General features: G+C 33.4%; 3 protein-coding genes across 4 annotated transcripts; 1 reads left to right on the forward strand and 2 right to left on the reverse strand.

The window, feature by feature from the left end:
• Positions 1–4,771: 4,771 nt before the first annotated feature.
• Positions 4,772–6,507, reverse strand: LOC137813637 (CASP-like protein 1F2). Its single transcript, XM_068615994.1, has 3 exons — positions 6,040–6,507; positions 5,830–5,950; positions 4,772–5,200 (listed from the first exon to the last, which is right to left on the reverse strand). The coding sequence occupies exons 1-3, from the start codon at positions 6,285–6,287 to the stop codon at positions 4,973–4,975; spliced, it is 597 nt and encodes a 198-aa protein (XP_068472095.1). The 5' UTR covers positions 6,288–6,507; the 3' UTR covers positions 4,772–4,972.
• A 19,870-nt stretch (positions 6,508–26,377) lies between these two features.
• LOC137813638 (phytyl ester synthase 2, chloroplastic-like) lies at positions 26,378–39,417 on the forward strand. 2 transcript variants are annotated; one of them, XR_011081467.1, is made up of 15 exons: positions 26,378–26,546; positions 26,645–27,076; positions 32,529–32,580; positions 32,742–32,797; positions 33,004–33,162; positions 33,350–33,454; positions 35,446–35,552; positions 35,871–35,992; positions 36,460–36,568; positions 36,720–36,850; positions 37,106–37,475; positions 38,226–38,292; positions 38,717–38,802; positions 38,945–39,054; positions 39,140–39,417. XR_011081467.1 is itself a non-coding variant. In XM_068615995.1 (15 exons), exons 1-15 carry the CDS (start codon positions 26,411–26,413, stop codon positions 39,328–39,330), a joined length of 2,280 nt encoding a protein of 759 aa, XP_068472096.1. In that variant the 5' UTR covers positions 26,378–26,410; the 3' UTR covers positions 39,331–39,417. The 2 variants fall into 2 exon arrangements, 1 of the variants encoding a protein (XP_068472096.1); XM_068615995.1 differs by having other exon boundaries at positions 38,179–38,292.
• A 13,625-nt stretch (positions 39,418–53,042) lies between these two features.
• LOC137815547 (uncharacterized) lies at positions 53,043–54,164 on the reverse strand. Its single transcript, XM_068618663.1, has one exon. The coding sequence runs from the start codon at positions 54,162–54,164 to the stop codon at positions 53,043–53,045; it is 1,122 nt and encodes a 373-aa protein (XP_068474764.1).
• Positions 54,165–72,089: the final 17,925 nt, after the last annotated feature.

Below are 72,089 nucleotides of genomic sequence, written 5' to 3' on the forward strand. Positions count from 1 at the left end.
AGTGTGATCCACTCCTTTGTTGAATCTAAAACTGATGTGATTAAATACCTTTTTGAAATCAAGTGTTTTTCCAACTAAGTGAAAAACAACTTGTTGTTTTGTTGAATCAACCGGTTGTTTTACTCTTAGGAGCTTTGAAAAGGTTGAAAACTGTTTTGGTTTGATTGACTTAACTGGCAAGCCAAACAATCAGGTGTTTCATGGTTTCAACCGATTGTTTCTTTGAAAATCCTAACAGAATTCAGTTTTGGATGGTGAATCTGCTTAAATGTTTTCCAACTGAATATGCTCCTTCATTAATTGCTTTGACTAATCTTTGGAAAATATAAATGGTTTGTTTATGTTTTCAAATATGTAAGAAACAGTTTTGAGAGGATTGATTCTAAGATTTCAAGATTCACATCAAGCTTTGGATTTTCAAGAAAGAGTGGAATAGGATTGCATTTGTATTCAATTCAGATTGTACTGTGATCAGGTGTAATCCCTTTTAAACCTACTGTATTTCTGGTGTTGTGTTGCCAATGAGTATTGTGTGTTCTTGAGGTGTTCAAGATCAATACTCTTGGTGTGATTTGCCAAAGGCAGTGTGTTTCTTGAAGGGTTTAAGGTCACTACTTTGGTGGTTTGTTTTTTGTAATCTGGTTTGATTACTCAATGGATTACCTAGTGGTATTCTGGGGACTGGATGTAGCTCTTGGCTTAAGAGTGAACCAGTATAAACTGTTGGTGTATTTCTCTCTTACCCTAAACTCATTTAAATTATGTTTTAAGCTTTGCTGATATAAACAATCGATTGTTTCGAGGAAACAACCGATTGTTTTTCTGTTGCTTTGCTGTATAATTACTTAAATTCTTGGCTAACTTGATTCCTGTTCTAGATTTACACAAAGAATTTTGTTAAACCTGAAAAAAGTTTTCAAAAACCCCTATTAAACAATTCACCCCATCTCGTTTAAGGCTATATATTCTAACAAAAGTTTGGTGTGATGTTGTGCCAATGGAAGTAACACGTGTTCTTTTGGGAAGGCCTTGGCAATATGATAGAAAAAATTTACATGATGGCCTTACAAATAAAAATTCTTTCAACTTCTATGGGTACAAGATTATATTAAAACCTCTCTCTCCAAAAGAAGTTAATGAGGATCAAATAAAAATGAAAACAAAGAGAGAAAATGAAAAAGGTGAGGAAAGTAATAAAGTCAAAAGGTAATGTTGACTCGTCCAAAATTAAATATTGTTATCCTACAAGGTATTCTCCTTCCTTATCTTAAATCTATTTCTAGTTCTACATACTTGAATTATTTTTTAGAGAAGTTTGGGGATGCTTTTCAAAATCCTTCTAAGAGACATTCCACTTCAAATTCACTCTATCCCTAAAAATTCTCTACAAAACCACCTTTATGTAAAACTAATCCAAAGGAGCTTCAAAAGATCAATGCACATAAGTTTAATTCACCTCACACATCTCTAAACACTATTGTCTTTAATGTGAACAATCTAACTATGTTATCTACAGGAGTTATAAATTTGTGGACAAATTCTTTCCAACTTGGGGAGCATGATGTAACCATGAAAGGAGCATCGCCATCTAAACTAGCCCAAATTTACAAAAAGATGACCAAGAGCAAAAAATATTATTCAAGACTAGGTCAAGCATCTCGGGCTAGGACACAAGGCCCCACCATCCCTCAGAAGATCATCAAGAGCAAAACACCAGAGCATAGGCCAGGATACCAACTATTCTTTATTTTAATCTTTTTAAGAGGTGTTAAAAAGGATAAAATTGGGCTTCTTTATGGCCCATAGAGAAACCTAACATCTAGAAAGTCTGCCATGTGCAACCCCTAGTCACACTTTGTACATTAAGCACATGCTTAAATGTGAGAAGAATGACCCCTTCTAGATCAACAATTAGTGGCACAATTTTAGGAGTTAAGCTAGCTTATTTTGAATTTCAATCTTCCTCCATGCCTTAATCACATGACACCTATCACTATAAATAGGTGGTCACCCTCTTTTCTAAATGACAATATATTTTGAATAAAGAAACTTTGTGAGTGATTTTCTGAGTGTTTAAAATTCTCTGAGTTTTATCTTGGCAGGATGCTTCAAGTGGCGAATCTCTTATTTAGTTTCTAAAAAATCTTGTTTAGTTTTTCTTTTGTTTTGCTCAAGAGTGAAAAGGGTCTAAGTATGTGGGTGTGATAGCTCTAAATTTGGTTGTGTTTTCTTTAGTAACAATGATTCCATATTTGAGTCTCTTGCGAATTGGTGATTATTAACCATGGCATTTGTTCCCTCTTTTTCGTTCCAATTCTAAATTTTGTTTTTCTTGTTTTCAATTCATTTTAATTCTTGTTCTTTTTAGTTTATGCACTTTATAATTCTAGTTTTCAAGTTTTTCTCAATTCAAATAGAGTTTAATTCATTGTCATTTATATTTCACGATGCCCTATTTTACATTTCAACACTTTACATTTTTTTTACTTGTACTTTAATTTTCTACAATTTACATTTCTCGCAATTTAAGTTTCTAGTCATTCCCTTTCTTCATTATTTAAGATTCTTCCATTTACATTCTTCGTCATTTGTGTTTTCCTTCATTTTACCTTTTCTATTATTACTATATATACCCATTAGACAATCTAGTAAGCAATTGTAATGGATGTCCATCAAGCCACCATAAGTTGGATTGAGAAGACCATAGAAGATGGCACATCTTTAATAAAAACTTTAAATCTCTTAGTCTACCCTCTTCTAAGTCTTGTAAATATTTGTACAAAATAGTGTAGGATATCTTTTTAGGTTTTGTATTCTGGGCTAAGTAGAGTAGGATATCTTTTTGGGCTTTGTATTCTGGGCCAATTAGCATAGAAATACATTTACAAATTTTGTAGGAAAAGTAGAATAAAACATTATCCCTAAGTGGAGCCTTGCGTGCCAAACTAGGGTAAAATAGAAGTTTGGAATGCAAGGGAGGGTTTAGAAGAGGCTTGGGCGGTAAACAAACTTCTAATTCTAGCTTCCCGTGCAAGTTAGGGTTTGAGAAGCTTTCCATGCAAAGTTTCCTTAGTCTATAAATAGGGTTATCTTTGTATAATGGAGACTTTGATATATTTGAGTAATGAAACTCTATTGGAATTGATATTCATCTATTCTCCTTGGAGTCTTTCTAGGTTAGCTTCCAAGAGCAAGCTACTCAGACCTAAGTAGGAGTTGGACTAACCTCTCTTTTCCCCTCCTTTCCTCACAGTTTATGTTCATGTTCATTCTCATTCATTAAACACTTCCATAAGACTTTCGTTGGCATCATTCCTTCTACATCAACTTATACAACCACAAAATAGGCAATGAGCCTAACAACACACCATTAGATTGCTTACTAGAAGGTTTAAAACTTGTGTGAAGAATCTTTCATTACAATTTATTTCAATTTCTGCAAAGCAACCATCAGACGACCTAGTAAGCGATTGCAGACTAAAAGGTCTGATAGTTGCATTTTACTAAAAAATTCATTTCTTTTGTTTTTCATTTATATTTCATTTTATTTCTATGTTTTTACTTTTCTACTATTTATATTCACATTTTTATATTTTCACCTATTATTAGATAGTCCATTTGGACGATTGTCTATAAACAATCTATTATGCACTTTGTTTTACTATTTAGTTTGTTTTGTGCTGCATTTAATTTCAATTTTTATCCCTTTGTTAATTTATAACCAAAAAATTATATACAATAAATTTTGTATATACGATGTTGTTCTTAAATTCAACCTAGACAGAGAATCTTAGTTTTATTTTGAGTCATACTATAAACAATGTAATGATTCATATTATGGATCATATTATAAGTAACTTTGTATTCATATTTTGGACAACCTGTTCAATCAGTTTTTTACGAATATAAAATACCATAAACTGAAGAATCAACTTTAGAATTAATGAGAAAAATAAGGGAGATAAACATGAAAATACATTAAAATAACTTCAAATTCCAACAAGAAATGGAGGCTAGTCCAATCATACTTCAAACTCCTACTGATCAATTATTTTTGAACTAGCATATCTGTGATAATATTAAAAAAATGTGTGCACGTGTCTCTAGGTATAAACATAAAAAAAAATGTTAAATAATATGAAAACGAGTATGGTTAGAGACCACGATTGGTGTTTTAGTTTTTTCCCTTTCAGACCCAATAATTCAAACACTTGTTCAGATTTATCAATGCAATTTTTATCTGAAAAAATACTTTGACCCCGTGAAACTGGAAAAATATCCATTTGATATTTATTATAATAAGATAATAATATATAATTAAAAATAAATAAATTAAAAATATTAAAATATTAATTTATTGAATTGTTAAATCATTGTTTTTTGGGATCAAATTATCAGCGACTTCTTTATAGATTAAAATCACTTTTGAGTGAAGTTGTACTGAAAAGTTTCCATAAGAGATCACTCAGTTAAACTAAAGACTAGCGTTTCGTTTCTTAAATTATATGGTTATTTAAAATATTAATTTTATGTTAAATTGACATAATAATAATAACAATAATTTAACTTTGTATTTAGTAAATAAAATTCCAATATCTTAAACAACCGGAATCGTTCAACCGCACATCACGAGGAAAAAGACAAAAATAATTAGTGGGTAATGTCCAAAATACTATACAAGATTTAAGACAAACGATTATTATTGAAGTAAAACAGAGGTGAGAAACTAGGAATATGTCTCCCGGATCACGCGCATTTTATAGATTAAGAATAATAATTAATATAGAAATAGCATTTTCTTAACTGGTAGTTGGTATTGTAGGTAGCATTTATAAGGCATAGACGAAATTAAAAAATTGTTGAAGAAGAGAGCACACAGAAGGTTTATGTTAACATGAGGTACATATAAAATAAGGCCTGGTCGTGATTATAGGTAGGTAGCGAAGTTGGGAAGGTGGTGTGGTTGATTTGATCAAGTTTTGGGCGAAGAGAATAGAGAGTTGTAGGCTGATAAAATAGTGAGTGCAAAATAGGCAATGAAGGCAAAATAAGAAAGCAAAAGGGAAACCAAGTTTGTTGTGCAGAACTTTCGCACATGATCACATATTGGCTGCCAACCCACATGTTCCTCCCCAAACTGCCCCACGTATCCTATGGAAGTTGCTGCTGCACATCCACCTATTAACACCACCGTCATCACCTGCAAAACTCAACTTCAATTTCTCCTTTCACTCCAACTCAACTAATGGAATCAACAATTCTCATTTCCTACCTTTTAAACACAGATTAATGTCTTATGCAAAACTTACCACTACGGATTAAACGATCTAAATCATTATGTTTCATACAAAAAATAATTTTAATTTTTTTATAATAGCCTATTTTAATTGCTAGCAAAATATAGAAAATTTTCCAGTTCATATTTAAAAAAAAATCATGACGCATCTAATTCATATCCGTCAAAAGATACCATGACTGATAAATAAATAAAAGCAATTTAAATAAAAAAACTAATTCCTATTAACATTAACAAAATTTTAAACAATATTAACGGAGAAATAATCATTATAACAATATTTGTACCTTATTCATGTCAACGACTTTGGAACTAAAATGGAATCGAAAGAAGAACATGTGACATAAACTATGAAAAGAGAAATATGAAAAGTTCTGTGTATAAATAAATTACATCTTAAAATTTTGGCTGCAAAAACAGTGCAAATTGCAAATGGTATAAATGAATGATTCATGTATTGAATAGTAAATTAAAATAAAGATGTCCGTGACACGCATGTGCATTATTAGGGAAGGGGTGAGAATTAAGCTTACTATGTCGTGCAAAAGCATAAAGAAGTAGTATTTAGGTGATGGTTGACGTTTCATCAGAAAGTTGAGTATGAGTGTGAGCAAGGACATGGCAGCAACTACAGAATTGGCCGCAACAAAAAACCTGTTGTAGGGAGGAAAAAAGACAGTGTAATTGAAAGGAAGAAAAGGATGAAATGTTTGAATGATGGGGTAGATTGAATGTGCACTTACTTTAAGGAGGGTGAGTAGTAGAAGTGGGCTTCGAAACGGAGAGAGAAGATGAAAACGGTTTGGTGGTTGGTGACGGTGACTGCGACGGATGCAGCGGAGAGGAGAGTGGGTAGGATTCGGAGGATTTCCTGAGCCATTGAGATTTTTGTAGTGCCATGTTGTGGTTGTGGTTGTTGTGAGGTTATGGATGAGTTTGGGGAAGATTTGGATTTTGAGTTGAGAACAGAGGAATCTATGGCGTTAGCCATATGGGAAAGCGTTTTGGAGATGGTTTTGGGAGTTGGGAAAGGGTAATTGGGAAGAAAAAGACACAGAATGGAAGGCTGTGTGGAGAAAGAGCTTTATAACTTTTACAGTAAAGAGGAGTCTCACAAGGAACCAATGAAATTGACCTTGTGGAAATACTGCTTCCTATGACTTCACTCAAGCCTGGCTAACGGTTTACTATGTCTGTGCCTTTGAAAACATAAATTGCTAAAATAGGAAAATCTTTTAAAACATTCTTTATCAAGCATTCTTTAAGAAGATTAACTAAAATCTTTCTTTAGTTAAAACATTAGTTAAAGTATTATTATTATTCAATTTCCATTTAATTATCTCTTGTTCTCTCTCCGGTAATTTAATTTGCTAATCAAAGTTGAAGATTTGTATCTTCCTAATCAAAATCAAAGAAGAAGATGAAGAAGAAGATGAAGATGAAGATGAAGAAGAAGAAGAAGAAGAAGAAGAAGAAGAAGAGGAGAAGAAGAAAACCCCATATGTAAACCTTGACGATTGTGTTGGTAGTTGTGAATGGAATTTAAGCTCTCAAGTGATAATGATGAAGATATTATAGATGTCTTAGAGTGTTTTGTCTTTTATTATAATTATTGTTAGAGTTTTTCACATATAAAGATAATCATAACATCAATATGTTGTTCTACACTCTTTCTCAAAAATACTTCTTTTTTCGAGGATTATATGAGCTTACCTGGACACAACATGATATATTTGGTTTTTGTTTCGAGTTGAATAATTATTTTTATTTTATAATTGGTCGGTCAATCGACTCACCTAACCAGATAGCACACAACCATTCAAAAATGAGTTCAAATATATTTTGAAAGAAAAAATTGTTTTTAAGAGAAAAAAAATGTTTTAAAAAACTTTAAGAACATAATAATTGATTATTGGTTATTTAATCGATTAAAATAAAAAATTGAGAAATTTGATCTCAACAATCTAATCAACTATAACTTGTCTTAATGGATTAAACCAAAAAATGTTTTCAACTTTTGAAAGAATAATCGATTAAACACTTATATAATTGATTAAAAACATCTGTTTCAGTTTTTAATATATGATTTCGAAATTCTATAAATAGAGTACATGATTTACCATTTTCAGATACTAACTTTACGATAAAAAAAAACAATAACTGAGTCTTTCAAAGCTTTTCTCTCACACATTTGTGCTCTCAAGATTTTTATATCGGGTTTTGCAATTATTGATTCTTGTGTGTGCTTCTGGAGTAGAATTGTGATAATATATTTTTGTATTTTATTTGTTCTTGTGACTGGATTATTTCAGTAGTTTGTTCTTGGTAATCAAGAGTTGAGTCATACATCCTCTTGGGTTGTAAAAGTTGATAGGGCTAATATTCTCTTGGTGTTAAATGTTTGTTGTTGATATCCTTTTGAAATTGTTCAAGAGTTGATTCTTTGTAATAAATTTGTGAGAGTTAATAGAACCAACAATTCTAAGGTTGAACATAGGATCTTGTTGATCTAAATTAGTATAAATTCTATTACAACACGGACTAGTAGGTCCACGTGAGAGCACAACAAACCTACATGGATGAAGGACTTTATCATGTGATCGACTAGAGGTATATTATGTAATGGACTTTTAGTTTGCATGTATTTTCGTTTAATAGCACAAGGCCCACTTTGGGCCCAAAACACAATTCCTATATTGAGTACTGATGCATGAATAAAGGAAGAAAAGTGTTATCTTAGTATACTCTAGCATTCTCTTTGCCTTACGCTCAAGTTCTCTTAGTATAGTTGTAGCAAAGATCTAGTCTTGGTACTTTCTTTATTCACTCCATACCTCACAAACCCCAATTCAAAGACCTGGAACAAATCCTTCAGGCCATTCACGACTGTCTCTCAACCATCCAAACCCAAATGGAGGTCGACAAGACTCGCAAGACCACTATAGAAGCCAAAAATGGTTCCTCCAATAATCTCTTACCACCTTAATTGACCAAGTTTCATCTTTTCCTCCTTACATGGCTTCAACTTCTATCTACACATGATCATCCACTCAATTAACCACCCCCATTATCCATCATTAGACCACCTAAACTATAACTTTTTTTTTTTAATGACCAAACCCCCTGGACTGGTTGTTTCAGGCTGAAATATATTTTGCTTTTTACCAAATCCCTCCCGAGAAAAGGCTATTTATGGTTCCCTTCCACATAAAATGGGATGCTCTTAGTTGGTTTAAATGGATGCACCAAAACAACTTCATCACTGATTGACCCTTGTTTACCTACTCCCTAGGACTCCATTTTGGTCTCTAATCCTATACCAACCACCAAGTTGAACTTTTCAAACTTCATCAACACACCATTAGTTTTAAATATCAAGCTAGATTTGAAAACCCCCCATAACTTTGTTAGGGGATTTGTCCCCTATGACCATTCTAAATTGTTTTATATTAGGTTTTCACCTTGATATTCGTTGGGAATTTGCCATACTTAACCCATACTCCATTTCATAGGTTATTGGACTTTCCTTATTGAGGATAAAAATTGAGACTCCAAACATAAAATTCATCGCCCTTTTCCACAAACAACCACACTTAACCACTCAACCACTAAACCATCACTAACCTACGTCCTCTCCTCGCTCAAACGACAAACCCTAACCTTCCCATTAAACTCCTTATCCCAACCCAACTTCAAGAATGTAAAGCTCAAGGATTATGTTATAATTGTGATGAGAAATTTACCCAGGTCACAAATGTTCTACCTTTAGGTTTTTATTGCTCTTAGAGAAAACAAAACCCCTACTCGATCCTCAAGAAGAAACCACTTCTCCTACCTATACCCAAGACATCATTCACTTTAACTTAACACCACACGCGCTGACGGAAAACCTCACCCCTAACCTTAAAATTCACAAGTGTGATCCACAACCTTTCCGTCACAGACAGCTACTATAATATCTTACAACCCCGAATTCCACACCACCTACACTTACCCTTTAAACACAACCATCCATTCATAATAATGGTTGGAAATGGAGCATTCATCACATGCCAAGGAATTTGTCATTTAGTGGATACATCCATTCAAGCCTTTATTTTTACCATTTTGTTCTACCTTCTACCAATTGAGGGAACAAATTTCATCCTGGGGATTGAATGGTTGTGAATATTAGGCCCCATTAAAGTTGATCTTTCCATTCCCAACATCGCTTTCACTCACCTAAACCAAGAAATCACTCTCCAAGCCACTATCACAACCACCTCGACCCAGGCCAACTATCACCAGTTTTGTTAAATCCTATCCATTAAAGCCATGGTTTCTCTATATTTATTATTAGTTGAGACACCTTCATCATCATCCCTACCCTTAGATCTTAGCCTACAAACATCATCCTCCACACTATATCACTTTCCTTTTTCCATGTAGTGCATCCTTTGACAACATCAATCCATATTCCAAATACCCCATGGCTTACCACCACCACTACCACATGATCACCATATAACCCCTCCTCCCAAACACTACCCTTGTCAATAACCCTATTGTTATCCCCATTCTTAGAAAAGCATCGTCTCCTAGCTAATTAAAGAAATGCTTCAAGAAGGTTTCATTAAATCACCAACCCATTTTCCTCTCCAATAATTAAAAAGGAAAGATGGAACATGGAGATTTTATGTGGACTATACAACAACCTTTCATTGTGAAGACTGACTCTTCTGCCGTCACCGTGGGTGCAGTGCTCAGGCAAGAAAGTCATCTTGATAAAAATCATCCAACCTTGAAACTTTCAACTAAGAAGAGAGACGAAGATTGAGCCTTACTGAAGAGACTGTAAAGTCTTTTTCTTCTTCTTAACCTTGTAAAAATTGTATAGACTAGTTAGAAAGTATTGAGCCTTGTATTTTGGGCTAAAGTAGAGTAGGATGTAAATAAAAAAGAAAGTATAGTGTAAAATAGTAAAAGAAGAGGGCAAATAGAAATATAGGCAATAAAGACATGAAGGTTCACATGTTCTCTCCTAAATGAAGATGATTTTACTCGAATGAAGGCATGTCACTTGTCACACTCCCAATGGATATGACTTGCACCAATAAGGTGGTCACACTCTCATTTAAGAGGTTTTGAGAGACTTTCCCATATAAATAAGAGTCTCTTGTACATGTGTTTTCAACTTTGATTTGAGTAATAAAATGTTATCCAATTTGTGAGACACTTTTACTTCATATCAAAACAATGAAGAAGAAGATCTTCAAATGAAGATGCAAGCTAAAATTGCATCATTTCGGTAATCAGATCTTTGATTTAAGAGATAAATAACTTCTTCTTCGATTTTTTTCGTGATTTCGTGTTGTTAGTAATTTTTCTTGATTGTCTTGAATGTTTACCAATTGATTTTGTATTTTTTGTCTTTTTGTTTTGTATTTTTGTTTGTTTCAAATTCTTTGTTCTTGAATATTCATGTATGTACTTTTAGGTGCTTTTGTATTCATGTTTATTTGTTTTCTTAAAAAAAATTGAGTTTTCTTCATATTTGTTTGCTAAAATTTTCTTATAATTTATTCATTTAGAATAAAAAATATTTTATCTAGAGTCATATTTAGTCAAAAAAATTGTCATAATCTCCATTACTTGATTGTTTTAAAATTTTGCTCAAATTTCTTCATAGATAAGAACTCCTCAGTACTTTTGTTTTTCATTTTTAAGTTCTTAAATTGCTATTAAATCATTAGCAACTTTTTTAAAAATTTAGGTTTCCATTATCATATTCTCCAAATTTCATTTTCGAAAATTTTCGAAAATTTCCCGAAATTTTTTTCATGTGGTTCAAAAAGAAATCATCTGATGTGCATATTAATCTAACCGGTTTGGAAATATCATTGGATCTGCGGTGCGAACAGTAAATCCAGCGGTGCCAATAGCAGATTTGGTTTAGGTTTTCAGATTTTCCTGAATTTTTTCTCTGCGTTTTGCGTTCCTGTTCTTCTTCATCTTCTGAAATTTGAATCGGAACAACTCCGGTTTGAGTGAAATCGGTGCGCGAGGCGGAGAATAGGTGATCGGTGGTTCGCCTTCAAACGGTGCAAACAACGGTGGCAAATGTCAGTTCGCTGCGAAATCCAATTAAAACGGTGTGGTGTTGAAAGAATCACGAACGGAGGTTTTTGCATTTCCGGCAACCTAAATCGGTGAACGGAAGTGGCGTTTCTGGCGAACGAAAGTGGTTGAAATGTTGCTTCATTTTGTTCATCTTAAAATGGAATCGGTGAAGAACTGTTTCCTTTGTTCGGAGCTGTTTGGTGCGAAACGGTAAAATTTCTTTTTGGTAAAGTCCGTGATTTGTTTGAAGCTGAAATTGGCGAATGAAATTGATTGGTAAAAAGGAAAAATAGTTGCGCGGTTCTGTTTGAATTCCGCTTCTGGAAATTTTTGGCGAGTTGCATTTTCGTTGAGTTTGTGTGTTGGTGAATTGTGGTAGTGGATTGTTCAAGCATATTACATTTTGGTTGAAACTGCAGATCAACTGTTTGATAAAAGTATTGAAGAAGCAGTTTTCAATTTAAATCTTTGGAGCTTGGTGGAAATTACTGATTGGTTTTAGTGCAGTTCATTGGGAATCAATTTACACTGTTTTTACTGGTTTGGTGGCTGTTTTTGTTTTTACTGTATACTGTGATTTCAATTTTGGTGTTTTTAGTACAATTCAAACCACTGTATCGATTGTCATTGCATCACTGGAACGTGAATATCACAGTGGCGTTAGTGGTATAATTCTGTTGCTGCAGATTTTGCTCAATTGGCACTGGTTTTCATTGGTGCAAAGTTCTGTTCCAGATTTTAATTGAAAACACTTGTGCTGTTTCAATACATTTGCTGGTTCTATACAATTGCTTTAGCTGAAGCGAGTGCTGAATTGGTGCAGCTGTAACTTGAATTTTCTTTTCCAAATTTGCGTTAGTGATATCCTGCTTTGGTTTGAATCTGAAAATCACACTGCGGGACCCAGTTGGTGAATTTTTTTATTTAAACAAATGCGCGGGGCCGACGAGAAATTGATTGAAATTGTTGAATTTGAAGCAATTAACATTTGGCTGTCACGTTGTGTTCAAAATTTGGTGAACTTGTGAATTCAATCAACAAATGCGTATTGGCTTGAACGTGAGAATAATGGTGTGGCCCAACCGTAATTTGATTAAGGCAATTTCTTCCTGTACCATATCATTTTTAACCTCTACCATATCATCTTTTTAAATTTCCAAAATTCCCCTTATTTTGGATTTGAAAATCCGAAACTGTAAATAAAATTCAAAAATAGAAAAATACATTCTGCATATAAAAATCTGGAACACAAAATTAAAAATGCATAGATAAAAAATTACAGAACTCAAAAATGTGTGTTATGGAAATTGAAATCCGGAATATTTCTTGGATAAAAGGTTCGTTTCCATATACACCCTCCTTACATATTTTCGTCATTTATAAGGGATAATTTTGTCATTCCAAATAGCAGATTGGATGCATCTTGAAATTGATATGGTTTAGGAAGAAATTGCCTTTGATTAATTGGCTTTCAACCAAACACTGCAGGGAGGAAGATTTTCCAAAATTGAGAAGCCAATTGCTTCCTACACCATATCATTGCACCCAATTCCAGTGAAAAAGACGAAAATGTCTTTAATGTATTATTTTTTATATTGTAGATTTTCTTATTCGGAATGGGCTTTTGATTTTTGTTTCTGGATTTTTATGTCCGGAACACAAAAAGCTCTTCCGGATCTATTTTTCCATAATGTATTATTTTCAATTCCAGATTTTCATATCCAGAATAAAAGGTATTCTCGGAATTTTAAAAATGTGTTGGGTGTAGGTTCAAAAATATTGGGTGTAGGAAGAATTGAGAGAAGTGGCATTGAAGTATTTTGGCCCAAACCGTGAATCTGCTATTAATTAGGCTTACTACAAATTTAAAAAATTTGGCCTATTTCTTCAATTCTTTATTTTTGTTTTTTTTTCTAGATAGCTTTTAATTTTTTGTTTGTCTTGAATTTTTGGACAATCTTTGAGTTTGTCTCATCTTTAATATCTTGAGTTTAACTTTCTTAGTTTTGAATTTTTAAAAAATGTCTAATAACATTGTTAGGTAACATATTGGAGAAGAAAAAGATCAAACTAAGGATGACCACTCTTTAGAGAATCAACAAGTAGAAGTTCAAAAGGAAGAGTTAAACACTAGAGTGAAGATAAGAGTGCAAACACTGAGAGAATTTTTAATTTTTTTTGTAAGAATTATCGTGTAATTCATTGATACTAATAAACAATGAAATTAATCATGCATGTAGATGAGTGTGTGCCAATGAGCCTCACTTAGGGTTCATCTAATCTTAGTTTCATCTCAGACACCTAGACAATGAGTGTCTTAAGAAGGTCACAAATTCTTTTGAGTCTCACTTAGGATTAATATCTTTATAGTCTTAGTGTCTTCTTAATTTCTGATTTTCTTTTTAATAAAAAATAATTGGAGTTCCATTAAGGAAGACTAGTGAAAGCTAACTGAGGGAACTCTGGTTAGGAAATACTTGGTACTTAAGGAGTCCTAGTAACTCAACACTTCTCACACTCTCATTTGAGAGGTTTTGAGAGACTTTCTCCTACAAATACGCGTCTCTTGTACATGTTTTCAACTTTGCTTTGAGTAATGAAATGTTGTCCAATTTGTGAGATACTTTTACTTGATCAAAGTTCTCTATAGAGTTATCTTCTTGCTAGAAAAAATTATAAACTCCTCCTAGTAGTGTTGGCTCAATCTCAACTCAAGAAACTAAGTGTTGCCTAACCCCTCTTAGATTCACTGTCATAATTTTCATCTCTTCCAAAATTTCTACAACTCTTCATGCTTCTTCAATATCATTCATCTTCCATAGAAGATATTCAAATCAAAACAATGAAGAAGAAGATCTATAAATGAAGATGCAAGCTAGGATTGCATCACACCCACTCTCCTTCTTCAATAAAAAAATGTGCCCCCTCCTCCAAACATCATTAATGTATGTTTGTGAAATGTATGCAATCACATAAGCAATAAAGAAATGGCGTCAGTAACTATAACCATTTTCAAATTTTCACATATAAAAAAAGTCTCAGCACTCTCCTCTTCCAAATGATTCAGACACCAGAATATAAAAAATATATAGCAAAATTAGAAGGTTGTGATTTTCAAATACTGTACAAACTTGGAAACACACAAAGTTGTAGTTGAAGGTACAATTGACTCTAGAATGGGGACTTGAAGAGAGTCCGAACAAAATTCGAGTACTTAAAAAATTATTAAAGCAAATACAATATCTAAAAGATAAAGATAAGGAGAGGAGAAGAACACTCAGAATTTATAATGGTTCTCCCAAGACTTGGGTTACATCTAGTCCTCTCAAGCAACCCACTTAAGAGCCTTTACTAACACAGGTATTTGACACCTCTCCAGGTACAAATATTCTATACCTCTCCTGGTACAAGTATTCTACACCTCTCCAAGTCTACACATTCTACACCCCTCTAGGTACCAGTATTCTACGTCTCTCAAGGTACAAGTATTATACACCTCTCCATGGAACGAGTCTTAATCTCCCCTTGTGATGTGAGTTGATTTTAGGATTGCACACTTTATTGGTTGCTCTATGTTTATGATTTTTTTATTTTTAGCAATGTAAGGTGAGAACCCAAAGAAGATCCCCACTGGACACGAACTTAACCAAGTGGTTAAGTAAGTGTGAAGGTTCAATAAAGGGCAATGAGAAAAACACAATTATATGGTGACAATGATGCAATGGTGCGGATATTGAAGAGAATAAGGAAAAGATAACCAACAATTTAAGAGACAAACATGAAAGTATAAAGAGGAATGGAATGAAGGGCGCAAAGAAAGATAAAAAGAGGAAGAGATGAAGAGAGCTTATGAAAAAAGAAAGATGTCACGCCACTTGGAGAAGAGAGGACTCCAAGATGAGTGGTGCAAAGAGCCACCACTTGAGATGTTACCCACCCAAGATAAGACCCAAAAATGAGAGTTCACAAGTCTCACAAAATCACTCCTGCAGAGTTTCTTTACTACTCAATTTCAATGTGTCAATACATGGAGGAAGACACCCTTTATATAGGAAGGAGTGACTTGGAGGGCAAGATGAGTGAGGGGTAGAAAAGGAAGGGGAGAGGGGCTACCTTGGGTGTTGACCATGGTCAAAACTGCACCTTAGGCATAACTTCTAGAAGTTAGGTTAAAAACCTTAATTCTAGGTGCATGTGTCATGAAATGTTGGGCTTGAAACGAGCCCGTTTTGCTAAGTACACTCCTATTTATGCTATATAAACCTACTTTAGCTTATTCTTCTATTTGGACCCCGTGAGCCCAATTTATTTACAAACATTTTGTCTTGTAAGAAGACCAGAAGAAAGAACATTTGATGTTCTGGTTTATGCCAAATTCTTTTGTTGAGGTCCTTCCGACATTTGGTAGGGCCTTGTCTTGGATGTTGAGATGACTTGTGTCCTTGGTCATCTTCTTGGTTATTTGGGTTGTATCACCTTGAGACCAGTATCTCTCAGCAAGTGAGAAACACTCTCAAACAGAGAGCAATAGTGAAAGCTCACAACAAGGTCGAGCTGACCGAGCGTACTAGAAAAATGAGACTAGCTGCGAGCATGAACAAGGATTCTTTATTGAAAAAGAGGAAAGCTTCAACTAGTGTTGCTCAGGTGCATTTCGACCAGGACGAGCAAACCACCTCAGGCCCTGTCTTCAAGCGGAAAAGGCTAGAGATAGCTCCTCCTACTGAACAGTCCCACTTGGATGGTCGAGCCCTCTATTAGGAGATCATCACCATCCAAGGTGCGAGGTCGAAAGGTCGAAGAGGAAAGCTTATGGGACCCCGATTTCGACATCCCAACTCATGGTGAGTCATTCTTTTTTCCTGGCGAGGACAAGGCCAGATTGATGGCTCATGACAAATACCACCTCCTTCACGATGCCGAGAAGCTCCTCGATCAAGCATTTGCCTTGGCTTGCCTAGTCAACGTCAAGGTAAAAGATTGAAAAAGGGTTGAGGAGCAGAGGGCTAAAGAGAACAAGGAACTTCATCAAGAAGTTGAACGCCTCCGAGCTGAAGCTAACAACTTGGGTACTGCTTTGGCCGACAAGACTCAGGAGGGACTAATCTTTACCAAAGAGAAGGGTAAAATTTCAAATGAGATTGAAGACTTAAAGAAAGAGCTGACACACAAGGGGGAAGAACTTTCTAAAGCAACTGGCTCCTTCAAAGAAAACCCCACCTAATCTTACCTCGTTGGATTCGAAGCTCCTTTGGAGCCGACAGCCGTTGTCCATCCTACTACCGGCTTCTCGAAGCTAGACCCGGGTAAGACCGTGCTTGAGGGAAAGCTAGTGGGGGATACTTAATTTGAAAATTTTGTGGACTGTATTAACTATTTACTTTAAACTTTTGAACTCATTTATGCTTGGACTCTTTATTAACATTTATTCGACACTTCAAAACTTTAGATAATTCTAAGACAATTATTATTTTGGAATCAAAAGGCTTTACTTAAAGCATTATGAATGTATGCACAAATGCTTTGCCAATTGAGCTAACTTACCTTTTATACCCTAAACATAACATGATCAACGTAATCTTTACTAAACTAATGGGACAAAAGGCATAAACGATATCAGTTCTTAACTAAAAGGCTAACCTTTTAAAGACAGATACCTTTTGGATTGGCCGAGTTGTTTCCCCTTCAATTCAATATGTGCATCGTTTTCTTGGATATTTTAAATACAGTTTGCTTCCTAAGTTATCATAGGTCTAATCCGAGCTCAGTCTTGCCAAAATAATGAGCTTTGACAATATATGTCCCCAATCAGGGTAGTCTTACCATGCGATTACCATATCCATTCCAAGTTAACTCACCTCATAGGGTGCCTGTTCGGACAACTACGTTTAAACTAACTCATCTCATAAGGCGTCCATACTTGGGTGGCTTCATTCATTCCGAGTCAGATCGTCTCACCATGTCCTAAATCAGATAATTCATCTTTTCAAACTAATTCATCTCACAGGGTGCCTATACTCGGGTAATTGTACTTACACCGAGTTAAGTCGTCTTACCGTGTGCCATCTCAAACAACATCACCCGCTTAAACCAATTAATCTCACAAGGTGACTATACTCAGGTAATTGTGCTTTCATCGACTTAGGTCGTCTTACCGTGTGCTATCTCGGACAATTACGCTATTCAATGCAAGTTTACTTATTTCGCACATTTATCCAAAGAACAAATTTACTACTGGTGACTTCATTAAAAGACCCCCTTTAAGGGGAAAAAAGTTTCACCTCACACAGAAACATAGCGTTCAAAGGAAAGAAATGAAAATCTAGGTATCTTAACTTAAATAAAACTTGAGATTTGTTGCATTCCACGTTCGCGGGATGGCTCCTCCCTCTAGGGTTTCCAACTTATATGCGTCGTTCCCGATTACCTCGACCACGCGAAATGGGCCAGTCCATTTTGGAAATAGATTATTCTCAATCTGATAGGGTGGGCCTTCCTCGTGACCAAATCGACGACCTTAAACTGCTAAGGTTTCGTTTTGGTCTTGTGTCTTAACTCCACCCTTCTCTTTAAGGCTTTCAAGTTTATACGAGCGTGATCACGTACTTCTTCCAGCAAATCTAAGTTCATTCTTCTTCCCTCATTGGATTCTTCAGCGCCGAAACTTTAGAATCTAGGAGAATTTTGTTGTACTTCCACTGGTATCATGACATCCGACCCATCTACAAAGTTGAATTGTGTTTCTTTTGTTGTTGATTGTGGGGTAGTGTGATAGGACTACAAGATTCTTGGAATTTCTTCTGACTAGTTTCCTTTCGCCTTTTCCAGTCTCCTTTCCAATCCTCTCAGTAGGACCCTATTGTCCGACTCGGCCTGCCCATTCGTTTGTGGATGTTCTACCAAGGAGAAGATCTGCTTTATCCCGAGCTCCGTTCACAACTTTACCAACTGTTGGCTGGGAAATTGGGTTCCATTATCGGATACTAAGTGCCTTGGAATCCCAAAGCAGCCCACAATGTTCTTCTTTATGAAATGTTGGACTTTGTAGAAATATTAAACAATAATGAAATATTAAACAATATTGAAATACAACACAACATAAAATCTCCCCCTATTTGTCTTCACAAATAGACAAAAAGAAGATAAAAAGATAATTGTTCCAGATTATACAGAAATAGAGAACAAAAGCACTTAAACTGATACAAGACCAAAAACAATCGGTTGTTTCGTGAATTCAACCGGTTGTTTTTCCTTTAATCATCCTTGCCATACTGAAGTTCAAAAATCTGATTCTGAACAGCTTCTATCTGTTCATCCAAGGTCATAAACCGTGTATCCATGTTGTTGAACATGTTGTCTATACTCTGGTAGTTGCTTACACACAAATCATGAAGATTCCTTTGATTCATGGCAAAACCATCAAGCCTATTTACCATGTATCTTTCAAAAGAAGACATGGATGACATTTCATCTCTTTGATTCCCTGCACTGGTTCCAACACCTAGATTGGTTTTAGGCTGTTCTTCATGGTGAAAATCCATGTCAGCAGCTTGATATTCTTAATCAAAATCAGCAGTTGCAACACTTGATTGAAGCACCATGATCACCTTCTTTGCTCACTTATTTCCCATTTATTTTGGTGAATCTCATCTTGCTAAGAGAGCCATTGTTCATCTCTTGTGTTGACTTAACCAACTCAGATGTCTCATTGATAGTTGTCGTTTTGTTGTCAAATTAATATGATTCTAGCATAGACTTGTCTAACACTAGAGAGATGATAGTATAATTGTGGCCAGATGACCCCAAGTCGTCTCCCAACGAATCCACTAGTAAAATCAGTTGATCAGGGTTTAAAATCTATCTGCAAGCAATAAAAGTTAGCAATAACAATAAAGATAAAAAGGGGTTTGAGATAGTTGTGAAGAAAATATAAAAGAGATTGAAATAACAAATAAAAAGTGGTTGATCCCAAGTTCTTCCACCATTGAATTCTTCACATGTTCTCTAAAGATTAATCTTTTCTCAATCCTCCAATAGAGTTAAACCAGATTAAACATGCGCCAATCTAATTCAACTGAAACTCACCAGTAAAACATGCGTCTACTAGTTTAATCAATACCCACTTTGTTACATGCGTATACTCCATGGGAATGCTTACCTCCTCTCCCTTGAATTATGCGCCCAAGAAATTAATTAGAACAATGCGAATTAACTAAGAAACCAAAGTTTAAGATGAGGAAGACTCTCAATCATGCGTTCAAGTACAACCTCTCACAAAAACCAGTTTTCCAGGAGATTAGACAATAAAAACAACTGCTATAGAGAATTAAAAATCAAAACTTTTATTGAACAAAACCTCGGAACTCAATGGGAAATTACAAAAGAATCAACCAAAAAGGTTTAACCTTCCATGCGGATGCAAAACAAAAGAATTATAAAGAAGAAACTAAACTAAGAAAACCACTCCCTCTTTCTCCTTGATGCTTGTGTCCTTTTATAGACTTTTCTGCTCTAAGGATCTTGGGAAAATATTGCAGTTTAGATTTTGTAAATAGTTTTCACTTTCTATAATTCTTTTTATTTTGCAGAAGATTTGCTTCCAATTCTGTTTCTGGGATCTTGTAGCTTTTATTTTCTCTTTCTTCTCCTCAGAATTTGTTTTCTGTTTTGGTTCAAGAAGCAACTTTGACTTTTGCATATTTGGCCCATTTACAAAGGTAGATGCTTCCTCCAGATAATTTACTCTAAAAACACAAAATTAACAATAATAATAGTTAAGGCCCAAAAAAACCCAATTATAAGAATATTAATTAAAACAATGGATTTATTTATTATTATAGTCCAATAATCTATGAATAAGGCTAGTGAGTGTGCATAAATATATGCTCATCACTCATCCTCAAGATTCACTTCAAAATAGAGCAAGAATTTAGACATTAAAACAGCATAAGGGTGATAATCACTAAACCTCATGGCTTTTTGCATGTGTTCTTTAATGATGTGGATCCAGTTGATTTTGATCTTCTTCATGATGCAGTAGATGTCTACAAGGTCTTCTTCTATTAGGACAAAATGGTTGCTCCCCCTTGGAGTAAGAATCCAAGTTACAATAAGAGAAAACACCCTTTCATCTAGCTTTAAGCCTCCAACCGAACAAATTCTCACTTGGGCATTTTGATTCTTCAAGCAACTCTTGTAGTATTGGACTTTGTTAAAATCCTCCACTACTCCAAGATTTCCCTTGTTGATTCTTAGACCAGCATATTTCAGACCAGCAACAGCAGTCCACACATCATGAGTGATCTCCATGTCAACTCCCTTCACATGAGAAATAAGATTGTTTCCCTCAAACTTGAGATTGGTGTAGAATACCCGGATCAAATCAGGGTATATGTTCCCCTTCATCTCCAAGAACCTTCCTAGCGATTGGTCCTTGAGCAACTTCCTCACATTGTCTAGCTTTTGGCTTTTCTTCCAATCAAAGGAAACAACTTTGGGGTTGTTGATCACCTTTGAGCTAGTTTCAAAACGATACCTTTCAATGAGATCATTGTCTCCAAAAAAACCAACCCTCTACTCTCCCTCCAAACCTCACAGCTCTGGTTTTGACCCTCTTTGATGTAGGAGGAGTTGGTTCCAGGATAACAGAAAAAGGGGCAAAGAAGACTCACACAAGGAGATCAAGAGATGTTGCAAGAGATGGCTCAATTGATTGTTCTTGTGAGAGAGAACAGCTGCAACAGAATTTAAAGAAACACAGAACCAAACTGCATTCAATGATGTGAGTGGGTTTCAGTCTTCAGAGAGAAAAGACTTGACCAAGACCTGCACAAAAAGCGTAAGAAAAAGCAGAAATCACATGGTCATCACATGTGATCTTTGACTAGTCATAAAAGCTCTTAAATTTTCAAGATTTTGGAATATATTCCTTTATGACATGTTGTAACTTCCTCCAGAACGTGAACAACTTTCAACACTAGTTTATTGACTAAGGATTCTTTCATAATTGAGATCTACAACAGACATAATTAAAAAAAAAGAATTAAATTCATTCTTTCACAGTGCTGTCAGAGAGGAAACAATCGGTTGTTTCAAGGAAACAATCGGTTGTTTTTCTGCAACAGCAAAACAAATTTTGAATTTTTAAGAATGAGCTGATAGGATTCAATGTATATGAAATTGAGCATTTAACCAGAGATATTAAGCTTAAATATGAATTTAAAAAGAATTAAAGATAAAGATAAGGAAGGTATTATCATTTATGATGTTCCTTCAATGAATCATATGTCTTTGATCAAGAAGCCTCTTTTGATTATTGAGAACCTTGGACTAATACATAACATTGATTCAGCTTCAATGTTAATCTTTTCCTTCCAAGAACCTGATCAGATGACTCAGTTCCTCATGTTCTTGTAGATTCCCTGCATAAACATGAATTCAAGCAACAAGGTTTGGTTCCCTTACAAACGTGGATCCATTTGGTTTATTTTTATCATTTGAAATCTCACAACCTTTGGGAATCCATTTCATAAAGCCTCTGGAAACATAAAATTTCCTTATTTTGCATAATCTAACAGAATGACCTTTCTTCATGCAATAAAATATGTAACAACCGGTTGTTTCAACTTAACAATCGGTTGTTTTACTGGTTGTTTTGAAAAATTCTGTGAAAACTTATCTTGCTTGTTTTGTGGATTAAACCCTAATCCAGCTCTTCCAAAAACACAATTTTGAGATGCCAAGACATTCTCAAAGTTGGATTTTCCTTTTGAAAGCTTATCCACAGTACTCACAAGATAATGCACTTTCCTTTCAAGATTTTCACAATTTTCACAAATGAGAGTGTCACACTTGCAAGATGAGTTTTTGCAATGAGTTTCCAGATTTTCAAAATCACTTTTTGATTTTTCCAGCTCTTCTTCAAGTGCCTTAACTCTCTTTTCAAGCCAGCTGTTAAGCTCTTTCAATCGGTTGTTTGAAAGAACCAATTTATTAGCTTCATCATGTGTTTCTTGAAAAGCTTCAAGTAATTCACTATATTTTTCAACGTTTAGAGAAGCACATGAACTTACATCACTTAAGCTGCATGACTCATCATCTCCTTCTGCAATCAAGCATATGCTTGCCTTTTCTTCTTCACTTGATGATGAGCTTGATGAGGAGACTTCATTCTCATCCCAAGCTATGTAGGCCCTTTTTTACTTTCCCTTTTTTTCTTTGTAGCTTGACTTCTTCTCCTTGCTTTCTTTATTTGGGCAATCTGCCTTTATGTGCCCTTGCTCACCACAACCAAAACAAGTATAGTTATTGGAATTAAAATCATTGGATTTTTTGTTTCCATACCTTTCTTTGTTGGTGTCTTTGTTGCGGTTCCTTTTCAAGAATTTGCTAAACTTTCTAGATAGCAAACTAAGGTTCTCTTCATCACTTTCATCACTGGATTCTTGTTTGTTTTTGTGCTTGACAGTTTTTAAGGCAATACTCCTTACATGTTTGTCTTCACTTTCTTAAACATTGAGTCTATTCATCTCCAACTCATGTTCCCTAAGCTTGCCAAACAAAGAAGTCATACTCAATGATGTTAGATCTTTTGATTCATATATAGCAGTTACCTTAGGTTGCCAAGACCTATCAAGACATTTGAGGATCTTGATGTTTAGCTCTTCTTTTTCAAAGGTTTTCTCAAGGCTCACGAGGTGATTGATGATGTGAGTGAACCTTTTCTGAACTTCAGCAATAGTCTCACCCTTGAGCATTCTGAACATTTCATACTCTTGGATTAGAGTATGCTTTCTGGATCTTTTCACCTCATTGGTACCTTCATGAAGGTGTCCCACATTTCCTTTGTTGATTTGCATTGAGAGACCCTAAAAAATTCATCTGAATTCAAGGCAAAAGTTATTATGTTTTTAGTAATGCAATCAAATTTGGCCTTCTTGCTTTCAGAATCAGTCCATTGAGACCAAAGTTTTTCAATGGAAGATCCATCTTTTTCAAATTTTGGAACAAAGGGGCCATTTTCAATTGCATCCCAAATACCTTTGTCAAGTGATTCCCAAAAGGTAATCTATCAGCCATATAAAAACAGTTTTAGGATCACATTTGAATAAATTTTAAGAACCAAGCTCTTGATGCCAATTGTTAGAATGTATGACTTTAAACTAGAGGGGGGGGGGGGTGAATGGTTTAAAGAGGGTTTTTGCAAAGAAGTGACCCTAGATTACTTACAACACCACCAAAGAAGTGACCTTGATCCCCTCAAGACACACACTTCCTTTGGCTCAACACAAACACTACCAATAATGTTGATCTTGACAATCTCAAGAGCACACAACAGTTCTCAACTTCACACACAGATTTTTCTCAAAGTACAAAAGGATTACACTTGTTACAGAAAGATCTTAAATCAATACAAGATGAAAATCCCATTCCACACTCTCTTGATCAAAGCAATCTCAAAGCAAACTTCAACTCTTCAAAAACAAAATTAGTGAAAAACTCAAATATGTTTTTCTTTGATTAAATCTCAGTTCTTTGTTTGTTACATAATCTAAACAAACTATTTATTGCTTTCAAAGACTGGTCAAAGCATTTAAATTGGATCGTATTCAGTTATAAAATCATTTAAAGCTCAGTCAAAGCACAAAACAATTTTATGTTATTGTCCCAAAACAAACAATCGGTTGAATGCTCGAATCAATCGGTTGTTTTGGTTTGACAACAAGTCAACTATCAAAAACAATTTTCATCCTTTCTAAAAATACCTAAGTATAAAACAATCGGTTGTTTCGACAAAACAACAGGTTGTTTCGACAAAACAACAGGTTGTTTCGACAAAACAACAGGTTGTTTCGACAAAACAACAGGTTGTTTTTCACTTAGTTTGAAAAACACTTTCAATTAAAAGGTTTGAGAATGCTTAAGCTTTGGATTCAATCAAGAGTGGATTTACACAGATAATCTACCCCAGATCCTATTCTAAAACACCTCAGCAACAACAAGCACATCCAGCCTTCCATCAAACTTCAAAGGGTTTGGATTCTTCAAAGCTTGAACACACTTGATTCAACAAAACTGAGTACTCCTTAAATTTTAGTAAGCTCTTACTGACTTGATCGTCAGAGTGTGATCAACAGGTAGGGCCCCCTCTGTTTTAACGGAGCCACGTTCTAATGCAACAAGACGACGTAGAACAGATTTCAGAGGAGACAAACCGGAGCTAAAGCTTGTCACCAGAGTCAACCGGCGAGAAAGTTAATCGGTGAGAACAAGACTCATAGAGTCTAAACTTTAGAATCAATCTGGATACAAGGCCAAAACATTAGAAGAAGTGATAACCAATCTCTAGATAAGGAAATATGGAAGCCAAGCTAGTAACAACACCCAGAGATCCGTGTTTGTTGTGTTTAGCTTCTCATCTTGAACTCTAACTATAAGCTCTTAACATGAGTTGCTAAATTTATCTTATTGGGATTAAATGCCTATATGATATTTTTGGAGTTATTGTTGTTTATAGATGCATGTTTCTCTTTTATATTCAAATCATTGGGTCTAGTAGTGTGCTTAATGCTTATTGGTGAGGAACGACCATTGACTGTCCATAAGGCATAAATGAGACCATAAGGAGATGTCATGTTTCTAAACCCTATTTAGCCAATCATAGGATTCAATGATCGCAAAGTGCAAAGTTAAGACTATGGTCAACTGTTCCATCTTAATATAGAGGTAAGTCGTAACAATGACTTATTTTTCTATATAACCTTGTGCGAGGAATTGACTTGGTTTGACCAAAATAAAAACATGAATTTTGAATAAAACACTGTATTTATAAATAACAATAATAAAGGAAATTCATAAAGTTATTCCAATTCCAACATCTTTATTATATTGTTACTTATTTGCTTAAGTGATTTGTCTAAACTCCACCTCTCGATCCAAATATTTATTATTGTTCTTATTCTTCTTATTATTCTTAATATTATTATTATTATTATTTATAGTTTATATCTATAAATACTACATACAAATCATCTTCATTGTATGTATATTTTATTTTAAAAGATATTTATACTTTAATATCATTAATTTTCAATAAATATGACAACTCCCAACTGTATTCCAGTTGACTGAATACTGATAAAGTAAAAAGAATAAGATTTAAGAATTTAATCTAACTTAACCTACCACAACATGTTATCAGAAAAAAAAAAACCTATTTAGATGATGTAGCCTTAAATAAAACTAGAAGATGTTTTTAACCTAATTTCTAGTACTCGAGTATCCTCTTTATCACAATTCTTAGTTTCAAAAAACGGTAAAGTAATTTATACAAAAAAGAAATAAAAAATAATTTTATTATAAGAAAATTATTCTTATATTTCCTAAGATCGAAAAAAAAAAACATTATATATATAAAAAAAATATCGTACTGTAATAGCAAAATAGAGATTTATCTTCCTTTTTTATTAATAATGTAATAATTGTACTTCTTTATTTATTTATGTTTATACTTATATTAATATTATAGGTAAATATATTAATAATCAATCAATTTAATCTTACATTTTTATCTATTAATTTTTATATTAAAATAATATTTTTATCAAATACTTTTATATTTAGATGAAACAAACTTCAAGAAATTTTTAATATATAATTAATTTACGTAATTTTTTTTTCTGAAAAATATTTATTTTTTATATTTAAAAGTTTAATTTTTTATTTAAATTAGCTTATATTACATCTTCAAATAAAATAAAAAAGAAGAATTTTAGTTTATTAAAATATAAAGAAGTGATGGCTATTTTTTAAAGATAAAAGAAAAGTAAGTGGTTAAATGGATGTAAATACATTTGATATAATGAAAATATATGTTTACTTTAAACTTTGAAAAAATTGAGAATGAGATTTGGTTGTGAAGTGTAATATAATAGAAAAAAACATAGTTTTATATTGATTATATTTAAGCAAAAAACAAAATATACTTTTAAAAAACATTGATGCGTGAGAGATCACATGTGGCGTCACCCACAATCTGACACACAACAGAGAGACACACATTGGACTGTCACACATCCAGAAGCATCATTTCTCATTTCTCTTCCCATTTACCATACTTATGTTGATTTTCCCCAGGTTACTAAATATAAAAGTAATATTCTAAGCTTAATTAATTATTAATAATGTATTATTATTATTATTATTATTATAAATGCAAAAGTGTGTACTAATTCATATTTCACTTCGCAGATTCATATTCTCATTTCTTCATTCATTCACTCCTAAACATTTCCCAAACAATAATCATCGTTGTAACTGATTCGCCTTTTCTCTTTCCTCGATTGCGTTCTGCCGCCATGGCGGCCGTCGGCGCCTGTCTCTTTCCGGCTGTGCTCTTCAGTCGCCGCTCAGTTGGAAAACTGTACTCCAAGCAGATCTCGAGTGTGACTCCACGCCTTGCCACGTCGGTGGAAAGCCACGGCACGCTGGAGAAGGAGAAAGAGAAAGAAAAAGATAAGAAAGTTCTGGAAGAGAAGGAGAAGCGATGGATGAACGGTTGGAACGAATATTTGGAGCAATCGAAGGAATTGATTGGACCAGACGGTGGACCGCCGCGGTGGTTTTCGCCGTTGGAGTGCGCTTCCCAATTGGACAATTCTCCTCTTCTGCTCTTTTTGCCAGGTCAGTATTTTTCTCTCAAATATTTTACTATTTTCCCTTTTTATTTTTTTTCTTGCGTTTGAATTGTTTTGCTTATCTCTTTGGTTTGATGTGTTTTGCTTTTTGCCCCTCACTTCCTTTTGGTTGCGCTCCACTTTTGCTTGAGTTTGCATTTTTTTTAATAGCTCATTTGAGAGACCGTCACCGCGTTTGTTGTGTGTATTATGGGTCTCTCTATATGGTAATTTTGCAGAAATATTATTTCTTAAGCATGTTATAATATGATTTTATTTTTTATTCATGAAAATATTTTTTAAATATTAAACTAATTAAAAAAATAAAAATGCTATAATAAAGTTAAAAAAATATTTATTTTTATAAAAATATAACTTATCTATCCTTTTAATACTGTAATAAAATCTATCCAGTTAAAGAATTCAACTTTCTGTCAATATAGGAATTTTTTATATAATTTTTTTAACAAGCACAAGAATAAAATTATTAGCTTCGCTTTTTTAGGAATTGAGATGCATGAGATGTTTGGATTAGATTGAGTTTAGTCTTATTTTGAACTCAATTCAATTATATTTTGTTTAGTAATTTAACTTAAGTTATATTTGAGTTGAGTAATGTTGAATGTTTGGAATGGGTAAATAAAAAAATATTTTTACCTTTCTATTTTTTAACAAAAAAATGCTCAAAATCAATATTTGTAGTATTTATAATATTTGTAAGAAATGTACAATCTTTTAAATATAAATATTAATAAACAATAATTCTCAAAATATTTAGATATCAAAATAAGAATTATAGATTTATTTGAATGCGATAATTCTAAAAATATTTACTTTAATAATATCTGTAGAATGAAATATTTACTCATAAATTTATTAAATAGTATTCATATGGTTAATTATGACATTTTTCATAGTAAAATTATTAAATAAATAAGATTTATATTATATATTTTTTATATAAATTATAATTGAAGTGAGAGTTTAATCATTTGAAATTCATAAACTCAATTTAGAAAAATGTAATTAAGTTGAGTGAGATGGTTGGGTTTATATGTCTTATATACATATAATTTTCTGAAGCTTTTCCTTTTGAGGTTAATTTTCTGAAGTTATAGAACTTAAATTTGAATAAACGAGGGAGAAGTGTTTTTAGGAAAAAATATGTTATATAATTTCATACTTTTGATTGAATGTGTAGTTAAGGTTAATATATTTTCATATCTACTATTTAGTTTTTAAATTTTATAAAAACGTGTAAGTTTAATTATTTAAAAAAGAAGAGAGGAAACAGACGAGATTCTGATAAAAGATAATTAAATTTAGAAATTTAACTCTTTAAAGTTACGTTACTGACAAGAAAATTAACAATTTATTATACACACCAAATATCAATAATTATTTTTTCATGAATGGAGCTTACTTTTTATATTTTCTAAAGATAATTGTTCAGTTTAAAAAAGTTTGAATAAAAATTATATATTTCAAAAGATAAGGGAAAAAAATTAAAAATTATTATTTTTCATTAAATGTGTTATGTAATTTCTATACTTTTGATTGAATGTGTAGTTAAGATTATTATATTTTCATATCTACTATTTAGTTTTTAAATTTTATAAAAAGGTGTAAGTTTAATTATTATTTAAAAAAAGAGAGGAAACAGACGAGATTCTGATAAAATATAATTAAAATTAGAAATTTAACGCTTTAAAGTTAGTGACAAGAAAATTAAAAATTTATATGCACACCAAATATCAATAATTTTTTTTTTCATGAATGGAGTTTACTTTTTATATCTAAAGATAATTGTTCAGTTTAAAAAAGTTTGAATCAAAATTATATATTTCAAAAGATAAGGGTAAAATAATTAGAAATTATTATTTTTCATTAAATGTATCATGTAATTTCTATACTTTTGATTGAATGTGTAGTTAAGGTTATTATATTTTCATATCTATTATTTAGTTTTTAAATTTTATAAAAAACATGTAAGTTTAATTATTTTAAAAACAAGAGAGGAAACAGACGAGTCTATGATAAATGATAATTAAAATTAGAAATTTAACTCTTTAAAATTGCGTTATTGACAAGAAATTAACAATTTATTATACACACCAAATATCAATAATTATTTTTTTCATCAATGACTTAGTTTACTTTTTATATTTTCTAAAGATAATTGTTCAGTTTAAAAGTTTGAATAAAAATTATATATTTCAAAAGATAAGGGTTAAATAATTAAAAATTATTATTTTTTATTAAAAAATATTTACTCTATATCTACTAAACTCTAGCGTGATTTTTAGTAAAAAAGTAATTCATTAATTTCTTAATCAATGCATTTAGTATCTCAATGTGGAGATTGTTTGGGGTTTTCTTGGTTTAGAATAATTGTACTAAAGTTATAAATTATAATATATAGCTTTATATATATATATATATTTGTATATGTGTGTGTAGTTTTACTGTTGATTTTAATGATTTTGAGACAGGAAGAAGATAACCTAGGAAATATCTTAAATAAAAATGGGTACTACACTTAGCTTTATGAGAAAAAATTGTATCATTATCATGTGTATGTTTGTTGTAACTATTAAGAGTGTTTAAGTTCAATCAGGTTTTCAAATATAGAAAAATGTTCAACCAACTAATTTGAAAGGTTTGTAAGGAAATTTAGTGTATATAGATATATTGTGTTTGATATGATTTAAATATCATATTTAGATGTACACATGAAAAATAAAAAAAATGTAATAATAGAAAAAAAAATCTAAACTAGTTTATGTTATTTTTAAATAATTTATTTTAGTTCTTAATATTTTGTAATCATTTTAGTCTTTACACTTATAGTTTTAATTTCCATTAACTTTAATGGTTAACGCTGAAAGAGCTAAAAGATTAGAATGATAGGTTTAAAGCATAAAATAAAATAACTGTTTGTATATGAATTGTAAGGAATATAATATGTTGTTGTTAAGTATATGGATTTTAAGTTACATTTTAAATGATATTTTTTTTGATAACGAAGATTTGTTTTATATTTTTTGTGGTGTAAGTGTACTGATTATTGCATCAGACAAAGCGACACACTCCAAGTGACGTGTATAGGTACACCAGTTTAATTTCAAAAACAGTTTTCGTACAGGTAACAATGGGCAATTTCTTCCTCTAACTCTATGTTTTTTCCATGCAACCCCATAGAACACAAGAAATGATAATTTTACCCTTTTTAATGACACCTTCTTCCCCTTTTTTTTCCAGATTTATAAATTTTGAATTCTAAAATGTGAAATAATTCTAAATTCTAGAATTTAGAATGCATTTTTGAATTAAAAATATATTTTGAATTATAAAATTTGGAATACAAAATTATATTAATGAATTCTAGAGTTTGAAATTATTTTTTGGAGTTAAAAAATACCTTTTCCAGAGCTCAGAAGGTTTACATATTATACAATTTGAAAATAAAAACAAATCTTGCACCTTTTACACCAGGGTAATTTTGTAATTGAAAACTTTTTGGAGGTGCAAGAAGAAACTATGGAGGTGGAGGAAGAAATTGTCGTATCAATGTTCTTACCCGTGCTTTGTTTGGATTAGAGTAGATTCGAGAGTGAATTTGAAATGATTTGAGTGAAAAATGTAAGGAAAGGAAAATTGTTTGGATTAAAGTAAATATTGTGAAAGATGAGGAAAATGAAGAAAAATGTAATATTGTGAAATATTGTGAGAACATGCAAAATTATTGGATATTAAATCAATTATGATATAATCGATAATATGAATTAAAAAAATTGATACTAGAATAATGTTCCAGAAAATAATAACAATCAAAATTCAAAAAAGTCGAAAAATCCTTAATTTGATGTTACAAGTACTTAATTATTTCATGGAATCTAAATATTGATATTCATAGTTGGGCTTTACTATCAAGTTCAATGTACTAAAACCCTTATTGAAATCACTATATACATAAAAGACGAGTCACCTTTTAATATTAATATGAATCTATTATTGATTATCAACGAACTAGTTATACTTTTGAAAAAACAACAAGATTGTAAAAAACATCCAATAAAATCACAACTTACGTGAATCGCCATTTAATATAATTAATTATAACATTAGATAATCAATTATGAACTTGTCGAAATAACATGATAAAATCAAATTATATATAAAATAATTAGTTATATTACAAAATGATAATATTAAATTTATTTATAATAAAAAATGAAAATATTATATATATTTATAATAAAATAAAAATATTATAATTACTAATAAAAATAAAATAATTAATTACATTATAAAATTTATATACATGATCATGATGAGCATATTATGTCCTAAATTTCACTAAAACTTTTTAGCTATTTTTATCTCACTAAAATGAGCATATTATGGCCTAAATTTCATGATGTGGACCTGAGTGAGGGGACTCCTTGACACTAGGAAGAAAGAAAAGAAAATACAATGAAAAATATTCATGAAAATACAAATGTGACCTTATTTATTTATTTGTTTCTGATTCTGTGTAAACTGCTGCGGTATCTATCTCCTTCCTCTTAATTGTTAATCATGACATCTAGTCTTTTTGCTTGCTCCAATAGTATACCTAATCTTGACCTTTTATTTTTTGTGCAAGTCTTGTTCTCAACAAAATTTATAAATGTACTGCTGTAACTTTATTTATTAGGGATATACTATAAAAAAAAATTGAAAATTGAATTTGCATAATAGAAAAATTCTGGATTAGCTTTTGTAATAAATAATACGATGATGTATTTTTTCTATATTTTTATAAACTACAGTTAATAATTTATGGAAAAAAAATATGAAGCTATTTTATTAAGTTTTAATTATTTTTGAAAATAATTATCGGACTATCTATTTTAATTTAAAAATATTATTAAAAGCACAATTATTTTTTGTATTTAACTTAAAATATAAAATTAATATACTTTTGTCAGTAATTATAATTTATTTTCAGTTCTGAATCTATGCTGCTACATCAAATTTAGCTCTTGTTTTCCTTGCGTAATTATTTTTTTTGTCCTAATCCTTCTAATTTGGTTCATTTTATTTTCACTTCAAGTAATAGTGTATTAGAATTTAGTCCACCATAGTAGAGATTGTGATAATAAGCTAGTAAGCTCTCAAAAACCATTTTTAATCATTCCAAAAAAGTTTACTGTACCTATCAAGTTCTAGATGTGCACGCCAATGTGAGGGTGTTACAAAAGTGAGTGCTTAAAAAAAAGTGTTTTATGTTTTAATTTTTACCAATCAAATAACATCTAATAATTTTTATATATATATATATATATATATATATATATATCATGATGCAAACAAAGGTGCAATAAAATAAGGTTTGTGTGTCCATGTCATGAATAAGGTTTCATGCAAGGTTACTCATAAATTTGTGTAAATAATTTGCATTCCAAATTTTTCAGGGATTGATGGGGTGGGACTTGGACTTATTTTACATCATCAGAAGTTGGGAAGGTTTGTGTTCATTTAATGTCAAGGCCTAATTGCACACACCAAATTGTCATTTTTGGAAATTTTAGGAATGCATTTTTTAGGTGATAAGATGAATTTGAAGGAAAAGGGTTATCAATTGATATGTGAGAAATACTCTCTTCCTTTCTTTGTCTTCAATGAAGGATTTTTGATATATGGTGCTTGCATATTCCGGTTGCGGATCGAACAACATTTACAGGTACACTTTTTTCCTCTGTACCTCATAATACTATTTCGTGCTGAAATTGAACTCTCTGACACTACTTTTTTGCCCTACTTCTGGAAAATGGTTGATAGTATGCTGGTTGTGTTGAAAATGCTATCACATGTTTCTTCCTACGTTTTTAGAAATTCTTTCGCTGATGTATTCCGGCATAATTTATTATGTAAACTTCCCTCTTGCAGACATTGTGAAAATAGTTGAGAGAACAGTTAAGTCAGAATATCAACGTTCACCAAACAGACCCATATATCTTGTTGGAGAATCTTTAGGAGCATGCCTTGCGCTGGCTGTTGCAGCTCTTAACCCTAATATTGATCTTGTACTAATTTTGGCAAACCCAGGTAGCTTTAATTAACGTAGATAAGGTTTATTCTCTTGGATTTTATTTTTCAGCACCAGAAACATGAGTTAAATCAAGATTTTAACTTTAGAGAATCTCTTGTAGCCGCTATGAACAACTAATTCACTGTTATATAAATACTAAAGATGGACAAAGCTTGATCTGACATTCGCAACCCAATTTGGCAGCTACTTCGTTCAGCAGGTCAAACTTACAACTTCTAACACCATTATTGGAAGCTTTGCCGGATCCGCTCTCTCCTGGCCTGCCTAACATTCTCGGATCGTTGGCAGGTTTGTGTATCTTGTTCTGAAGGCTATGTTTTTTCTCTTTCTTTATGAACGATTTTCTAATGATTAATGTCTGTCTTGAAATACTTGCATCATTATGGAAGCCAAAAGAATATATTTGTATGCTTATTTTAAGAAAATAAATCTTATTCAGCTTCTTAAGAAAACTTTTGAAAAATAGGCTATTATTCCCTCTGTTAAAAGCTTCCCTAAACATGGACTACATATAAGATAATGCACTATATACAATGAAGCATAGCCAACTTATATGGACACGAATACAATACATACAAACAGTGAGATGTGGCTAAATAAAAAAATATAGGACATTTTACCATGATAGCCAACTTATAGCCAACTTATATGGACACGAATACAATCCACCATGATTTTGTATCCATTTTACCTACATCCCTTCAAGAGTCAACATTTGCCAAACCTTCTCTTACATCTGAAAAGTATGCAAACTCTATATTTACTTGTCTCCTTACATCCACATCATCATAGTACCTCTTACAACATTTCTTTCTTTCATGAGTAAGTTTCACATCTTGATGTGGTACAACTCTTTGTGAATCTTCACTTAGCCATTCATGACTATAATATCTAAAACATCAAAAATATATAAACATAAATTAATATAATATTATAAATAAAATGTTCACACAACAAAATATAATCATAAATTAATTTAACAATATAATGTATTATCTTGGATTTAAAGAATGAGTAAGAAAATGAAGAGATGTGCTACACTTAGTCCCAAAACTCCGACATCGTGTTGTGCATGCATATGATGCATGTCCACGTCGGTGACAGAAACACCTCGAAGCCGCATCAGAGTTTCATATATTATATATAAGGTAATAAATGCTTTAAGAAAAAGGAACTACTCTTGAAACACAACCCGATGCTGGGAACCTAGTGAAATATTCCATTTGTTGGCTGTTTATATTACCAGACAGTTGTCTAAGTCTCAACAGTGAGTAACTTTTGCTTAGTCAGTTGTAGGTTCCTGGTTGTTTTCAATGCTTCAAATCGTAAACATAATTCCATTCTTATGTTCTTCTCGAATTTTTCATTGAGAAATATCGATAGTTTTTGTGTCATTTACGTATAATTTTGTATTATTTCTGTTATGGTAATGCTTGTAAAGAGCGTCACCCAGATTGTCTGATGCAACCCCAACAATCGTCTACCACAAGAATAACATATAATGTCAACGCCTAGTGAAATACGAGTGTCTACTGTGGCAAACAAGGAAGAAAGAATGAAGGAAGGAAGAAGAAGGAGAAAGGAATCTAGGTGCAAGCACAAAGATTACAGAAAAGGGAAGCCTGACAATAGGTGTTCACCAAAATTGATATTATGATGAAAGAAAAAAAAAAATGAAAATATGTGTTCTGTCCTGTCTAACATAGGAATCAACCTTGCTTTATTTATTTATTTTGATCAGCCTTGCTTTATATATCAGGTTGATTCATAACTCCTAACCAAACAGTCTAGTCAATTTGACTAGGGTTAACAAAATTATCTAACAATTTCCATGTACCTTTCATAGCATATATGCTTTGTAGTTTTATGTCTGACGACATTCTTGGTGGATCTATTACATTTTCGTCCTTTACTATGTTTCATGCCTTTGCTGGATCTTGTCTTTGAATATTTATGTTATTTCCCCATTCTGCACCTTTCAGGATTTAATATTTAATTGGTGCCTAGTGAGACGGGATTTTCCAATTTTTGTTGCTTTTGCTTATTTTCCCTGAATTTTCCTGAGTAGTTCGTTAGATAATTAAAATATTAAATCAGCAGGTACTTCAATGTCATAAGGTACATACGCTAAGTTTTCTACTTATTGATCCTTACACACTGAATAGTTTTTCGGAAAGTATCACTTATAATTCATGGATCAAGGACCGATGTACTGCCTTTCTTTTACCAAAGAAGATGTCATTTTCCATTTATGTCATCAACATTTCTTGTAACATTAGGTGAATCTCTGAGGAGGGTGTTGGATAATGTGGTCCAAGGGCTTCCTCTACAAAATACGGCTGGAGAGCTAGTGAAGGATTTAACTACTTTCTCATTATCTTTGCCTGTAAGGTTCATTTGCTTTCGTTCAAAAATTGATAAATTTCTTTTGGGGCTTTTTCTTTATGCTTTGAATAAGTAAGCACTTTGTATGAGAAAAAATGACAATGCATGTGGCATATTCTTGAAGAAATGTAAAATGAAAATTGAATAGCTTATTTTGTTTCTTTCTTTGCAACCAAACTTCATAAAAGTGGAATATGCTGGACTTTTGAAGATTGTGAATTGACATGACTAAATTTTCTATGTTGGCTTCTTGGCGTTAAGCTTGATTTTTGAGCTTTCCCATCATTTACCTTCAATATTTTGTTGATTGAATTCTCAGGTTCTTGCTGACATATTACCAAAAGAAACACTTGAGTGGAAACTACATATGCTTAAGTCAGCTTCTGCTTATGCCCAATCACGCCTTTATGCTATCAAAGCACAAACTTTGATTCTTTGCAGGTTCATTCTCTTTGTCATTGTGCATATTTTAACTGTGAAAACAGAGTCATAAGTATTTCATTAACTTGGTTAAAAAAGTATTTCATTAACTTTTCACTTCCCGCTGGAAGTGAATTACATCATATAGTTAGACTTCAGTGTAGGAAATCTATAAACGGAAGATTCTCATAATCTATAAACCAGATCCTGATCAGTTGCTACGGGTTAACTTAGAGAACAAATAGAAGATAAAAGCTTAACTGGTCAAAATTAATGTTTTTATCTGAAAACAAGATTAGATTAAATTATCATGAACCTGGTGGGATTTCCCATTACTAATTGCAATTCTTTCAACCTAGTTCGTGGTCTTATTAAATTGAATAACGAATTTCCTTGGTGGATGGTAAATTAGTCTCACCGAATATCTATATACCCAGCATATTTTTCAGTGTATGAAGTGAAACTTACTTTGCGATTTGCCCTTCTAGTGGAAATGATCAGTTACTACCTAGTCAACAGGAAGGTGAAAGATTACTCAATTTACTGCCTAAATGCGAGTATCGTAAATTTGATGACAGTGGCCATTTCCTATTCCTGGTATGGATTTCTCCATTTATACATTTCTTCAAGCCTGTGTGCTTATGTTTGTATTCAGGGATCCTTCACTTCTGATGGGAGAAAAACGATATTAAATATCAGTTAGACGTTCAAACAAACCCTAATATGTAACTGTGTCCACTGGTAGCAGGAAGGTAGCATTGACCTAGTAACGATAATCAAGGGCACTTCATACTATCGCCGTGGCAAGTATCATGACTATGCATCAGATTTTATACCGCCAACACCAGATGAAGCCAGAAAAATAATAGAATCGAACAGGTAAAAATAAGATTAATTTGATCATACAGACCATCAATTAAAAACAACAAGAGACTTAATAGTATATATCATAAAAATAGATTGGAAGCTGAGCTCAGCCATGATCAGTTGCTAGATAAGTTCATGTTTTTTTTTGAGTGAATATCAACGACTATATATATATATGGCAATTTATTTTTGCTCTGTTTGATTAACTGATTGTAGTGTAACCAAATTAATTATAACTTTGACACGTTTCACTTTTAATGCTTCCAGTTTGTTTATCCATGTCGCAAGTGCTGTAATGCTCTCAACCTTGGAAGACGGGACGATTGTAAAAGGCCTTGCTGGAATACCCTCAGAGGGGCCTGTTTTGTTTGTTGGGTACCACATGCTCCTGGGATTAGAAAAAATTCCCCTGGTTTCTCGAATTTTTTTGGAAAGAAACATACTTATACGTGGGATAGCTCATCCCATGATGTTTACGAGATCTAAAACTGGAAAAATGCCGGATATATCTTCTTTTGACAAATTCAGAATTATGGGTGCTGTTCCTGTAGCTCCAGCTAACTTCTTCAAGCTTTTTTCTTCTAAATCCCATGTGCTGTTATATCCTGGAGGGATGCGCGAGGCTCTTCATAGGAAGGTAAATTCTTTTAACTTTCCCATGCAATTATGAATTTGCTCGTTTGACTACTTCTAAGGTCTTTAACTTGTATATATTATCTTGGACATCAATGCAAAATGCTGGGCCATTTGTTTTTCAAGGAGCATGTGAAACTTGCATGGATTATCTGATATCACTATAAAATTCATTTATACAAAAGAGAAAAGGGAAATTGAATGAAGTGTCGTGGATTGTAGACATGCTGGAAAAAAGACGATATTTTTTTCCATATACTACAGGTTATTTCCACATAAGCAAAAGCACATGCTTCCACGTTTTACTTTCCCTTTATCATCATAAAATTACTCTTGTTTTATACTCTTGTAAGAGTTTATAATCAAATGCGAGGCATTCATTTTCCCAATGTTTTATGACCAATGCCGTTTTCTGAGGTTGAACACCGGTGTTGAAGTATAAGAAGTTGGGCTATCTTTCGAGGTTCAAACAAATGAGGCATTAAAAATGAAAGGATATGCTTATTCTATCATACTCACTTCCGTTCCCCTTTGTAAACAATTTTACATGAGAAATAATCTCCATTTCAAGAGGTCTCCCAGTAAGCTGCAAGGGGAGAAAATGTGATATATTTTGGCTTGGATATATTTTAGGCTAGCTTTATCTGTATTTATGCTTTGAAATGTACCAACTTGTTTAAAATCTTCAGCATCGTAATAATTCTCAGGGTGAAGAATACAAGTTATTCTGGCCTGAACAATCTGAGTTTGTCAGGATGGCAGCAAGATTTGGAGCCAAAATTGTACCATTTGGAGCAGTTGGAGAAGATGACCTTGGTCAAGTAAGCGTTGGTCTTTTCTGAACCAATCCTTTTCCTTTAAGAAGTGCTTAAAAATGCTTGCATCAGGCAAAACGTGATATATTGTTTCTTTGGAAAGCAGAATTCTACTGAACTTCTCATATCTACAAACTTCTCTGTAAAATTAAGGATTTAATCTTGGTTCACTGAGTGAAATGCCTTCTTTTCACTGCCATCCAAGTGTTACCATATCGCTAAAGAATTTTGACTTTGCAAGTAGTTATAAGCATATACATCTCAAGTTATTACCACATCGCTAAAGGCTAGTTACAGCAGTAAAAGTAAAAGAACACTTATTATTTTAATGCATGAATATGCCATCTTTAAATTTCATTGTCCCGTGATATGTGGATATGCCTTGGACCTGGAATTACCATAACACATCCTATCACATTGGCCTTTTCAGGTAGTTTTTGATTATGATGACTTGGTGAAGATTCCGTACTTTAGGACTGAAATAGAAAGTCTTACAAATGAGGCTACGCAATTGAGGTATCTTGTTTGTTGTGTGTTTTACCATACCAAATTATGAACATAACAGTTATACATAAATCTTTGTTGTCCTTTTCATCTGCTGTATATGTATACACATACATTATTATATTAATAAATACCTTACAAATTGGAAATCTAGGAGTGATGTTGGTGGTGAGGTGGCAAATCAGCAAGTGCATCTGCCTTTGATTTTGCCTAAAGTTCCTGGGCGGTTCTACTATTATTTTGGAAAACCATTTGAAACGAAAGGTATGCCTAATACATACTTACAGCTCAGAATGTCCATGACATGATTTTTGCCTCCTTTTTAAATTAATGAGATATTGTTTGACAGGGAGGAAACAAGAACTCAGAGATAAGGAGAAATCTCATGAGTTTTATTTACAAGTGAAATCCGAGGTAGAGAGTTGTATTGCTTATTTAAAGGAGAAAAGAGAAAGCGATCCCTACAGAAGTATAGGACCTCGGCTGTTATACCAAGTGACTCATGGTTTTGAATCTGAAGTTCCAACATTTGAAATTTGATTGTTTTGCACACATAAAATTTCAATAATTGTTTTCTGGCCAAAAGGCATAATTCAATGAGAAACATTGTAGAACATTTTTTCAAAAGTTTAAGTCAATAAGTGATAAATGCTAATAACTAGTTATTGGGAAAGGATAACAAGTAGTCAACTTTTATTTAAAAGGGATTTTCTATTGCTTGTGTTACAACGTGACCTACTACGTTCTGCCTTGCTGGTGTTTACTTTGCTTAAGGAGAATAAAGAGGCAATATAAACTTAATGAAGACAAATTTCTTCTCTAATTCAAAAGTCTGAATTACATAATATAAATAGTAGTTGGCTACTAGGCAGTGTTTATATTATCGATATTGGATAACCGAAAGTATATGAGACTTCAAATATTCTTTATGAAATTATAACGATCGGGTTATCGGATTGCAGAAGCATTGCAGTAAAAAATAATATAGTATATAGATAAATATGATTTAAAAAAAATAGAATTATAATGCAAAATTATTAAAAGTGACAATTATAATTAATTATAAATATTATGTTTAGAAATTCAAATAACAATACATTAAATCAAAATATCACAAATTTCAAGTACAAAATTTTGAATAAAATTTAAACAAATTTCAAGTACAAAATTTTGAATAAAATAAATGTCTTAAATTTCTAATTATTTGACTCTCTTTAATCATAATGTAATTGTCTTCAATATTATTCAATGAGGCATATCTCCCCTCTTCTCCCTTTAAAGAAATTTTTGTAAAAAATTAAGTAAATTTTTAAACTCATAATCAAAGTTATCATGGAATTCATCCAACTCCAATTTAAATCACCTTTCTTTGAAGTATGGGAATATCCAATAACAATATCACCACTTATTTGTATAAATTAATAGTTTTTCAACACTTGAAGCTTCATAAACAATTGTCCAATTAAGAGTGGATCTACTTGGCACACTTAACACTCATTACACTCATCGCTGTCATTCAGTACAATATTGTCTATTTCACTTTTAATATTTTATCTTTGATTAAGTTGTTGATTATTTTATGTAAACCAAATCATGCAACCTTTTGTGGTCCTGCCTATTCCTTATTTTTTTGAATGGATCTGCATGATGAATAACTGAAATGTGAATTAATTTATTTCTCTATTCTACAAAATAGATAATAATAAAATGAATCATGTCATGGACAATAATTATTATTTGCTCAAATACACTTCAATGACACTCATATCCCGATGAACTGCATGTCATACTTAAAATCTTGATTGCTAGTTTTTTATGTTGAAAGTTGTGTGCCCATAATTCTTCTACCATTGAGCTATAAAAGCAAAGAAACTAATTTAGAATTTAACAAATATATGATATAATTTATATATGAACACAATTTAAAAATCGTTTAAATGTATCACCTAGGATTGTGGTCTTCATTGATTCTTTGACAAAGTTGTCACCAAAAGAGTCCACTACCACTCTTATAAAAGGCAACTCAATTAAATTTTGTTGTTGCATATCTTTACTTGGCACCAATATTTTGATGTAAGCATACAATTTATTTGAAACTTCAAAATCATATTCCATGTTCCGGTTGGAATAATAGAACTAGGTTCAAAAAGTGACCAGTCAGATGCAAAGGGCGATGAAGTTGGCATGTCCATCTATTATTAATGACTATAAATACATCATTGTATTTACTTTCATTGTTATTAAATGACTTTATTATTGTTCCTTGACTTTCTCGATTGCTTCATATATATAGCTCATAATTACTTTCCTTTTCTTATCCCCCAAGATAAATTACATGAATAAGAGGAGTCATGAATTTGAGAGTAAATACGACATGATTCTAAAGTGAAGGCAGAAAAACAATTTATGTAGTTTCTCTCCCCTTAGCTAGACAACTTGTTCTTGCTCCATTCATCTGAAGTGAACATCTTTATCAAATTTCCCTTCTCTTGATGTAACCTTTGTAATAATAAATAAGAGATAACAAACCTTGTAACCACGTGTCTTACCAATTCTCTCTTATTTGTAAATTATCTTAACAAAATCAAGGAATTAAAATGGTTATAGATAAAGCCAATAGGACTAACTTCACTTTGAATTGTCTTCTTTATAAAAGGAAACTTTCTAATGTCTTCAAGCATAAAATCTATACAATGGGCAATAGAAGAAGTCCAATAAAGATGAGGTCTTTTTTCTTCAATAAATTCCCAACCCATACATAATTGCTTCCATTATTTGAGATAACTTGAGCAACATTTTGTTCTCCAATCTCCTCCACAAGAGTATCAAGCATCTGAAAGAGCTTTTCCTTTATCTTCAAAAATTTAGAATCATCAATGGGCTTGACAAACATTATCCTTATAGGAAAACTCACCAAAAGGTTAATCAAACATCATTGTTTATGGTTGTTAAGACATTACACAGTCTAGTCACCTCTAGACGATCTAATACCCCATTAGACGATTTCATGATAAAAGAATCTATGAGGTTTTGATGTTAACAAACACTATAAGGTGTGTTAAACTTTATAACAAAGTTACTTCATTTGCAGAACTTAAAATAAACACATTAAATGATCTATCATAGTTAAACTAGTTAGACGATCACTATGTTCAAAGGAGTTTAGACCAAGTCTATAATTTTAACACGTTAAACAGTTTCACACTGATTAACATATTAAACAGTCTCATTGTACTAAATGTCCTAGACAATATTACAATTTTAAACATGTTAGACTATATTTTTATGTTAGACTTGCTAGACAGTCTTTATGGAGCACAACTCACTAGATAACCTCAAACGCAAAAATGTGTTAAAGAGTTTAATCATTGTCTTTGTGTTAGACGATCTTGTTAAAATTAGTGGTCTAAACAAGAAGGGGGTGAAGTGTTTTTGAAGGATTTTTGCAAAGATTGAAAGTAGAGTGAAAAATGTGTTAGAGAGTTTAGTCATTGTCTTTGTGTTAGACGATCTTGTTAGAATTAGTGGTCTAAACAAGAGGGGAGTGAATTGTTTTTGAAATATTTTCGCAAAGATTGAAAGTAAAGTGAAAAGTTCTAAAAAATTAACCAATTGATTTTCTGTTCAACTCAATAAAAATTTTGTTTTAAGGTTATTTCCAAAAAATGAACATGTTTTCACGAAACAACTAGTTGTTTATACCAACAAAATATGAAATAATATTAAAATAGTTTATGAATGTAAGGATAGAGAGAATCACAAAAGATGTTTATACTGGTTCACTCTTAACCAAGAGCTACATCCAATCCTCAGCTAACCATTGAGAATACACTATGTAATCAACCCTAGATTACAAAACACACACCAAGAGTGATGATCTTGAACCCCTCAAGAACACACACCATTCTTTGGCAAAACAACTGTTTGTAGAAACACCTTTATGAAATTGCCCTACACAAGAACACACAGAAATACAATGTTCAAGGAGAAGTGATACAAACCAAAGCAACAAACAAGAATCCACTTAAGCCCATGAAAATTATGTTAAATAGGGGGTTTGAGACACAACCCTAGTGTGCAAGATTGAGAGGAAAATACCATTGAGTAACTTGTAACCCAATTAGGTGAATAGGAGGTGTGGGAAACATTAGAGGAGGCAGTCGTCAAGGAAAAACATCATGGAACTTCTTTTCATGTTATCCTTGAGTGTAATAGTCAACATGAGTGGCTAATTCTACCCTTTGGGATTTTGAGTAAATTATTCAAACTCTTATGTACTGAGGTGACATCTGAACCTAATATTTTGTTCTTGATTGATTATTGATATTATTGTTTTGCTTCTAACTCTTAATCTAGAATCTTAAATTTGACTGAAAAGTATTTTTAGGGTTCTGACCTAAAAGATAAAACTTAACATATTTGAGTGCTAGGAATAGACTTGAAATGTTAATTGCTATCAACGTTTGATCTTAATAAGTTGTTTATATAAATATGCAAGGAATCAATATTTATGAAGCATCTTAATAATTTTATATGCGAGGAATCGATATAAATGAATTTTATATGGGCATCAATATCAATCAAAGGACATAATATTATCATGCTAATCAAAATACATAAGAGTAAGAAAGATGAAACCTAATCCCTATTTTTCCAACTTGAAGCAACTAATTCTTTGCTTGTTTTTTGAGAGTTTTTGACCATGATGGAGTTATTTTTTTTTTGTTTTTACCAAAATGATGTCCGTTTAAAAAAAATTACAAATTTAAGCAAGTCGTGCCAATTTGACACGACTTCATATGCACAAATCGCCCCAATTCGACATGACTCTGCCATGTCATAATGAAGTCGTGCGAACTTGGCACGACTTTTGTCCTATCATACTGAAGTCGTGCCAACTTGCCACGACTTCTGCCATGTCATATTTTTTTTTTAAAAAAATTCTATTGTTTATATATTGGGTTGTAAGTTACGTAATGTAAAAAATTAATTTGATACATAATTTTCTAAGAGTGTTAGTTTTAAGGAACAAAAAAATTGGATAATCGTGTATCACAATTATTCATTTTTTTTTTCTGAAGTAATAATTTTTTTATCACAATTCAAATTATACATTTTTTAAACCTGTTTATTTTTTTTAATGTCATTTATATTAAAATATAAAAAGGTATAAGTACTGTAATTATTTTGAAATAATTAAATAATTTAAAAATAATTATATAAATTTTAAATAAGTCAAATAATATAAATAATTTGTAATTATTTTGAAATAATTAAATAATTTAAAATTAATTATATATCCAATTTTTTTTTCCTTAAAACTAACACTCTTAGGAAATTATGTATCAAATTAATTTTTAACATTATATAACTTACTATCAAATATATAAACAATAAAATTTAAAATAAAATAAAAAAATTAAGATGTGGTAGATTCGTGCCAAGTTGGCACGACTTCAGTATGACAGGGCAGAAGTCGTGCCAAGTTGGCACGACTTTAGTATGACATGGCAGAGTCGTGTCAAATTGGAACGATTTGTACATATGAAGTCGTGCCAAATTGGCACGACTTGCCTAAATTTGTAATTTTTTTTAAACGGATCATTTTGGTAAAAACCAAAAAAATAACCCCATCATTGTCAAAAACCCGTTTTTTGATTAATCATTGCCAACACAACAAATTCCGACAAACTTTTATTATTCTATTTTATATTTAGTGAATATTTTACTTGATTATTCAACTGTTCTTGTGGGTTCGATATCCATCCTTAGGGACACATTATTACTTTTGTTAACGTGGTGCACTTGACGTAAAAATTCATCAACGACCTCCAATGGGACACAAATTTACAAGGTAGTGTTGGTTAAGCCTACATAAAGAAAAATATATTATTTAACTATAGCGTAGGTTTGGAGTACACTGAAATGGATATAAAATTAAATAATTATTAAGAAGTGGACTTTAAGCTTAACTCAACCTCATAAAATTGGCTTATAAGGTGAGGTTCACACCCACTTATATAGTATGAAATGTCTTAATCTCTAGTCGATGTGAGACCTCCAACACACACCCCTCTCGCCGAGGCTACCAACTCGTATGTGAGACTATATATTATGGGTGGTTCGATAACGACTCGATAGCGGATGACCTAATAAGTCTAACAAACAATCGCTGGAATAAGCTCGAAATGGCTCTGATACTATATTAAGAACATTAATCTTAACTCAACCTCATAAAATCGGCTTATAAGGTGAGGTTTGCACCCACTTATATACTATGAAAGGTCCTAATCTCTAGTCGATGTGGGATCTCCAACAATAATTAAACTTAACGTCGTCGTTGGGGACACTACGTGAGAAAGCAAATGTGAGTAAATTGTTTCCATTGGGGACACTACCTGAGAAATAAATATGAGTAAAATGCACTTAAGAAGAGCGAAATAGCCATGAAGACAAAAATGAAAAATAACTTCTTGTGGGCTAAGGTAACAATAAACGTCCACGTCACCTTAGTGTCACCTAGACCTACGGTAAATGTAATAAAATATTAACTTGCATCCACTTTGTATCCCCATTCTAGACACTAACTTATTATTATTATTTTAATAATTTTTAACTTGCATCCACTTTGTGTCCCCATTCTAAAGACTAACTTATTATTATTATTTTAATAATTTTTATTGTGAGTTAAAGGTCTCCATTGTGAACACAATATTTGACATTTATTTTTGTGTCCAACTTGAGTAGACTTCATCCATGACAGTGACTTCTTTTTTGTAGATCCCGCTTTTTGTTGGCAACTAAAATAATTTTTTCTTGTAGTGACAACCATTGGATCCTAATTTGTTACCTGGGAGTGACTTACACGAATCTATCTTAACATAGACCAATTTTCCTGTTTCTCATTCTCATTTTATTTGGAGCCTTGAACTAAATGTATTGTTAATGATAGTGGTGCTTATACCAATCTGGAACTTGAATTTCCTGAATTTAATGCATTCTTTTAAATGGAAAACCACCCAGATTGCAATGAGGGTTTGTGTAACAATAAAATAATGGGATATGTCAGTTAGAAAAGTAGGTTGTGTATGAAAAGGGTAAAAGAGTAGAAAACATTAGTTAAGTAAAAATTTAACTTGATACTTGTAAAAATTCAAAATCATTAAGTAAAATTTATTGATTACATTAGTTATTCTGTGAATAAAAGTTAACTAGCATTGTTAATTTTGTTAATGTGACACCTCTAAGTTGTTTTTTAAGCCACTACCGTTTTATCGATTTAACAGAAATTAAATTAAGATATTTAAATCATGTTTAAGTTCATGTCAAAATAACCTTTAAGTTGTTTATTTTTTGAATAAAACATATATCTAACATTATAAAGTGATAACCTTTTTTTTTTTCAGTTTGTTGATGATGATCGTGTTCAAGAAGGATAATATTGAAATCTAGAGGGGTAGAAAAATTCATGTTTTGTAATAGCTCTAGTTTAGAAAAGATTAATCATAAAAAACTTTATACATTAAGACTTGAGACTATATATTATTGTGTTTTAATTAATAATTTAATTTGTTTATTTTATTTAGTTTCCATCACATTTTTAAATATCTTTAAAAAAATTCTATCAATATATAATTTAAAATAGGTCACCTAAATGTATAAAAAAAAAAATTAAAAAAATAATAAAATTATGTAAATGGTTATATTTTTATATTTTTCACATTTAAAATAGTGTTGTGACCAACTAGAAAAAAGTAGTATTGTCTATTACAGTTTAGGCTTACAATACAAATCCATATGTAAAACTTTCATACGTAAACTTTAATCACTACACAAGACAAATTCTTTTATCATATTATGATTTTTATTTTACTTATTATTATTATTATTATTAAAAATATTAATATTATTAATAATATAAATATTATTAGTAAATTAATAATATTATTAATATTATTAATTTTTAAATATTATTAATTTTTATTACATTACATTCAAATATAATCTGTAGGTAACATTTTTTGTTATTTTTTAATTAAACTTAAAATAAGTTACATACTTAACATTTTTTTAGTTAAATTTTTAATACATTATATACAGATATAATCCATATGTAATATTTTTTTTTAATTAAATTTGAAATAAATTACATACAGAAGCATGTAACAATTTTTTTTTAGTTAAAATTTTAATACATTACCTACGAATATAATTCATGTGTAATACTTTTTATTATTTTTTAATTAAATTTGAAATAAGTTACATACGGATGTATGTAACAGTTTTTTTTTAATTAAATTTTTAAATATCTTACTTACGGATTATATTCGTATGTAAATTTTATTTTTATTAAATTTTAAATATCTTATATAATCCATATGTTATCTTTAGTTTACATATAAAAAAATCTATATGTAAAGTCTATTTATGTACTGAATAGAATCTGTATGTAAATATTCGTATGTAACGCTCACTTTCTGTATGTATATATTCGTATGTAACGCTCACTTTAGATGTGAATTTTTATGGTATGTAATTCCAGATTTTTTTGTAGTATTAATTGAAATGAAGAAAAAGTTGAAAGTAGCTTGAAAAATATCATAAAAAATCTGAGAAAAATGAAAGGAAGATAATCTGAATAAGAAATGAATGAATAAAATAAGAAATGAATGAATAAAACAATGGAGGTAACAAGAAGGAAATTTGGTCTGAAAAACAAGGTGAAGCAACTTGCTGCTTATCATTCACATCCAGGGAGATCCCCATTGTTCCACTGTATTTTTCAAAATAAGCCTTCAAGCGAAGAAAATTCGGTTTGATCATAACAGATATATAACCCAAAAAGTTGAAAAAAAAGATGTGTAAGAGAAATAAAATGTTAATAACATGAGTGATGAGTAAACAGAACCTGAACTTGAGAGAGAATGAGTGTAAACACTACCTGGAGAGCTAAATCAAGTGAATATCCATTGTTTAAGCTAAGTGAAAAGCTGCCAAAAATTCAGTGATTGGAGCATGATTGTTTTGTTTAGCCCTTGAAAACTTGAATTGATGAAATTTTGAACTCACGAGACCAACATTGTTTTTCTATTTCTTTGTTTTGTTATGCTCAAGAGTGCAAAAAACTTAAGTGAGGGTATGATAACTCTCACAATTTTTAGTATTTTTATAGAATAATTGTATTTCTTTGAAGTTTCTTTTGTTCTTGTTGTTTTTATATTATATTTATACTTTCTAGGAAAGTACGAGTTTTTAAAAAAACGCTTTAAAATTGACTTTTTGTGACTATTATTTTGCAATGACTGTCTAACATAATTTTGACTAAATGAAGTTGGAGTTGACCAAGAATAAAAGAATGAAGCTACCAAAGTCAAAACGGTCAACCTTGAGCTATAAGTGGTCAATAGTGCATAAACTGAAGAAGTTAGTTATAAAGTGATTGTGAATTGGAGGTTTTCAACTGCCAAACATGAAACACATTCCTATGTAAAGCTTCTATAAGTAGAAAATTATTAATTAATTAAAAAAAAATTCAAGGAAATGTAACTATACGTGCTTTCTGGAAGGTCTAGAATCAACTGTTTCTTGTATATGGGTTGGAACATCCCTATAGTATCTCTCTTTTAATTTTATTAATTTTTTGCTGGAAAAAAAATTCAAGGAAATAGGATTTTAGTAAGAGACAATAATAGTGGATACGATAGTAAATAATAGTGAGATTTTAGTTTTCTCTATTATGTGTTCTTTTGTTTTTGATGTTTCAAGTTCAACAATATATTTTAGTTCTTCTTCATTTGTGTTCTTCCATTCTTCCCTTTCGCACTTTTATTTTATTTGCACACTGGATTTGATTTTGGAATTGTGAACTGTAATCTGTAAAGCATGGTAGACAATGTTTGTTTCAATAGTTTTTCTATTCAAACAATGGTGAGTATTACTTGACAAACTCAAGATGACGAATATTACTTACATATTAGAGTCTATGGGTATTCCCTACAAACATGAGTTGGTGGGTACTACTTATGGACCGAAGTTGAAGATATTACCTACGGACCAGAATTGGTGGGTATTCATAATATTAATATTATAATATTAATAATACTAATAAAATATTATAACTATTAATAATATGAATAATCATAAAAATAATAATAACAATAATAAAATATTAATAACATTAATAATATGAATAATATTAAAAATATTAGTACTATAAATAATATTAATATTATTAAAAATATTAATACAATTAAGAATATGAATAATATTAATTATATGAAAATATTAATAATATGAAAAATAGTAATAATATGAAAAATAGTAATAATATGAATAATAATAATCAATATATAAAAAATATTATTATAATATTAATATTATTAATAATAATGATAATATTAATAATGTTAATAATATTCAAATAGTTTATATTAATAATAATAAAAATATTTTGTAATTTTAATAATATTAATATTTAATAATATCAATAGTATTAATGGTATTAATATGATTAATTAATATTATTATTAATATTAACAATATTAATATTATAAATATTATTCATAATATTAATAATATGAATAATATAATAGATATAATAATATTAAATGTTGAGGTTGAGGTCGAACATGTGTCGTCGTATGGTGGGCTCGACCACCTCCACCGGGATCATGGCCTCGGTCCTGTATGTCAAGCTGTAGGGTGTCTCCTGTGTGGTAGTTTGGGGGGTGCACCTGTATGCCCAGAGTACCTCTATCAGCTCCTCGGTCCATCGACCTTTTGCATTGCCCAATCGTTTTTTCAGCTCGTTGAGTATGACTTTGTTGGCGGCCTCGGCCTGCCCGTTGGTTTGTGGGTGTTCTACCGAGGCCGTGATAGACTTGATGCCCAGGTCGTCATAAAAGGACTGTAAGCCTCGGTCTATGAACTGTCGGCCATTATCAGTTATTATCGTGTGCGGGACGCCGAACCGGCAGACAATGCTCCTCTATACGAAGTTTTGTATATTTTTTGCCGAGATGGAGGCAAGGGGTTCAGCCTCGATCCATTTGGTGAAGTAGTCGACTCCCACCAAGAGGAACTTGGTCTGCCCCTTTCCCGGGGAGAAGGGGTTGATAATTCCATCCCCCAAATGGCGAACGGCCATGGGGAGGTGATACTGTGCAGCTCTTCCGACTTTGTGTGGTGGAGGGGACCGAACTCTTAACACTTGGCACATTTCTTCACGTATTCGGCACAGTCGCCTTGTATGGTCGGCCAGTAGTAGCCGGCCCTCAGAACCTTGGCAGCCATCGTCCTCGCCCCGGCGTGATTTCCGCAGATCCCCTCATGGATCTCGGCCAGAATGTACTCGGTCCGTTTGTTGGTGATGCATTTTAGCAGGAGGGTCGAGTAACCTCTCCGTTACAAATCTTCGTTGATCATGGTGTACCGGGCGCATTGCTGCTTCATCGCCTTTTCTTGATCGGCCTTGCATGTGCCGACCGTTAGGTACTGGATGACGGGTGTCATCCAGTTGTCGGCCTCGGCCTCGGCCTCTTCTATAGCCAGATACTCGGCCTCACTCACACTGGGGTGTCTCAGTCATATTTGTATGACTGACCTCTGGTGGCTCTTCTTCTTGGTGACCAACAGCTTGGACAGGATGTTGGCCTTTTTGTTGTCCTCCCTCGGTATGTGTTCCAAGGGTGCTTTGCTGAAGCGGGCGATGCTGTTTTTGGCCGCGTGGTAGTACCGCTGCAGCAGAGGCTCTTTAACTTCGAACTCTCCATTGACTTGGCCGACCATCACCTGGGAGTTTCTTTTGCATGTGACTTCGCGTGCTTCCATGTCGTAGGCTAGGTTCAGCCCAGCGAGCAAGGCCTCGTACTCGGCCTGGTTATTGGTCGCCCGAAATCCGAATTGGAGGGCTTGTTCCAGGAAGAGGTCGTCTGACCCCTCTAGGACGACTCCCGCTCCACAAGCTGTTTTATTTGAGAAGTCGTCCACATAGAGCGTCCACCCGCTCGAGAGGATGGGTAGTGGTGTCAGCTCGGCCGAGAAGTCGTTCAGGCATTAAGACTTGATGGCGCCCCTCGGTTCATAGCGTATCCTCCCTGCAAGGTCCGGCTTAGACAAAATTTTAAAAATAGGGTAGTCGATTCTTACAACTATGGAGTGATTCTGGAAGTAGGGGCGCATCCGTCTTGCTGTGAGGACTAGGGCGAGGGCCACCTTCTCTATCATCTGGTACCTAGTCTCGGCCGAGTGGAGAGTTCCGCTGACGAAGTACACCGGTCGCTACTCGCCCTCGGTCTCTTGTACCAGGGCAGCGCTGACTGCTTCCTCCGAGACTGCCAGATACACAAGGATCGGGTGGTCGGGTCTCGACTTCTGGATGACGGTCGAGGATGTGAGGAACTCCTTGAACTGTTTGAAGATTTCCTCGCATTGGCTGTCCCAGACGAATTTTTTGCCCTTTCGGAGCAGTTGGACCATTGGCCTCGTCCTTTCGGCCAGGCGGGGGACGAACAGGGAGAGGGCGGTCAGCCGCCCTAGGAGCTGTTGTACCTCCTTCACACTGTTCAGACTTCTCATGTTGAGTATGGTCTGACATTTGTCAGGGTTGGCCTCTATCCCCCGGTGGGTGAGCATGAAGCCTAGGAACTTCCCTCCCTCAACCCGGAAGGTACACTTTTCGGGGTTGAGCTTCATGTTCACTCCCCTTAAGGCCTTGAAGACCTTGTCTAGGTCCTTCAAATGTTGATCGAATGAGTCGGACTTCACGACTATGTCGTCTACGTACACTTCTACCGCTCGGCCTTTGAAGATTTTGTCCATGAGGCGCTGGTAGGTCGCCCCTGCGTTCTTGAGGCCGAATGGCATGACCTCGTAATAGTAGTTGGCGTCGGTCGTCATGAAGGCCGTTTTCTCCTTGTCCCTCGGGTGCATGCTTATATGGTTATAGCCAGAGTAAGCGTCCAGGAAGCTCATAATTTTGTGGTCGGCCGCCTCGTCCACCAGTCGGTCAATGTTCGGGAGAGGGTAGGTGTCCTTCGGACATGCGTTGTTGATGTTTCTGTAGTCGACGCACATCCTCCAGTTACCGTTCGGTTTGGTGACCATGACGACGTTGGCCAACCATGTCGTGTATCGGGCCTCCCTTATGAATTCGGCCGACAGAAGCTTGTCGGCCTCCTCCTTCGCCGTGAGTCGCTTTTCGTCGCCTAAGTTCCTCTTCTTTTGGGAGATCGGGCGGGCTTCCTTGAATATTCATAATCGATGGGTGATGACGTTCGGGCTCACACCCGGCATGTCGGCCGACGTCCATGCAAACATGTCGATATTCTTTTTCAGCGCGGCATGCATGATCTCGGCCTCGGTCGCCACCAAGGCTGTTCCTACAGCCGTGCTGTGCTCTTCGTCGAGGAGGGGGACTCTCTTCAGCTCCTCTCTCGCCTCTAGCCTGTCCTCGGTCGCCCGGGGGTCGAGGTCTACCAACGCCACGGTTGGCTCGATCTTCCTCAGTCGGTCCTTCCTGGAGGAGCGGCCCTTTCGGGAGGACTTTCTCACCCTGAGGGGAGAGGTGTCGGCTCTTAAGGGCTCCACACGGAGGCTCTCGGCGTAGCACTCTCGTGCTTCTTTTTGGTCTACGTGGACCGTGAGAATGTCCCCTGTCCTTGAAGGGAATTTCATTGCGAGGTGAGGGGTTGATACTATGGCCATCATCCGGTTGATGGATGGTCAACCAAGGAGGATGTTGTAGGAGGTGTTGGCGTCGATGATCAGGTATCGGATTTTGATGGTCCTGGTGTTCTTCCCCTCTCCGAAGGTGGTGTACAACTCGATGTAACCCTTGGTACCCACCCTCTCGCCCGAGAATCCTACCACGTGGTCGTCGTATGACATCATCTCGGCCTCGGCTATCCTCATGGCCTTGAAAGTTTTCCAGTAGAAGATGTCTACCGAACTTTCTTGGTCTACAAGGGTCTTCTATATGGTGAATCGGTCTATATCGACCGCTATCACCATCGGGTCGTCCTGCTGGCAGTAGTCTACGCCCTTTAAGTCCTCGTCTGTGAAAGTGATGGGTGGCATCCTCGGCCGGAATGCCACCGCGCTTACCTGGTGTACCACCTGGCGAAGCCGCCGACTATAGTGTTGATAACCTCTTGGTTACCTCTCCTATCGGCCTCCCTTGGGGGGTCGTCCCTCGCGGGTTGTCTGTCGCCTCTGTTGTCTTGGTCATTCCGGTCGCGTTGAGGTGACCTTGTCTACCTGGGTGGATCCGCTCGACGGGGTGGGTCTCGGCCATTCCTGACGAAACAGCGGAGATGTCCAGCCTGGATAAGTTCCTCGATCTTATCCTTAAGGGCCTGACACTCCTCGGTTGAGTGTCCGGTATTTTGGTAGTACCGACACTGCTTCCTCCGGTCGGCATTATTTGGGTTGGCAACCTTCCTTGGAGGAGGGATCAACTTGGCGTTGAGGGCCTCGTCCAGAATCCTCCCCCTCTCGGTCGTCAGGGGTGTGTACCTTGAGAATCGGATTGGCCGGTCTCGGTTGTCCCGGCGTCGATCATTTCTTTGACTCGGCCGCGCCTGGCGGTCCTTTTCTTCCTTGTTTCTTTCCCCACCAGCCTCGGCACGGGCCTGGTTGTGGAATTCTCTTAGCTCTTCCAGCTGCATGTACTTAGTAGCTTTCTTTCTCAGCTCGTCCAGGCTGTCAGCCGATTGCATGCACAGCTTGTCGGCAAAGGGCCCCGGACATAGGGCCGTCAGCATGTGGTGCATGGCATCGTCCGGGCTCAGATTCCGGATGCTCATTGCCACTTTACTGAACCTATCCACAAAGGTTTTCAGCGACTCTCCCTTCTCCTGGCGGATGCCTACTAGGGCGATGGAGGTTAGGTGGTGTGGCCGGCTGGTTGCAAACTGAGTTTTAAACTTTGCTACGAGCGTGTTAAAGCTATTGATGGAGTTGGGTGAGAGCTTGGTGAACCAACTAAGGGATGCTTCCTTCAAGGATGTGGGGAACACTCGGCACAACACGGCGTCGTCCGAGGTGTAGAGCCTCATATGGGTGGTGTAGGCGTCCATATGCTCGTCCGGGTCGGTCGACCCGTCATATCGATTTCGGTTGAAACCCTTCCACTTCTCAAGCAATGGGACTTCGATGATGGTGTTGGTAAAGGGGTGTCGGCGGTTCGGGTCGGCCGTCAGGGTTGTCCGGGTGGACCTCATTAGGCACGACTCGTCGCCCATTTCGGTTTCCCGGGGAGGGGGTCGGCCTCTCGTCCCCTCGGCCACATCCGGGTTGGGGGGAGAGGTGTAGGACTTGCCGACGACGTTCGTCGGTATGACAGAGGGTCCTCCCTCTCCCAGCTTCTTCTTCATTTCCTCGTTCTCCCTTCAGAGAACTTGCAGCTCTTACTCGCTTTTCTGGGCAACCTCCTCGACTTTTCTTCTCATTTCGGCCATCTCCCTCTGGAGAGACAACTGCAACATTGTTTGGTCGGCTTCAGTCATTCTTTCCATGCTTTTTGTTGAGACCATCTACTTTTTTTCCTTCAGCTAGTTTCCCTCGTGGGCGCCAATTGTTCCTACTAGGGATATGGGACCTAAAGAACTATTGAAGTCTTCTTCTCCTTCCTTCGGTCGGTCAGGTGACTGGGTGGTGAGCTGGGATTCTTATCGTCCTCCTGCTTCTCCTTCGGCACTCGGCCTCAGGTGAACACTGGATGGTGGGGGTACCTACGAAGGCACTCCGATGCTCAAGTCAATAAAGCGGGTGGTCAACTCTCAGGTAGGTGAACAGTAATAAATTACATACCTTACTCCTTGGGGTGCGTGCTATTTATATTATTCTAATGAGCCTACCTTGTTGGGCCTGTTTATCGAGGTGGATACCGCTTAGGGTTGCATTACCTAATTCTTTAATGATGGATTAGCTTTACTGATCTTGGTTTGAGCGTTAACGGTGGCAGGGGTCGGCCGTCGGCCAAGTTAACCTGATGTGTGTCGGCCGTCGGCCAAGTTCTCATGATCTTGGTTGTCTCGGCTAGGCCTTCTAAGGTCTCGGCCAAATATGCAGTCGGCCCCGTCATCTCGGCCAAGTCTCTCAGGTCTCGTCCAGCTTTCCTTTGGTTTCGGTCAGGTTGACCTGGTCTCGGGCAGGGAGGCCAGGGGTCGGCCTCGCCCATACCAGTACAGAATACAATATATGTGAATATACATAGAGTTGTTAGTTAAATAAATATATGCATAAAGTTGTTAGTTGAATATATAAAGTTGTTAAATAAGTGGAGAACACTTGAGAATAAAGGTGCACGAGATTCTCTTATGTTGTTAGCACCGTGAGTAAAGGTGCCTGTGGACAGAATATTTTCCTATTGTTAGCACCCAAACATGAAAGGTGCACGTGAGCATGTGGTTTTTTGTTATTGTTTTATGATTTCAATAGAGATTATATTCCCGTGAGTAAAAGTTGTTTGAGGAATAACTATAAAAGGGGCTTGAGACCCCGGTAAAGCGACGCGGTTTCGGAGTACTTGAGATTGAAACTGATTATTATTTTGTATGCTTTCACTAACTTGATTGTTGGAGTGTAATCAGCAGGTAGAACCCCCTCTCCCAACAGAGTCGCGTTCCAGAGCAGCAAAATGAGACAAATCAGTAGTGGAACTCTTCATCCAGTCCAACCAAGGTCAACCGACGAGAACAATATTAATAATAGTAATAATAATATTAAAAATGTTAGTAATATGAATAATATTTATTATAGTAATTATTAATGTTAGTAATATGAGTAATATATGAATAATTTTAACAATATTAATAGTATTAATATTATAATGATAAGTATAATCACAGTATGTATAATAATAATCATAATATAACAACAAAACTTGTGTGATGAAATATTTAAAGGTTCTTGGAGCAATAATCGTGATAACATAAATAATAATTATAAATAATAATCATAAAATAAAATCATAAATAATAATCAGAAAAAAAAAATCATTTAAAAATTAAAATTAAAATATGCAAGATTACCTACGGATTTATCCAGGACTAGAGTCAGTAAGTATTACCTACAGACTAAAGTAGGTGGATATTATCTATGAACTGAGGTTAGTGGGTAACTCACGGTTTCAGGCCCAAATATCTACGAATTTTGTTTAGTGGATAATATGTGAATAATGTTGATTTACCTACATATTTTTATTGTTACTTATAGATTGTTATGTAGATAAATCCAATTTTTCTTGAGGTGTAACTATGTAAAAAAGATATATCAATTCTTGTGGTGCGCATGTTTTAAGTTAGCTTTGTGTCTCCATCTCAACTTCTTTACAAAATGTAAAGCAACTTGGTGATGGGGAGCTTTTTTTCTTTTATTTCTACCCGTGCATCACTATATCAAAGCACATTGTTATTAATAGTGGATGCTTGATTATTTAGTTTCAATAATTGATATATATATATATATATATTAATATCATGTTAGATATATGTTAGACATTTTCATCACATGAAATATGATATAAAAGAAAAAAGAACAGCAAACAAATATGAGAACTGACGAAACTTATATAAAGAAATACAAAACACTCCTAAGAACAACCTAGGGAAACGATACACAGAGAGTTTATGTCTATTATTAAAAAAATTTAAAAAAAGGTTAGAAGACATATAATATACCAAAGAAACTTAAGTCTATTTAGCAATCCTAATAAAGCAAGTTTATCAGTATAATGATTGTTTTCTTTACGAAAAACTTTAACTCGATATCTTTACAAGACAAACATTTATTTTATCTGTTACGTATAGACTAAGAAACAAGTTGTTTGGAAGAAGAAGCAAGACAACTAAGGTAGAATCAAACGCCTATAGTCAGCTTTCCTTGAACTCAACACAAAAAGAAGACTCGACCTTAGAAAAGAAGAAAAATCACCAATAGAATTTCTCGTACTTCCTCTAAAAATACCAGCACAAGCAACAAGGTCAAAAAAAATCTCTAACAACACATCCATATTGACTCTAATCCAACCATATTGACTCTAATCCAATCAACAAGAATTATTAAACTCGTTAATATTTATTAGTGTGTTTTTCTTTATGATTATAGGAATTTATTTTTATCTAGTATTAGTTTATCCTTAAAAACAAATTGTGAAATGGTTGATAGTTTTCATTAAGATTTTACTATTTTAGTTTGACTTTTGCTTTGTTTCCCGTTGAACCTTAAGTTTAACCAAAGAATTTTCATGTCTATGATTGTTACTTCTTCAGATTACACGTACCTACTATAAAATGTTCTTATCTTTAGTCAATGTGAAATTTTCAACATACCCCTATCATGCTAAGACTATATTATGAACTAGACTTTAAACCTAACCCCACCTTACAAAATCGACTCATAAAGTGTTTGCACTCATTTATATACAATAAATACATTTATTTCTAATTGATGTGGGATTTCCAACATGAATGCTCAATATTAAAATATTCATTCTTTGTTATCTTTTTAATTAAGGCGTGCTAATATTTTTAATATGTTTAACAATTTTAAATATAGGATGGAAATTTGTTTGAAAATTATATAATTATTTGATTTTTCAAATTTAAGTCATCACATGAATTAAGTGATAGAATGTTAAATTATTTTAATATAATCGTGTAATTATAAAATTTGTTTAATAAAAACTATCTAACCTGCTTGTTGTAAAATAAAGTTCTCTAATCTTATTGAAGATAATGTTGACATTAAAAAAAGTATTTAGGAATACATAAGGATATATTTTGTTTCCATCTCATGCAATGTTACTTGACCATTTCTTAAAACACACAAAACGACAAAATCATGTGTTTCTACATTGTCGTGTACACTAAAAATAGCAGAGGGCATGAACAGTTGTTGTAGAACACGCTACGGAAACTATATTAGTCGTACTGGATGAATATCCACATTAATTTGACAAACAAAGTATATTATTTTTTTTGTTTTATTTACTAAAATATATTCTCTCAATAATATTTTCAAATATGGGTATGTACCAAAATAAAAAGATAAATACAAAAGTTTGGTACTTATCTTCACTCTCTACATTTGTGCATTTTTTTTTTGAACTAGTTTGTCTTTACGTTTTTAAGTATAATTTAATTTAATAGTTTTCTAATATGTTTAATATAATTTCACATTATTTAATAATCATGTAAATGAAAGTTTATATATATATATATATATATATTTTAATTTTTAATTTTTTGAGAAATTTTATTAAAATAAAATTGTGATAGAAAATCGAGTTTCAAAGTAAACACTATTTCAAGTATAATGATTGATTCTAGGGATATGATATCAATAGATTTGATGTTGAAACAAATAGTAAATCAGAAATTATTTTATTATTAAGATATAATATATTGAAGATTTATTTTACAATTTATATCTATATATATAAGCTAAATTAGATTTTTTTTTATTTCTAAATTTATCGGCATTAACTAATGCATTTAAAGATCAAATTAATAATTTAGGTCAAAAATAATTCAAGGTGACGAGTAATAAAGTATCAAACTTTTATTATCTGGAAAATATCGAATTAAGAATTTGAATTATCGGTAAAAGTTTAGTAAAAGGTTAAAAACTCGGTTTTAATTGATTTTATTAAAATATGACTTTCTTAAGTTTCTTTAAAAGTTATTATTCTATAACTTTTTTAAATAAATAAAGTATAATGTTAGGTTGAGATAAATTTGATTGATACTTTGACTAAAATATATAGAAAAAATTGAGAAAAAGCCAAACTTGTGATAAATAAATAAAGAAGGTTAGTTTATTAGAAAAAATTTGGTCACTTAAAAAAACTAAATGAAAAAAATTGAAGAAATAATTATTGGACAAATTAAATCGAGAAATAATTATAAAGATGATTATTATTAAAGAAGAAATTGTGGCACATGTCTCTAGTAGTTGACCAACTTTGACCCAAAGTAAGTGTTACGAAATTTCTAATTTTTTGAAATTTTAAGTATCATTTAACCTTATAAAGAGAACAACACAGACACTTTAAAGAGTTAAAAATATATTTATAAAATACTCACTTATGTAAAAATGCTTTCACGAATATCAATGAAATTATTTGTTTTACAATGTATGTCTTCAACATTATATCCTTTGTCTCTTTTTTTTTACTTAACGTCATCCATTTTCTTTAACTTTCTTTAATCTCTTACCTTCCCTAATACTACTCATTTTTTTTATCAAATTACGTAAAGTTTTTTATCCTAATAGTTTAATACATTATACAAAGTTTTCTACTAAAAATGATAAAATTTATTTTTTTATCTATATTTTTATGGAGAACAAATTATTCATGTTAATATAAGTACAATAATTATAAGTTTAACTTTGTGTTGATTTTTGAGATGTTAATCTAGTTAAGATGTCAATTTAACATAAGAAAAATTATAAAGAAAATAAAAAACATAGATATTTATAAATATTTGTGTAGAAATAATTGAAAAACAAAATCATAAATTAAAAGTTATAACATTGCTAATAATTTATGAAGAATCCATTTTTAACATCAAACACATATGATATATGTATACATAAATTTTATTATTTGAATGCTTATTATAAATTATAAATTGTATCTTATATAAACTATGTAATAATAAAGCATTCAAAATAATAAAATTATGAATAGAAAAAAAAAAGTATTTTACTATACATATACATTTTAGTTATCAAATAAGACAATAAGATAATTATAGAAAAAATTAAAATATATGAAAAGAGAGTTTATCATTGTAAAAGAAAATATTCAAAATATCATAAATACATATGAAAGTGTCTCTATATGTGAATCAATTACAATCAATCCTAAAACAATAGAGCTTGAGGGACATTTCAATACTCGAGTAATATACATCAATTTAAAACATAAACATTCCAAAGTTTCACTCAAATCACCACAACTTTATTTGAGTAATAGATTGTCGCTTGAATAATACAAGTTCTCATCAAAAGAAAAACGATACTATCTCTTTATTACTTAAATTTTTAAATCATCCCTTTAATATGAGTGTCATTGCTTGAAAGTTTTACTGATTTCTTGAGTAATGTTCACCTAAGTTTATGACTCTCACTCCAATGATAACTTGACGCTGAAACGATATAGGTAAAAACATAATTTTTTTTTGAATTTTAAAACAAGTTTCCAACTCAGGTTTTACTCATTCTATCAACTATAACGAGTTTAAAATGTCATATTATAATCATATAATGTATAATTTCCCTATTATGATAATTTACAAACCTTTATCATCAATGAACCCAATTAAAATATTCCAATTACATCAACCACAATTCTAAGAATTCCAACAATAATAATCCTTATATTCAAACTAGTAAATCAATTTAAACTTAAGTAGCTTCATTACTTGCACTCTAAGAAATAACTTGCCAAGGCAAACCATGTACCGAATTCTAAAAACCTTGAAAAACATTATCAAACAAATCAAAATTCATATCAATTGATAAATTACTTCATAAAACATTTTTTCTCCACTAACACAATTAACAAATATGTAGTTAGCGGCTAAGTTAGTAATTTAAAAATTAAATTAGTTAGTGGCTAAAATCTTAGAAGCTAATGTTGGATACCAATTTATAATCTACTTTATAAATCTTTATTAATAATAGAAACTGTACCGGACAGAAAGCTCAGACTCAATGCTCGGTGGTCGAGACTCGGTGCATGGTAGAGACAAGTCAGCTCGGTTGTTGGGCCAACAAAGTGGGCCATGTGATTGGGCCCATTTTGGTCAGTAAGCCTGTTAAGGTGTAATTAAAATAATTTTTTTATACATTATTATGGTATAAGGATACTAGTAAAGGATATTTTTGAATCTAGGGGTACGTATAGTACATGTGGTGGCTATGTCAAGTAAATGTTTCTTTTAAACTAAGTATGTGTGTACTAGGGCACATAGTGGTTAAGTTGCATGCATGGTAAAGGATAATGTTGCACCATGAGTATGGTGCCCACGTAAGCAGAATATCTCCCTGTTGTTGGCACCCAATACGGTGCCCTGCATGTAGGTGGTTGTTCTGTTATTAATTCATGTTCTCCTTAGAGATAAGATTCTTTTCTATTGTAACACCTCGAGAGAAGGCACCCCTGAATAGAATGGTTTCTTGTTACGTATGCTTTCAGTTGAGATTAGATTCTCATGAGAGAAAACTATTACAAGAGGTAAGCTTTAAAAGGGGCTTGAGACCCTAGGTAAAGGCACATTGTTTGAGACTGAAACTGAATATTTCTTAAATTTTAGTAAGCCCTTACTGACTTGATCGTTGGAGTGTAATCAATAGGTAGGACCCCCTCTCTTTCAAATGAAGCCACGTTCTAGCACAACAAGACGTAAAACTGATTCTAAAAGAGACAGATCGGAGTTAGAGCTTGTCACCAGAGTCAACCGACAACAAAGTCAACAGGCTAGAACAGAAACTACTTTAGATACCAATAATTTTTTTAGTATATAAAATAATACCTAACTTAGTCAATATAATGACTTTTTTTTTTGTCTCTAAATTAGTTGATATTTAATAATTTTCTTGTAGTGGAAATAACTTTTACAAAATTAAGGCTATTATAATTCAAGCACTTTTTCTTCAATTGACGGATTTTTGTATTCCCATAAATGCATTTAGAGTTGTCATTGATGCAGTGTTAACACATAATGGAAATTCATTGGCTTTTTTTTCAGCAAAAAGCTTTGCCCCTAAATCCAAGTCGCCTCAATTTATGCTAGAGATTTTTGTTGTAACAAAAAACAATAAAGAATTGGCATCAATACCTCACTGGTAAACATTTTCGTATTTTAAAATATCAACAAAGCCTTAAAAGGTTACTTGCCCAATGGTTTTCATACAGTAAAACAACAACATTGAGCCACCAAGTTGTTGGGTTTCAGTTTTGATATGCAATACAAATCAAGCCGTCGCAACCAAGCAGTTTACACTTTATCTTGACCACCACCTACTTCTCTATTAATGGCCATTCCATCTCCTACACCTCAAATCATACAAAATTTTCAATGTTACTACACTAGTCCGGAAGGAAAAGAATTGATAACAAAATTAACTTCTTTACCTCAATCTTTGTATACATTCCATCAGAATTTGTTATACCATCATCATCAGTTGCTTTTACGTCTCATCTCCAATTTCTATAACATCGTCTTGCATAAAGTCCATGCCATTGGACACCAAGTAGTACACCAAAGAGTGCCTACCTTGCCAAAAAATACCTATTAATAACAAACCTTTCAGATTGCGGTAAACCCTTCCCCCACCTAACCAACTTTGGGATGAACTCACTACAGATTTTGTTATTCATTTATTGTCTTCCTTAGACCACACCGTCATATAGGTTGTGATAGAGGAGGGCCAAGCACAACCTCCCATGAAAAGCTAGACCCCAAGTCAAGAGCGTCTAGACCCAAGCCAAGCATATAAGACCAAGCTAGGAGCGTCTAAGATCAAGCTAGGAGCGTCTAAGACCAAGCTAGGAGCGTCTAAGATCAAGCTAGGAGCGTCTAAGATCAAGCTAGGAGCGTCTAAGACAAGAAGACTTGGATCAAGCTATGAATGGGAGAATGACATATTGGTACATGTTCCGTGAAGGCCCATCAAGTGTAGCCTAGTTTTAATTGGGGTGTAAATAGCATAGCCATGTGGACAAATGTTTATTTTTCTGCACATTAGAATTAATTAGGAGTTAACCTTGATTAGCTAAAGGTTTCTAGAAGCTTTCACTAATCAAGTTCGGCCATGTGTAAGTTGGAGGGCCATGTGCACCCATGTGCACCCATGTGCACCCATGTGCTCCATGTGCCTCCATGTGCCACTTCTTTACATTTCATTTGGCTTACATTTGTGTAGCATTTAGGTCATCAAATCTGGTCCTCTTTAGCCTATAAAAAGAGGAGCCTACACCTTGTATTTTCAAGATTAAATTGAGTAATGTTATGTTGCCCATTTAGTGCCATACTTTACTCCTTGCCTATCTTTTAGGTTTTAATCTTCCTTTCACCACCTACAAAGGGGCTGGCCGAACCTCCCTATGTCCACACTCTTCATACACCTTCAAGGCCACCACACCTCCTAGGAGGACCTTGTCCATCTCATCCATAAGCTTCCGCACCATCTTCACCAAACATCCAAGAAGAGCTCATAGGAAATCCATCATTTGGTATCAGAGCTCTTCTTGGATGTTTGGTGAAGATGGTGTCCATCATTTCCTCCTTCTTGAGAAGATCTATCCTCAGATCTACAGACTTGATCTCGGATAGCAGCCTCTTGCTTTGAGAACTAGGATTGCCCTCCCGGGTCAAACGTGTACCTATGGAAATCATCAAATAAAGCAGAGGTGTTAGTTTGAAAATTAATTTCACTAAGTTGCCATTTTTGTTTTTCTTTTGTGTTTGGCAACTTTTTACAATATTTCTTTTTTGATTGTTGTATGTGTTCTCTAATCATCTTATGCATTTTAAAATTTTCAATTGTGGTTACTTTCTCCTTAGGCACAAATCCTATAGGAGATGGTAACAACTCAAAAGAAGAAAGATGATTTAGCCCACATACAACCTCAAAAGTAGAAATATAAGTAGTTTTGTGAACTACTTTATGGTGTGCATGCTCATCTCTAGAGTTGTGTTTATCTTTTGTGATTACTCTAGGCATAGTGGAAAGAGCTATGTTTTCAATTTTATTTTGACCATTCTTTTGAGGATAAAAATTTGAAGAGTACAACTTAATTTCAAGTTTTTCTAAAAGTATCCTCGAATGATGGTTTTCAATTTTTGGAGCTCTATCCAACACTATGCTTGAAGATAAACCATGGAGACTGATCACTTCTCTAGAGAAGAGTTTATCCATATCCATGGAAAAACCTTTTGTTGTCCTAGGAAGCTCTAAGATAAAATCGAGGTTTATGTCTTCCCAAAGATAATTTGCAAAAGGTAAAGGAGTATAGAGTTCATGAGACATTGCCTTAGGTGTATTTGTAAAACAAGAAATGTATCTAAGGTAATGTCTTTGAACTTCTTTTCTCATGGGCGACAAAAGTTTTCCCTTTAAAAGCTCTAGAGTTTTATCAACTCTATTTTGTCCCATGAGTTCTCCTTTATGAAGAGTTTTTCTTATGTGAAGGTAGTCTCGTTGATACAACCATTGTTCATGAAAATTTTAATGCTTTGCAAGGGTTGTCTCAATAAGACATGACAAGTTTCTTTAGGTACTACCTCACATAAAAAAATGGTTTGGTAGTTACCTATAGATAACTTGACCTTCACTTGGGGATATCTTGGTATATATGTAAAATAATCTATGCAAGCCTCTTTTAAGGATTCTTCTTTTTTTTTCTATGCTTGCAAGTGTTCCTTTACAAAAGGTAAGGCTTTGAGGTTGTTCAACAAGACACATATTTTCAAAGGTATTTTTAAATCTTTTGTCTTGTTGAATGACCTTGTGGGAAGGAACACTCTTCTCCCACGCCTTTTGTTTCTCAAGGGTCTTCTCATGCTTTTCTTTTTCTTTTTCTTTAGCTTCCCTTTCGACTTCCTCTCTTTTCTTTTGTATTTTTCTTTCCTTTCTTTCTTTATGGGAAGCAAACAATTTTTCTACCCTCATTTCCCAATCTAGGCAAGCTTCTATATTTTCTTTTCCATGGAAATGGGGTTGGTCTACCCTAACCTCTCTTGGGTTTTCTTGTTCTTTTCTATCTCTTCTATGTCTTCTAGGGGGTGCTTGATAATAATCATTTATTCTAAGGCTTCCCTCCCCAAAACAATCATGATCTTTAGAGATAGATGCATGAGAAGGTAATTTTTTTAAAATGTGAGACTTCTCATCCTTTGCTTTAGTCAATTCATTAGTTTTAGCCTCATTCTCCAATTGTTTAGATGAAATTGATTGCATATCCTTGGAAAGTTGTTTCAAAAGAGATTTCAAGGATTTCACCTCACTTTTAAGAGATTTAGAGGAGTGAGAAGACATGAATAAAGCTTTGTGTTTAGAAATGTTTTACTTTTAAGAAAGAGGAGGGAAGCTAATGAAGGTAGTTTTCCAGGTAAGAGAGGTGAGTCACAATGGACTACTTAAATACCAAGTCTTTGCCTTAGCCAAAAACTATCCCTCAAGACCTTCACACAAATCTTTCTTTAGGTAAATCACTTGAAACACAATGAGGATGTAGAAATCAAATTTTGAATGCAAGAAAACAATGCAAACTATTTAACAAACAAAACAAAGCTTTAAACAAGACTAAACAAATAATCAAAGCTTTAAACAAGACTAAACAAAAGCAATTAACAATTGCTAAGCTATAAAGTTCTAAACTAATCGGCCCTAGGTGAGGCTTCTTGGACACTTGGAGCCCTTGAAGACACACTCAACGTCTAATTGCGTAATTAAACAAGTAATTAACAAGAGTTAAGTTGAAAGAAAATTAGATGAACTCCCTTTTGTTGATTTTTTCTATTTGCACTTCTTTTTGTTGTCTCTTCTTGGTTGGGCCTTCCAATGTATGTGGTGTATTTAGAAGGTGTTTGTTTCTACTCCTTGCCTTTGTTCCTCTTGGAAGTAGGTGATTAATTCTTCAATCCAACACCTATTAAGCAAACTAGACTCCCCTCAAGTCAAATCCCACTCAATCAAGCACCAATTGATAATTAATTCCACTACCAAGCTTAGAGGTCAAAGAATTAAAGCAAGAAACAAATTAATTTGAAAACAGTACCACAAAAAAAAAAATTAAATGTGACAACTAGAATGAGTTCCAAAGAAAATAGACAAGCAAATAAAAGGTACTCAAAGAAAGGTGGCACACAAAATGGAACCTAAAGAATAACACTAGATTTGATTTCAAAATCAAAAACAGCACCACTGAAATAATTGTTGTGGTCCAGAGAGCGTGATTTTAACTGATTTATGCTGAGCTGGACTTTTAGAATTTGCCTCTGAAAATTTATATGCAATCAAGATCTTAACAAAATTCCGGCGTTGGTTTCACTCCAAACGCATGCACCAATTGTTTTTAATAAATTTTCTAAATTCAGTGTTCAGTTACGCCAGTTGTAGCGTCAGGATTGCACACTGTTTTTATAATATTTATCATTTTTTCTATTGATTTTTTTGAACTGATTCTTTTTTTGTCTTTTCCTTAACACCTCAATCTTGCAAAATCCAGAGGATCAGAAATTTCCTATGTGGGAAAATAATTTTCTTAAGCAAAACAGCCATAACAGAGTTATGCAAAACAGGGGATTCTGTAAATCTAGAAAAAAACAGCAAGATATACCAAAAGAAAAACACAATGGAATTGGTGAAAAGGAATTTTTGTAGATCTAAACACAAATATGAACTCAAGCTAAAAATAAAAAGCACCAAAGGATAAAAAACACAGCAGATTTAGATCAAGCATTTATACCAAAAACAAGAAACAAATAAGCCAAACAAAGTACTACTATGATTTGATGACATTTTGGAAGAACATGACTAGACAAAACACATAGATTCAGAAATTAAAAGACTCAAATGAACATAATATGAACCAAATAAAATTGCAATAAGAACTCAAATACCTAAAATAAAAACAACAACACAAACTATATGGAATCCTACCAAAAATTGCACAAATATTGCTGAAGAACAATTGAACAAGATGCACCGATTGGAATTTCCATACAACACACCAATTCAAAACAAAAATTAAAAAACAGCAAGACAATATGGAAGATGAAGAACAACACGGATTTAAGAAGAACTAAAAAAGAAAATGACAAAGAGATACTCATCTTTGAAGAACCATAGCTCATGATACCAAATGATGGATTTCCTATGAGCTCTTCTTGGATGTTTGGTGAAGATGGTGTGGAAGCTTATGGATGAGATGGACAAGGTCCTCCTAGGAGGTGTGGTGACCTTGAAGGTGTATGAAGAGTGTGGACATGGGGAGGTTTGGCCAACCCCTTTGTAGGTGGTGAAAGGAAGATTAAAACCTAAAAGATAGGCAAGGAGTAAAGTATGGCACTAAATGGGCAGCATAACATTACTCAATTTAATCTTGAAAATACAAGGTGTAGGCTCCTCTTTTTATAGGCTAAAGAGGACCAGATTTGATGACCTAAATGCTACACAAATGTAAGCCAAATGAAATGTAAAGAAGTGGCACATGGAGGCACATGGAGCACATGGGTGCACATGGCCCTCCAACTTACACATGGCCGAACTTGATTAGTGAAAGCTTCTAGAAACCTTTAGCTAATCAAGGTTAACTTCTCCTTAATTTTAATGTGTAGAAAAATAAACATTTGTCCACATGGCTATGCTATTTACACCCCAATTAAAACTAGGCTACACTTGATGGGCCTTCACGAAACATGTACCAATATGTCATTCTCCCATTCATAGCTTGATCCAAGTCTTCTTGTCTTAGACGCTCCTAGCTTGATCTTAGACGCTCCTAGCTTAAATCTTAGACGCTCCTAGCTTGGTCTTAGACGCTCCTAGCTTGATCTTAGACGCTCCTAGCTTGGCCTTAGACGCTCCTAGCTTGATCTTAGACACTCCTAGCTTGGTCTTAGATGCTTGGCTTGGGTCTAGACGCTCTTGACTTAGGGTCTAGCTTTTCATGGGAGGTTGTGCTTGGCCCTCCTCCATCAGGTTGTCTGTGACAAACTATCCAAATTCGTTCACTTCATTGTCTTTCCCACATCCTTCAATGCATCCCATTTAGTTAACTATTTTCTATTGAAATTTCCAGGTTACATGGTATCCCCAAATCAATAATATCTGACAAATATCCATTGTTTATAGTTCTAACTAGAGAAAATTTTCAAAAATTAACCCTAAAAACCCATTCACTCACATGTTGACAAATGGCTTCCTCTCATTGAAGCAAATCCTCCCAAATAAGAGTTTGACAAGTGGCATGTCTTCATTGGATGAAAATCCTCTCCATTGAGGAGAGGACATGTGGACCTTCACATCATCCTTTCATATGCTTAGGTGGACTTCATGCTTTCCATGTAAGGATTTTCGGACTTCAAACTCCACATAGTCGTTGCATGTCTTCCTAGCCACTCCTTGGATAACCCTAGATTGTCTAAGGTTGCATTGGGCCAAAAAAAGCCAAATTGTAACCGTAGCTAGACTTTTTTTCTCTTTACACCCATGAAAAAAGACTCAAAATACAAGCCCAAAATAAAAGCCTACACTACTCTTTACAATTATTTTACAAGGCTAAGAAGTGGAAAAAGTCTCTTCTAAAGTAGATGCTCCAATCAAACCTCTATCTTCTTCAATCTTCTCACCCCAAAATTGTGGTCGCTTGATGGTGCTCCATTATACCCTCGCTCTTGAGAAGGATCTACCTCATATCTAAATGATGTTCATGGGTCGCCACATTTGATTTATTTATTTTGTTTTTTCCACCAGGATCATGGATCCATCTGTACAAAACAACAAACATTATTAAAACACATATGTATGTAAAGAAAAAATCAAAATAATATGACTCTTATTTTTACAAAATAATTGAGGCGAAAAACTTGGGCTTTGTTTGTTTCTTTTATTCATTTTGTGTTGTCCATTGTCCAAATAAGGCATCTTCTTGACAAAGTGTGAATTTTGGATTTTTTGTAAAGATAAATTATTAATTTCTTCAAAAGAGTGCAAGAGCGTGCATATTTTCTTGGAAGTCCCTACTCTAAACTCTTCTTCTTTATTTCTTATCTTTTCATTTTTCTCTTTTTTTCGAGTTTTCTTTCATTTTTATTTCATTCTCTCTGTTTGTTGCAGTGTGAGAGGAATAAAGTTGTTTTTCTTCTTTGGTGAGTGAAAGATATATTTTTGGTGTATCCATCATGCTTGATTTTATGATTATATTTCCATGGCCTTCCAAGTATAATGTGCCAAATTTCCATAGGTATAACATCAAACAAAACTTTTTTTAAATATTTTCTTATTGACATGGGTACATTTACTTGTTCCATCACTAGTATTCCACCATCATTATAAATTCGTTCAAGTTTATAAGGTTCGGGATGGGGTTTAGTAGTTAAGGCTAACTTTTCCACTAACCTAAAACTATAATAGTTGAAACAAGAGCCATTATCCACGATCACTAAACAAATATTCTGAAAGATTTTGCAGCGTGTGTGGAAAAGATTTCTTGTTGTGACTACTTTAGTTCAATTGGTTGGTTTGGAACAAGCCTTCTCACCAACACCATTATCCCTCATAAGGAGGAGTTTCCTCTTTAGTTACTAGAACTTCATCTTCACTCAGTGAAGATATCAATTCATCCTGACCTTCAATGTCATGGTCTTTTGAAACCATAATTATCTTGTTAGAACAATCAGAAGCATAGTGTCCTCTTTCAAGACAACGAAAGAATTGGATGTCTCGAGTTCTAGTTTCTTTGGAGGAACTTTCTTTATTTTTATTTTTATCTTTTTCTATTCCCCTTTTCTTTTTCCTTCTTTTCTTCTCGTGACTCCTCATGTTTAGATTTGGAGGTGTAACCCTCCCTCTTGAGTTCTCTTAAAGGATAAGATATATAGGGTTGACCCTTCTAAAAGTTAGTCTTCTTAATATTTGTTGCTCTACCCTGACACATAGTAGAAGTAAATCATTTAAATCATTATAAGGTAATAGTTCAACTTTATCCCAGATTACAAGATTGAGACTACTTTGAAACCTAGCCATAGTTATTTTAGGTTCTTCTCCAATTCGCTTTCATTAATATTAACTTCATTCTTTCAGTACTTTTCTACGCTCATATCTTTTTGTTTGAGTCTTTAGAGTTCATGAACTCTTTGTTATAATATGGGGGTACATGTCTTTTTCTCAAGGCTGCTCTTAATTCATTCCAATATCGAATTTTGGGATTATGATGTATCCTAAGGTCTCTTACTAAAGAAGTCACCAATACATAGTTGGTCCCTAAAAGTTAAGAGTAGCTAGGGACACTCGTCTCTCATAATCTATTTGGTGGCACTAAAAAAATTTGGTCATCCTTCATCTCCCAATCTAGGTATTCTTATTTTCTCGGCCATGGAAAGGGGGGAGATCTACCTTATGATCTTTTGAAAAGGTGGGGTTTCTAGGCCTATGATGCTTGTTGGTAGTAGTCAACATTGTGATGACTACTAAACACTCATTCACTTTAGGAATGCTCTTGGTGGTCATGGATGTATTCTCTCCTATGATTGGACTCCTCACCTTAGCATTGGGGATCATAGTTATATCTCTTTCTATGACTGGACCCCTCTCCATATTTTCTCTTAGCCTCATTATCTCATCTCTTAGATGATGTTCCTACCTTGGATCCCTACTACTTCCTCGCACACTTGATGAATGAGAAAGATCACTCATTTTTAATAAAAATGAGAGATTTTCATAAAAGTTTTAATTCAAATATGAATAATTAAAATAATATTTTTGTCATATATTAATATAAAGTTATTAGTAGAATATGTCTGTTAACCTAAAAGATAAGTGTGCGTGGTTGTTAAGTTACGTAAATACATGCATACAGTTGTTGGTTGAAAAGATAAAGTTGTTAAATAAGAGAAACACCGTGAGTAAGGGTGCACATGTAAACATAATATTTTTCGGCGGTTAACGCCTGAAGATAAATGGTGCCCCATTAGCAGGTGGTTTTTCTATTGTTATTTTATGCTTTCAATAGGGATAAGATTCTCATGAGAAAAAGCTATTACAAGAGCAGTTATAAAAGGGGCTTGAGTCCCAGGTAAAGGTATGTTATTTATGAATACTAGACTGAAACTGAATACTTCTCTTGTTTTGTATGTTCTCACTAACTTGATCGCCAGAGTGTGATCAACAGGTAGATCGCCCTTATTTCAACAGGGCCACGTTCTTGTGCAATAAGAAGATGTAGAACATATTTTAGAGGAGACTGATCAGAAGTGTAGCTTCTCACCAGAGTCAATCAGCGAGAACATGAACCAAATTAAAATTGAATTAAGACTCAACAAAATCCAAAATGCACATAATAACACAAGTAGGAAACCTAAAACATGTGTTCAAACGATTCAAGACAAAATTGAAGATTTGAACCAATTAAAATCACCATAAATTGTGATATGGATTAAAAACAGTTTCAAGAGATGTGAAAAAATATGAATACAAAAAAAAAAAGGATTATCTACAACACAGGTTCTTGCTTTGTTTTGTATCTTCACGTTTTGGATGGATCAAATGGAGGTAAAATCAAAGCTCAATGTGTTGAAGATGGTTGTTGCTCCTTCCAGTCAATGTGTTTGATGAAGAAATGTGTGTGTTCTGCTTTGAAGATTGTACTTGTAATTGGATAGTCCTGTATATAGGTTAGTGTGTGTTTAAAGTGAGCTTTTTGCTCTGTGACCCACCTCTTAACCTTTATCAAGGTGATAAGATCAAGCACAACGTTTTCTAAAATGTTTTTCGCATGTTTTGCCAAAATATGTTTTACTGCACAGAAAATGAATTTGTTCTTTCTTAAATGAATAAATTCTTTTTTAAACTGATGCCTTGTTCTTTAAAAGTTTTTAATAACTTTGTTTTGTGCATCAAGTATTTTAGTTCAGCCTTTGATGATATCAAAACGATTGAGTTTCATCTGTTCAAATACCTCTCTTTATCTTTTTGAAAATAAATCTATTCATTATAATTTCAATATGTTCTTTTTATAACAACTTTTTAAACTATTTTTTGAAATTCTGTTATAAATCATTTCTTATATAAAGAGGGTCTTTTCTCCCAAAAAGGGTTGTTGAGAAAACGAGTTTAAAACAGAGATTGAGAGTTTTCAGAGGATTAGCACGTGATCTTGAAAGAGTTTTTCAAAAGAGAAAGGTGTGATTGTTTCAATTCTTAGTTTGGTTGGAGGTGTTGTCACTGTTTTGGGCAATATGTTCTACTAGTCTAGTCAGATTTCTGCATTCTCTTTCCAGGTGTATTCCTTTCATCATTCGTCTCTTTGTAAAGTGTGATTGTAAGACTCTTCTTGATAGGGTTTCTTGAAGAGTTGCGTGTGTTGAAATAGAGTTTTTCAGCTAGGTGTGCCTAGTTCTTGTAGGGTTCAAGAACATTAGGTGTTGTAATTGGTATATACTTTTTTTAGTGGATTTCACCTTGGTAAAGGTGAGACTGGATGTAGCTCATTTGAGTGAACCAATATAATCTTGTGGTGTTCAATCTTTCTTAATCTCTGCACTCATTTACTGCTTCGTTTG

This window comes from Phaseolus vulgaris, chromosome 1 (genome assembly GCF_000499845.2).
Source record: "Phaseolus vulgaris cultivar G19833 chromosome 1, P. vulgaris v2.0, whole genome shotgun sequence".
Classification (NCBI taxonomy): domain Eukaryota; kingdom Viridiplantae; phylum Streptophyta; class Magnoliopsida; order Fabales; family Fabaceae; genus Phaseolus; species Phaseolus vulgaris.

Excerpts from the sequence above, each read along its gene's own strand:
- LOC137813637 (XM_068615994.1), bottom strand. The coding sequence starts at position 6,287 with ATGGCTAACGCCATAGATTCCTCTGTTCTCAACTCAAAATCCAAATCT. Across the intron at positions 5,951-6,039 it reads TACTACTCACCCTCCTTAAA|GTTTTTTGTTGCGGCCAATT; the intron begins GTAAGTGCACAT and ends TCCCTACAACAG. Across the intron at positions 5,201-5,829 it reads TTATGCTTTTGCACGACATA|GTGATGACGGTGGTGTTAAT; the intron begins GTAAGCTTAATT and ends TGAGTTTTGCAG.
- LOC137813638 (XM_068615995.1), top strand. The coding sequence starts at position 26,411 with ATGTGGCGTCACCCACAATCTGACACACAACAGAGAGACACACATTGG. Across the intron at positions 33,455-35,445 it reads CATTCTCGGATCGTTGGCAG|GTGAATCTCTGAGGAGGGTG; the intron begins GTTTGTGTATCT and ends TTGTAACATTAG. Across the intron at positions 37,476-38,178 it reads GCGAGGCTCTTCATAGGAAG|GGTGAAGAATACAAGTTATT; the intron begins GTAAATTCTTTT and ends AATAATTCTCAG.
- LOC137815547 (XM_068618663.1), bottom strand. The coding sequence starts at position 54,164 with ATGAAGAAGAAGCTGGGAGAGGGAGGACCCTCTGTCATACCGACGAAC.